The sequence below is a fragment of the Prinia subflava genome, chromosome 24, assembly GCF_021018805.1.
Source record: "Prinia subflava isolate CZ2003 ecotype Zambia chromosome 24, Cam_Psub_1.2, whole genome shotgun sequence".
Taxonomy (NCBI): Eukaryota; Metazoa; Chordata; class Aves; order Passeriformes; family Cisticolidae; genus Prinia; species Prinia subflava.
Window position 1 is genome coordinate 4,891,938 of NC_086270.1, and position 68,631 is coordinate 4,960,568.

The 68,631-nt window shown below is 61.5% G+C and overlaps 1 protein-coding gene and 1 long non-coding RNA gene across 2 annotated transcripts; both read left to right on the top strand.

Annotated features, from left to right (window-relative positions):
* Positions 1-2,111: 2,111 nt before the first annotated feature.
* On the top strand, positions 2,112-5,173 carry LOC134561724 (uncharacterized). The gene is made up of 3 exons (XR_010082972.1): positions 2,112-2,565; positions 3,027-3,361; positions 4,124-5,173. It is a non-coding gene; the product is annotated as an uncharacterized LOC134561724 (long non-coding RNA).
* Positions 5,174-10,995: 5,822 nt separating this feature from the next.
* Positions 10,996-46,793, top strand: FOXO6 (forkhead box O6). The gene is made up of 2 exons (XM_063419191.1): positions 10,996-11,436; positions 42,306-46,793. The coding sequence occupies exons 1-2, from the start codon at positions 11,011-11,013 to the stop codon at positions 43,719-43,721; spliced, it is 1,842 nt and encodes a 613-aa protein (XP_063275261.1). The 5' UTR covers positions 10,996-11,010; the 3' UTR covers positions 43,722-46,793.
* Positions 46,794-68,631: the final 21,838 nt, after the last annotated feature.

A 68,631-nucleotide genomic window follows, 5' to 3' on the forward strand; every position in this document is an offset into this window, starting at 1 on the left:
AGCCCAGGGCCGAGGCCGGGCTGTTTGGAGGCTGTGCAGAGGAGCTGGTGCTGAGCAGGGCTTTGAGCCACGTGTCGGGCGGGGGCCAGGCTGGCTCGGGGTGGCCTTTGGGGATGTCCCGGGAGCGGAGCCTTGTGCGCGGCCGAGAGCTGCAGCGGAGGATGCTGCGGGGAGCGCCCGGGGAGCTGAGCTCGCTCTCCTCCGGCGCTCTTGGACAGCTCGCAGTCTCCTCCTCCCCGTGGGCAGAGGCCGGGAACGGCACGTCCTCGCTGGCCGACCTCTCCGGCCGGGTCAGCAGGTCCCCGCTGGCCCAGCCGCAGGAATGCTGGAGCACAGGCCGTCCGGATCCCGCGCTGCTTGACTTCAGCTCGTTTAAAAATATCCTCTGACAAATACCTGCACAAACAAGGGGAAAAAAACACCAAACCCACCTCACCCTTATTTAAAAAAAGAAAGGATCTGTAATTTTCCACAGCTCTGAGCTGTGGAGTTTTTGGCTTCCCAGTCCCTTGCCCGGCACCGCGGGGTCGCAGCCCCCTGTGCCGGTGCCTTTGCTGGAGGCTGGAGCGTGTCCTGCCCAGCGGGGCGAGGCTCCGGAGATGGGAGCAGCCGCCTAAGGCTTCCCGGCAGGCTCTGGCCCCGGCTGCGCTGAGCTCAGCCTCGCCCCGCTCCGCTCCCGGCCCCGGCGGGTCCCGCTCGGGGCTGCTCCCCGCGCTCCGGCCGGGCCGGCGGTGCCGGCGCTGGGCTCCTCTCCCCGCTCCCACTCGGGTGCAGGAACACCTGGCTGCCCTGGGAAAGGTGGGCTCCCGGCAGGAGGGGCGTCCCTGACCCCAGCTGGGGCTTTGGCAGGTGAGGGATGAGCCTCATGGGCAGGTGTGTGGTGTTTCCAGACGTGAAATCCTCCCAGAAATGCCTCCCGGCGCCGCCGCTGCCTGCTAAAGCTCTGCCTGGGTTTCACAGCACCGGGAACAATGGAGGAGAAATTCCCCAAGCACCCACGGGCTGCCCATCCAGCGGAGAGAAGGAGGGGAAGGAGCGGCTCAGCACAGGGGGAGAGGGCAGCCCGGGTGGGGACTGGGCACGGGGTGCGGGCAGGCTGGGACCAGGCTGGCATCGGGCACAGGACACAGCTCTGCTCGCTGAGCTGGAGGCAGCCCCGGTGGGGAGAATCTCCTCTCTTTGAACACGCAGCAGGCAGGCCTGGGCTGAGCTCGATGGGAAGGACCACAGAGCTGTCCCTTAACATGGAGCATATCCCTGCCATGGAGAGTGTCCCTGCCATGGAGTGTATCCCTTCCCATGGAGAGTGTCCCTGCCATGGAGAATGTCCCTTCCCATGGAGCATGCCCCTGCCATGGAGCATATCCCTGCCATGGAGAGTGTCCCTGCCATGGAGTGTATCCCTTCCCATGGAGAGTGTCCCTGCCATGGAGAATGTCCCTTCCCATGGAGCATGCCCCTGCCATGGAGCATGTCCCTGCCATGGAGTGTGTCCCTGCCATGGAGAGTGTCCCTGCCATGGAGTGTGTCCCTGCCATGGAGAGTGTCCCTGCCATGGAGAGTGTCCCTGCCATGGAGTGTGTCCCTGCCATGGAGAATGTCCCTGCCATGGAGTGTGTCCCTTCCTGTGGAGCGTGTCCCTGTCATGGAGCTCAGCCCTCTGCATCACAGAGTGGTCCTGAGGCACTGGGAAGCCCCCCACCCTCCTGTCCCCAACCCTCTGTGCCCCCAGCTCGGGGCTGTCCCCACTGCAGTTTTTCCTGGGGCCGTGGCCTCTCTGACTGCGTCTCTGCCTCTGGAAGGGCTCCCCCATCCACAGCCTGTCCTGCTAGGAGCTCCTGCTCTCCCAGCAGGGCTGCCCAGGGAAAGTGGAATGCTCAGCACCTGCTGGGTGTGGGCACAGGCATGAATGCACTGCAGGATGCCAGGAGTACAGGGGCCCTGGCCATCCTCCCCTCTGGTTTCCTGGGACCTGTGCAGTGCTGTACAGGGATGCTGTCAGCTCTCTGTTACCTCGGGGTGTCAGACCCACCTGGATCTGGTGCTGTGGTTGGGTGAGACTCCCTTGGTGACTGCAGGAGCCGGGTTTGAGCCTCTGGTGGCAGTGACCTGCTCCTTGCAGCCAAGTGTCACCTGATCACACCAGGAAATGCCCTGAAATGGCCGGACACTGACCATGCTCACACTGTCCCCACATCTTCTCTCACTCCTCACCTCACACACTGAGGGACACCACGTTCCCCCACCATGGAAAGTGCCAGCTCTGCCTTCTGCAGGTGCTTCATCCCTGCCTGGAGCCTCTCTCTCTGAGGGGCACAGAGAGGAGGCTGGGCTGTGGCTCGCACCATGTGGCACCCAGCCAGTGCTGAGGAGCAGAGGCAGCCCAGTGCTCTCCTCCAGGGCAGCAGGGAGCACCAGGGAGCCTTGGTCCTGCCAGAGTGGCCACAGGGTTGGCTGCCCCCATGCAGTGTAGCTGGGAGAAGGTCCTGAGCACTGCCACTGGGCGCTGGATCCCAGCTTGTGCAGAGCAGGACAAGGCTGGACAGCATGGAAAGGCATGGCAAGGTTTGGAATGAGGGTTCTTTGGGGCTCTTGGAGGATTTGGGACGTTCCTGTCCTGCTCCTGGCTGCTGTGGGGCACAAGGTGCTGTCTTGGAACCGTGGGGCAGGAGGGCTCTGCTTCCAGAGGGGGCCTGATTCTGCTTCCAGAGGGAATCCAGCTCTGCTGGCAGAGCAGGGCTGCCTGGGGTCGATGAGCAGGACATCCAGGTTGGGGGATGGAGCCTGTCCCAGCTGGGAGAGCTCTGTCCCCAGTGCAGGTGTGTGAGTGCTTGCATGGAGCACCGTGTGTGTGTGTGCATGGACAGGTTCGTGAGCATGGGCACACATGAACCCATGGATGTGGGTGTCAGTGAGTGTCTGTGTGTGTTACACTTCTGTCTGTGCCTCTGCCTGTGCTCCTGTGTCCTGCTCTCCTCCCTTCTGGGCAGAGAGGGTGAGATTAACCTCCAGATCCCTCCTCCCAGCATGTGCTCCTGCTCCCTCCCTTGGAAATGCCGTTATTTAGATGAGAAAATATGGAAGCGCCTTCAGTCGCTGCTCAGTGACCTTCAAAACCATCCAGCAAATTGGGCTTGGACGCCGAGCCAGGCCAGATGGCCCTTCTCAAACACGCTGGCCGTGCAAACGGGGTTTTACTCCTGGATCCTGCTCCTGCTGCAAGGCAGCCTCGTGAAACGGCGCGCTCAGTCTGTGCGCTGGGAAGGCAGCCACGCCGCCCGTGCCGAGGGGGAGGCGCTGGGGCACTGCCAGGCGGGGCTGGGGAGGGACAGAGCTGGCTGAGCCCGGAGGCTTTGGGGTGGTAATTGAATTGTGAAGCTCAGAGTTGAGTGAGGGGGGATCCCAAACTGGAGGGGAGAGGGCTGGAGGTGGGCACCTGGGGCTGTGTCCCACCGGGATGGGTGTGGAGGTGGAGGGTGCTGGGAGACAGCTCTGGTGCTGGAGCCTGCAGGAGTGATGGGATGGCAGGGAATGGGACCAGGCCAGCGGGGACTCCTGAAGGCCAGGAGAGGAAAGAGAAAACCAAAATACAGTCAGGGAAGGGAAGGGAAGGTTTGGGAAGGGAAGGTTTGGGAAGGGAAGGTTTGGGAAGGGAAGGTTTGGGAAGGGAAGGGAAGGTTTGGGAAGGGAAGGGAAGGTTTGGGAAGGGAAGGGAAGGGAAGGGAAGGGAAGGTTTGGGAAGGGAAGGGAAGGGAAGGGAAGGGAAGGGAAGGGAAGGGAAGGGAAGGGAAGGGAAGGGAAGGGAAGGGAAGGGAAGGGAAGGGAAGGGAAGGGAAGGGAAGGGAAGGGAAGGGAAGGGAAGGGAAGGGAAGGGAAGGGAAGGGAAGGGAAGGGAAGGGAAGGGAAGGGAAGGGAAGGGAAGGGAAGGGAAGGGAAGGGAAGGGAAGGGAAGGGAAGGGAAGGGTTAAAAGACCTGTCAGAGCTGAGCCTCTCTGGAAACATGGGAGACAGCTGGAAAAGATTTAAATATCTATTTGCTGTGTGTCTGGGAGCTGTGGGTGCCAGGGAAAGGTAGTCTTATTTCTGATAATATCTGGTCTGACACACTCAATGTGTTTAACAGTTTTCAGTTCACTCAGGCAGATGAGCCTAACTAGGAAGCGACCACGCAGGGATTCCAGGATGCTTCATTAGCATGCAATCTGGAGAGGAGTGCTCTGCCTCTACATGCAAAGGGAGGCTGAAGCTACTGCAGAAGCTGTGACTGAGGGATCCATCTCCCAAAATCAGGGCTGAACAAGCCTCTGGCACGGATGCCATCCTGCAGGGATGTTGGGGACCCCGGTGCAGTGGCTGGAGGAGTGCTGGGGCTGAGGGCCCATTGTCACACGCCCACATTGGTGACCAACAGCACCACCTCCCCCTGTCACTCCTGGTCTCTCACCAGTCCCCTCCCTTGTCTGTCCTTGGTCACCAACGAGAGGCACAGGGGGAGGTGGATGAGGCTGGTGATTGCCTCCAGGTCAGCAGCATCAGGAACACGGGGCAACTCTTCCACACAGACCTGGGAATGGAGGGAGGTCCTCAAGGAGCTCAGCTGCTGATAAATGCTTCCCAACGGGACTGGCATGGCCTTGCTGGTGACCTGAGCCTCTGGCAAGGGTTTCATGCCCTCACCTATGCGAGGAATCAACCATATCCCCTAAGGTCTCTTGCCCAGAGGTCCTCCCTTGGGTACTGGGGGACTCTGCCTGAGGGGACAGGGACTGTGACAAGCGCCTGTGAGCTGTCAGGGTGATGCTGAGCCCAGAGGAGCTGCTACAGCCTGTTGGTGTGGAGACAGGGAATCGTGTGCTGGGCTGCAGATCTCCCTGCCCCCGAGCTGGGCCATGGTGGCTGTGCCAGAAGGGGAGATTAGAGGCTGAATGAACTTGTTCCACGACATGCACCATTTTCTATGCAGCAAAGGTATGTTTAATCACATGGAATTGCTGCCAAGAATTAGCATTGAAAGCTATTATTAGGCATTGCTATTATTAAAGAACAGATTTCCCCCTAAATGCTGTTCTGGAGCAAAATCCAATACTGGAGTGCGCACCAAAGGTTGATCGGAAATTTTCTGCCAAAGGTTGGTCAGCAATTTCCCACCCAACCAGTACCACATGAAAAATGAAGCCATGAAACTATTCCTAAAGGATCTGTCTGTCTTTCAGCAAAACTCCAGCCCTTCGAAATGTGACCATTTGGGTTTTCAACTAAAAAGCCCCAAATAAATTCTTGAAATTTCCCCAAACAAATGTATGAAAAGTTAATCCCACTGTGACACCCTTGGTTTGACACGATGTGACCTTGAGCATGTCCATGAAGAGGGGACAAACCCTGCTGCTGCTGTGCCTCGTGCATGGACTGAGGGTCCAGCATCAGTGGAGATCAGTGGAGAATCCAGCCCTGAGGTGCAGCCCCCCCTCTCTTTCCCAGCAGGATAAAGGCAGATTGCCTTCCCTGTCACTGCTCTGGGGAGTGAGGCAGGTGCTGGTCTCACCTGAAGGGCTCCCTGGAATGGTTTTCCATCAGAAAACAGGGGTTTGTTGGAATCAAATCTTTCTCTGGGAGCTTGTCGATCTCGCTGCCATTTTCGCAGGAAGAAGCCTCGCGGAATCACTTTGACTTTCTTGTTTCAGCAGTGTCAAAATGTTTATTCCGATCATGTCAAAACACGGAGTTCATTTCAGGAAAGTAAAAAAATATTTCATTTTGACTTTATCATTTCCTTCACTTAACTTCCACTTTATGTTCCGTGAAAGTACTTTTTAATAGGCGCCGCTTGAGCTCTCCTCGCGCCACGACATCCCGCGGAGGGAGCGGCGCGGGAACGTCACACGTGGCGTTTCTGAGGCCCCAAATTAGCATTTGGGGGGATTTTCATTTCACAAGACGTGCTGCACGTGCTGCTCTGCCTCCCAAAGAGGAGCAGGCACCTCGCACGCTGCTGTCTTGGTGCTTCCTTCCCCTCCCAGCTCTTTGCAGGCACCCAACGACTGCTCTGCTGCTTCCCGTTGGGGGTCTGCCCTGCACCCTGGAGCTGCTGGGATGGTGAAGGGGATGGGGGCTTCAGGACAGCCCTGAGGTGTCAGTGTAGGGGGCTGGGAAAGATAGAGGGTGTCTGCGTGGGATTTTGTGGGAATCAGTCTGATGGAGATCCTGCTGGCCTGGTGGGGTGCGATGGGAGGTAGCACCAGCACCAGGGGAGGACACAAAGCCTTGGCTCTGCCCAGAGGTGCTGGGGGAGGGAGGAGCTCAGTCTGTCCTCCTGGGATCTGGAGAGTGAGGAGATGCCTGGAGCAGCAGCTCTCCATCTCTCCTCCTGCTGCTCCTCTGGCTCCTTCTCATTGCACGAAACTCTCCCTTCAAGTAGGTGGGTGTGATCCCCCAACACTGTCCAGACCCTGCTCTTCCAGCTCCCCCTGCCCCCCTAAAACCTACCCCTAACCCAGCTCTGCCCAGACTCTGCCCTTGCAGCTCCCTCTGACTCCTAACCCTAACCCTAACCCCAATCTTAACCCTAACCCAGATCTTAACCCCAACACTAATCCTAACACGGGGTGGCAGATGCTGAGGAGCTGGAAGCCCTCCTGCTCACACCATTCTGAGACCATTCAGAGCGGTTTTGAAGCAGCCAAGGTGCTGAAGCATCCACCAGCCCACAGGCATTGGAGTGTTGGAGCAGCCACCAGTGCTGGTGGGCACATCTCCAGTGCTGTCTGTGGGTACAGACAGGGCAGGTCCAGCCCTCCTTGTGCCACGCTCACTGGCAAGGAGCAGCTCACAAGCACGTGGCAGGATGTGTTGGATCTGCTCACTTCATCTCCTCTGAGCTCCTGTTTCCCTTTCAGCCTCATTCTTCCCACCACGGAGGTGCTGGGCACCTTACCGAGGCTGGGCACATCTGTGTCACCCCTTCCCTCCCTCTCCTGAGTTGTGATCTTCACACAACAAGCCATAGTGTTGAATGGCTTCATCATCATCAGGAGCAAACTGGTTCGTGCCCCAGAGCTGGGGGGCAGAGGGGCAGATGGGCAGAGAGGGGGAAGCACAGCATTCCAGCGGAAACCTTTGTCCAGGTGCTGCTGGAAGCCACCAGGGAAAGTAGGGAGCAGGGGATTGCTTCTGGCAAGGGCTGCACTGGCATGGGAAGGATCACAGAATCCCAGAATATCCTGAGTTATGGACAGGGAACCCACAAGGATCACTGAGTCCAACTCCTGGCCCTGCACCTCACCAATCCCACCCTGTGCCTGAGAGCATTGTTCAAAGGATGTTTGAGCTCTGTCAGGCCTGGGGCTGTGGCCATTCCCAAGGATCTTAGGGATTTGTGTGCCCAGACCCTGCAGCATCATCTGCCCATCACCTCCCTCACTGCTGCTGCCCAGCCAGCTCTGCTCTGCTCTTTTCTCCTGGCCCTCTGTGCCCATGCTCATCCCAGCCTCTGGAAAAGCAGGGTGAGAGGTAGGAGGGTATTGACTCAGAAAGATCTCTGCAATTCCAGGTAGAATTTCACCCCACAGAGCCCCAGCTTCCCCAGTGGGCCCCTGAGATCTGGGATCAGGCAGCTGGGACCAGGGGTATGCTGGGCTCTGGGGGACAGAGGTGGCAGCTTGGTGCCCCCAGCTCTGCCCCCTGGCCTGTCTGTCCCCACGGGGTGATGGCTGAGGAGGCAGAGTGATAATTATCCAGGGAAGGGGGGGGCTGAGCCAGCCCCGAGTTTGTGCTGGGGGCAGAGGATTCACCATCCCCCTCTGGGTGTCCCAGCCCTGAGTGTGCCTCACACCCAGGAATGGGGCCAGCTGCCCCCAGGAATGCGCTGCTCCACATCCAGGGGATGAGCGAGGAGGTCAGCGATGAGCCTTGGGCAAGCCAGGGATGGGAGCACCACGGAGTGGGAGCAGCTTTGGTTGTGGGGAGCCACAAAGCTGCCCAGCCTGTCACCTTCCCCACCGGCAGCCAGGCCTGCCTGGAGGGGCTGGCCCTGCCGTGCAGGTGGGGAAACTGAGGCAGCAGGTGAACGAGAGCGTGTTTCTGCAGCACTGGGAGCTGCTAAAGCTCCAGGGTGACCTGGCAGCGTGGGCAGGGAGCTCTGAGTGCCATCCCCAAGCGGTGAGGTGGCTCTGGGTGAGGGCAGGGAGAGGCACCTGCTGCAGCAGAGGAGGGAAAGTGCAGCGGGAGGAACCGGGAGGGAGAGGCACCCACGCAGCAGCACGGGAAGGGCTGTGCAGCCCGGGACTCTGCAAGGCTCGGCCCTGGGGAGCTGGGCTGGGAAAACAAGGCTGGGAGAGAGGGTGAGAAATGGGGGAGGGTTTTGTCAGAGAAAGGCAGGACTGAGGGAAAAAACATCCCTGGGCTCCAAGTGGGCAAAAGGCTGCAGAGAGAGGAGGGAACAGCGGGCCCTTGGGCAGAGGAAGGAGGTCATGGGTGTGAACCACAGCGAGGGAAATTCGGGACAGATCCCTGGAGAAATGGTCTGGGGAGGAGGGAGGCACCACTCAGGGCCAGGGGATTTTGGGGTCAGGTCTGTGCTGAGGTGTCAGCCTCCCTGGACCAGTGACACCGGGAGATGTGGGGCTCGGCCAGGAGGTCCCCAGTTGCAGGGAACACACCCCCTCAAGCCCCCAGCTGCTGGGATGTGCCTGCAGGGACAGCTGGAGCCTCTGCAGCCATCACTGTCACTGTAGGTTGTGAAACAGAGCACTTGTCAAGTCCTGCCTCTATATTGTATTATATTTATTATATTATATTGTATCTATTAGATTATATTATACTTTATTATATTATTAGAGCTGTCAGGCCGAGCACTTCCAGGCTGGAACCATCAGCTCCTCAGTTGCTTGGGTAACCTCAGGCTGTCCCTTTGGGCCAGGAATGGGGCTGCAGGAACAGGATTGCACGTGACTGTGGCATGAAAGATGCTGCTACAGGAACAAGTGGTGGCACCGAGGGTGACAAAGACCAGAAGGATGCAGGGAACTCAGTGACAGCGTTACCCAGGCATGGCTGGTGGGCAGGGACAGGTCTGCAGTGGGGACGGGCAGAGCGGGCAGGGTGAGGCAGGAGGGTCCCTGAGGTGGTGGGGAAGGGACAAAGGTGGGGGACACAGTGCTGCTGCTGCAGACACCTCTGTCCCCAGTGCCAGGGGTGTGTCCCCAGGGATGTGTGAGGAGGGGGATGTTGGGGCGCAGGCAGTGAGGTGGATGTAGGGGGCAGGGATCAGGGGAGTGTCCCCAGTGGGTGCCGGGTGAGAGCTGCAGGTGGGCGCACGATGCGGGGTTGGCATCCCCGTGGGTGCCGGGCTGTGGGAGGAAATCGCGCTGTCCTCCTGCCCTGCCGGGGCGGGTGGGCTGCGCGGGTCCGACCCCACGGTCAGGGCATGCCCAGTGGGGACATCACCGGGGAGGCAACCGGCTGACGGGCCCGGCGGGCTGCGGGCAGGACAGGCCCCGAGGGGCTGGGGTCGGGACTGGGATGGGGGTGGCGATCAACATCGGGGTCGCGATCGCCCCCGACACGGGGGGCGTGGCCAGCACCAAGGGGGCGCGTCCCCCACGGGGGCGGGGCTTGGTGGCGGTGGGCGGGGCCCGCCCGGGGTCTCCCCGACGGCGCTGCGGGGGCGCGGCCGAGGCGGGCGGGGGCGTGGCCCGTAGTAAAGGGGCGTGTCCCGCCGCGCGGCCGCGTTGCCCGGGGTGACGCGCGGATGCAGCCGGCACCCGTGACGTCACCCGAGGGGCGGGGCCGCTCCCCCCATTCATCCCCCCCGCGCGCGGAGCGTCCCGCCTGCGCCCATCCAATCAGCGGGCGGGGGGGCGTGGCCGCCGGGCCCCTCCAGCCAATGAGGCGGCGGCGGCGGCCCGGGGCAACAATGGGGGGCGCCCGGGGCGCACGTGGGGCCGCGGCGGGGCCGGGCGGGGGTCGCGGCCCGGGCCGGGCGGGGGGAGCGCGGTGCCGGGGCGCGGTGCCGGGGCTCTCCGCTCCGCTCCGTCCCGCCCCGCCGCTGCCCCGCCAGGCGTGGGGGCACTCCCCTCCCCCGCCCTCCCCCCGCCCCTCCGGGCCCTCCCCCTGTGTCACGGCGGCGCCCGCATTCGGGAACGGGCACGGCGGAGGGAGGGAAGGAGGGAGCGAGCGAGCCGCGGCCGCCCCAGCATGTGGCCCGCCCGCGCCGTGGCGGCAGCGCGGCGGCGGCGGCGGCGGCGGGCAGGTGCGCGGCCGCTGAAGCGGAGCGGGGGGGCGTAGGGGCGGGAGCCGCCCGCCGCCGCCCTCGCCGGCGCTGTCAGGTGCGTGCCGCCCGCCAGCATGGCTCCGCCGCGCCGCCGGACCTAGCGCCGGGCCGCCCGCGGGAGACTGCGCCCGCCGCGCCGAGGGCTCCCCACTATCTCCGTCCCGCTTCTCCCCGCCTAGGTGCCCCGCCGCCCGGCCCCGGAGCCCGCCGGTCCCCGGCCGAGGATGCCGCCCGCCGCCGCTCGCTCCGGTTCATCTGTTGCTGCCTGACCGCGCCGCCAGCCCGATGGATGCGGCCGCCCCCGCGCCCTGCCCGCCCGCAGCCGCCCCGCTGGCTACCGAGCCGGGAACCGCTCCGGAGCTCCGCGGCTGGTAAAAACCAAACCAAAACCAAATCCGAACCAAAAAACACCCCCCCGCTTCGGCCCGGACTGGAGAGGCGGCCGAGGACCATGCAGCGTGTCCCCCAGCTCGGCGCTCCCGGCGCGGTGCCGGGCACAGCCGCCTCCTAGAGCCACCGGACCCGGGGCTCCCCCGGACTCGGGGCTCCCCCCGCCAGGACCCGCGCACCGAGCGGCTCCTCCTTCCCTTCTCCCTCCAGCCGGGCAGGGAGCCCGCCTTCGCACTTCTCTCCCTCTCGAGATTTTGGGTTTTTGTTGTGTGTTTGGGTTTTTGTTTTTTTTTTCGGGTGGAAACCGCCCGTAACTCCGGGGGGGGCTGTGGGGTGGCAGCGGGGAGGCGACCATGGAAGAGAAGCTCCAGGCGCATCAGGTGGAGATCGACCCGGATTTCGAGCCGCAGAGCCGTCCCCGCTCCTGCACTTGGCCTCTCCCCCACCCCGACTTGGCGGAGGAGGAAGATGGGGGCGCGGGGGGAACCCCGGCGCTGGCGGCCGGCGGGGACGGAGCCGAGAACGCGGCGGCCCCGGTGGAGCGCAGAGTCGCCGCCGCTCCCCCGCCGCCCCCCGGCGCGGATGTGGGGCAGCTCCGCAAGGCCAAGACCTCCCGGCGCAACGCCTGGGGCAACCTCTCGTACGCCGACCTCATCACCAAAGCCATCGAGAGCTCGCCGGAGAAGCGCCTCACCCTCTCCCAGATCTACGACTGGATGGTGCGATACGTCCCCTACTTTAAGGATAAAGGAGACAGCAACAGCTCCGCCGGCTGGAAGGTACCTGACCCCCTGACCCCAACCCCAGCGCAACTTCGTGCTCTCTCCTGAAGGTGTGCCGGAGCTTGGAGGTTTCTCCCTGGGCAGCCGGAGCTTGGTGCTGGCGGGGAGGTTTGGGGGATCCCCGCCGTCCTCGCAGCTGGGGCGATAAGGGCTCGGTCAAGTTTTGGGGAGAGCTGGTGCCTCGTGGTGCTGTGTTTTGGAGCCGGGGTAAGCTTTTGGAGCTTGTCCCTGCGTCACCCGCCGGCCTCGGGCTGAGGCTGGGAGCGGTGCCGCCGCCCCCCCGGGAGGTCAGGGCGAGGGACGGCGACGGGCAGCGGGGTCGTGGGCGGCTGTCCCCGGTGAGAGGGGACACAGTGAATGCCATCCCCGAGTACCGCGATACACTGAATGATATCCGCACCGCCACGGCTCTCCTGGCCCTGCCTCTGGGGACCCCGGCCGTGGCAGTCCCCGCGTGCCGGTGGCGTGGCCGGACAGCCGGAGGCAGGGCTGGTCCCACAGCTGTCCCCAGACTGGCTTTTACCCGGTGCGTCCCCGCCGTCTAAGCCCCCGCCTTCCCCGGGGCCGCGTCCCCCTCCCGGAGGACCAGGCAGGCAGCACAGGGTCCCCGCGGCTCCGAGCTGGCATTCCCGGTGCTCGGCTGGCACTGAGGGCGCCTTAGGCATCCCTGGCGCGGGCAGTGTTCCCCTCTCTGTCTGTCAGAGCTGGGGATCCATGGCACCGGCCAGGGCAGCACCGGTGAGGGCACAGAGGGTGCTGGGTCTGGGGTCACCCCTGCCCCTCTGGCTGGGCTCTGCACCGAAAAGGGGGAAGAGATCGGCTGTGTCCAGATGGTGTCAGTAAAAAGGAGCCAGTTTCTCTTAAGTCCTCCCCTAAGCCCTGTCACCTCCGGTGTGATTAGTGTGTTAGCAGGCTCCGGGGGCTCCCGCACCAGCCTAATGGCCCTGGCACGCGTGTCCTGGCTCCGTCGGGGGCAACCAGGTCCAGCCCACCTCGGGGGGTCCTTCTTGGGTGCAAACGGGGCTCTTTTGGGGAGGAAGGCTGGACTGTATGGCACCTGTATCCCGGCTGTGGGAGCTGCTGTTGTGTGGAGGCTGGGCACCCACTCCTGATGAGGGCTGAGGACAGCTGGTGGCCCTCGGTGCAGGAAGGGTGTCAGGGCTCTGGAGGTGGCAGGAGGTGGTGCCTGTGTGGGGCCTCTCAAACCTGGTGTGAGATCTGCACAGCCCTGGGCACGTGCTGGGGAAAAAGGATCTCCCAATGTTTGCATGCCATGGGGACAGCAGGGGACATGCACTGATGGGCTCTGGAGATGTGTCAGAGCTCTGGACCTGGGGCTGGGATGAAGAGTGAAGGGATTCCCAGGCAGTCACACGTGTCACTGGGGGCTTCACGTTGCGTGGTGTGCAAGGGGGGAGCACAGGCTCAGAGCCCAGCTGTTGTCGGGCACCAGGGTCATTTTCAGGGGCTGCTTGCTCAGGTGGGCTCCTCTGTGTTCCCCCGTCATGCGATTCTCTCCCCTTTCCTGGCCCATCTCTGGCTTGGAGCGCCTCTGCTGTGGCTCTGGGCAGGTGGCTCTGCTGCCTGGGCTGCACTGCTGGGGCTGCTCCCTCCTGGCAGCTTTGCACCAGGATTTGAACCTCCCAGCTGGGCTGAGGACTGCCCTGTGGAGCGCCCTGCCCACCCTGCCTGCACTGCGGGCTGCCCTGGAGCCTCTCGTGGTGCTGCAAGTGCCCAGTGCCCAGCTGGGGCTGGTGCTGTGAGGGCTGCCAACAGCCCACAGTGACAAGCAGAGACCCTCTTTGCGTGGTGGTTTCCTCACACACCAGCATATAAAGGGTTAAACACCTTCTCCACAGCCCGTGGTCCCTCCTGGCTGTCCCCTGCTCTGAATCCCCTCGGTGTCCCCTCCCCTGGGTTCTGGGGTTGCCCCCAGGGCTCTGGGCAGGGTTTTCCCTCCAGCGCCAGGCCTGGAGAAGCACAGCAGGGCTGCAGCTTTTCATTGCACGGCAGAGTCAGAATGAGGTCTTGGCTGCTTCTTTGGTTGGTTCCTTCACAGCCTCTCCGTGCTGGACAGAGCAGGATGGAGGGGGCTGGGGGCCTGCCTGAGGGCACAGCGTCCCCAAGGGCATCGCTGCTGCTCAGGCAGGACTTTGTGGGACCATGGAATGCTTTGCGTTGGAAGGGACCTTAAAGCCATGGGCAGGGACACCTTACACTATCCCAGGTTGCCCAGAGCTGTGTTTGATCTGGCCTTGAACACTTCGAATCCCACTCTCCTCCAAACCCTCTCTGCCTTGCTGTGGCACTGGAGGGACCCTCACAGCCGGATCCCTGCCTGCCTCCAGCTGGCAGTGGGGATGCTGAACGTGCCCCTGGCTGTGGTGCCTGATGTGTGTGTCAGGAATGTGTGCCCCAGGCTGGTAGTTGTCTCTTGAAAGGGAAGGCTTTTGGCAGGGGTTGCATTTTGGGGTCAGGCCTCTCCTTCCCCACCAGGCTGCACATTGCATCACGTGGTTTCATAAAATCATAGAACCTTGGCATGGCTTGGGTGGGAAGGGACCCTAAAGCTCATTCCACCCCCTGCAGTGGCCAGGGACACCTTCCACTATCCCAGGTTGCTCCAAGCCCCATCCAACCTGCCCTTGGTCCCTTCCAGGGACAGGGCAGCCACATCATTCATGGTGACATAAACTGAGGGACAGAACCCAAACCCCCCGGCCATGCCCAGCCTCAGGATCAGCACCAGGACCTGCCTGGGTCTGATGGAGAGCGCAGTGGGGATGCTCTGGCTGCTGATCCTCGGGAAGTGCATCCCCCCACGGGCTGAGCTGGCTTGTCGGGCTTGTGCACCAGGAGCTGCTGCTGCTGCTTCCCGATGCAGGGCAGCGGGCGCCCGCTGACTGACAGTTCTGCTTAATTAGGGAGTTGTTATTTTATCAATTCCAAAGCGCTTGAAGTTTTCTGCTCCAGCTCACGCTTTCCTCTTGTTAATGGGAAACCAACACCCTCCGTCAGAAAGGCAGCGGCACTGATGCATTTTAAAGGGTTCTGCTTGCTCCGGTTTGACATCCAAAATATAACAATCAAGCCATCAGCTGGTGGATGCCTGTTTGATGCGGCTCTGACAGCGCTGAAAACCCTAATTTCCCAGCCCTCCCTCCACCTCCTCCTCCTTTCCATTGCCGGGTTGGTAGCGTGGCGGCTGTGCCTGGCATGGGGGCCGGGGCTGCCGTGCAGAGACACCCCCCTGCCGAGTGCCACCGTCCTCCTTCGGGGCAGAACGGAAACGAATTAGGGAGGAAAAGGGGTGGAAATGATGTGTGAATGTTCTCATTGCTGCTCGAGGGTTTGGGGGTTTGGGGTACCCGGCTGCTTCCCCTCCCTGCTGCTCTGTGCACCCCTGAGCTATGGCCAAGGGGGGGTTTGCACTGGGCACCCCGAGGATCCTTCCAGAGAGCAGCTCCTGGCTCTGTGGCTCTCTCACTGGTGCCACCCCCTGCCCTTCTCCTCTTGGATGGGGACAGTGCCTCTGGAGCCTTGCCCAGCGTGGCTGGAGAGGCTCCAGCCCAGCGCCTGGGACCGATGGGGAGGACTCTCCCCTCGTGAGGGCAGCCTGAGTGCCACGAGGGCGGGGGTGCTGCCACTGGGGGTGGGAGGCAGCTACAGGGAGGGTGACCTGGCTCTGGGGGTGCACATCAGGCTGGCTCTCATTTGTGCTGGGTTTAGCAGTGTGGGCAGCACCCAGCTCGGGGGGCACGGCCCCAGGACCCCGGCTGAGTGTGGGTCAGGGCTCCCCTTGGGCCAGTTTGGCTCAGCTCAGCTCGGTCACAGATCCCATCCTCGCCATATATGGAGATTTTTCCAGCGGCAGGGAGAGCCCGATGCTCCCCGAGAGCTGCCCTGGGCTGGGAGAGCCCGCTGGAGGAGCATGCAGGGCCAGGGGGAGCTGCCGGCTCCTTCACCTGCAGCTCCTCTGCTCCAGCTCCACACAGCTCCTGGACAAGCCAGCCTGGCTCTCCTGTCCCCACAGGTGCAACACCCCTGGGGTTCCCCTTGTGTGGGGGACCCCCCCACCCTTTCCCACAGCACAGGCAGGGTCCCTCTGCATGCTGGGCTGGGCTCTCTGACCCTTCAGTACCACAGAGTGGGGATCTCCCCTCCTGTCCCCAGCTTCTCCCGGGGATGGGGGAGCCCATCCCCCTGATGTGCTGCAGTGCTGCTGTGGCTCTGAGGAATCCCCTTTTTTCCTTCCCACCTCATTTCTCTCTCTGCTTTTGGAGGTTTTCATCTTCTGATTTTTTTTTTTTCTTTTCCCCCCTCTCTCCCTTCTTCTGGAATCGCTTCTCACGCAGCGCTAACTGCTGAAGTAACACAAACCTGCTAAATGGTCCGGCTTTATGATAGCATAAAAATGATACTACAGAAGCGAGTGGGGCTTTATTAAACCCCAGGGAAAGGCTCCAAATGAACAGCTTGCTCTGCTCTTAGCTTCCTCCCCCCACTTCCCCCTTTATTTTTAATAACCACTGGAATATAAACTAGAGTTAAGATCCTGTGGACTAGAAGAGCGCTTGCAGCCTGGCATTCTCACCATCCTTCCCCCCGTGGATCCCTGTGTGCATCCCTCCCTCTGCTTCCTGGTGCTGGGATGGGAGGAGGACCAGCATCCTGGGCTAGGAAATGGATTTTGTAATTGAAAAACCTTGTAAATATTTTTTAGGGAGGCTTTGGGTGGGGCCAAGCGTGTTTTGGGAGTGAGCTGCGGCTCCTTGGCCGGGCTTCCCGTCCCAGTGGGAGCCTCACTGGGATGCTGCTGGCAGTGGGAGGCCCTTGGGGCTTAGGGACTGGGGTTGGACACCCGTCACCTCCGGGTCCTTGCATGGAATTCACAGGAAGGGGGTGAATGTCCCCTCCCCGTGCATCAGCAAGGTCTGGGCATGGTTGGACCCTCATCCCCCGGCTGTCTTCTCCATCCCTGAGGTTCATTCCAGGCCTCACAGCTGCTGTGTCCTTGGGTCTCCCATGGGGATGCTCTGGAGCTGGGTCAGGGTCTCCCCTCGCCCTGACACCCCCCTGCACCCCGACCCTGTCTGTGGGGAGGCAGCTGCCCCCTGTCCCCTGCACCCAGCACGGTGGGCTCCCTGCTCCCGGCTCACTTTGAATTATCCCGACGCTTCCCGCCGGCTCCCGGCGAAGGTGCGTGATCCGTGCCGAGGTGAAAGGCACTTTGGGTTACGGAAGGACAGCGGAGGCTCGCCTGTCTGCCGCTGAGGCTCGTTTTGGACAGCATCTGTTCATTATTATGTGGTGCCTTGGCCGGGTGCCAGCCAGGGGAACTGAAAGCCCCGGCACAAAGCTCGCTTTCACCCGCGGCGGGGAGGAGGAGGAGGAGGAGGAGGCACCCGGCGCTGGGCGGGGAGCCCGGGGACCCCCCAAGGCAGGCTGGTTCCTTCCTTCCCAGCAGGGATGCTCCAGCATCCCAGGGCATCCCGAGCTGCTGCCCGCTGTGAGGTGTCAGAATCGTAATCAGACTGGTTTGGGCTTGAAAAATCATCTTCCAACTGCCTGCCATGGGCAGGGACAATTTCCACTAGGACATGTCCATCCCTGGGGCTGCTGCTGCCCTGTGGGGTGGGGGTCAGCAGCAGGATGGGGTGATATTGGGGTCTGTGTGGCTGGTGTCCACTTTGTCAACAAGGGACTCATTCTTGCCCTCCCCAGGGCCCCCATGCCACTCCGTGCATCCCTCCATGCCCAGCAGGGCTTGGAGCAGGGGGGCTCTTGGGCTTTTCCACTGGGCTTGGTGGCACTTTGTGAGGCAGGGATGCAGCAGCGATGCCGCCCGGCTCCTGCTCCCTGGGGCCTGTAGGGCCGAGGTTTCCCAGGCAGCCCGGGATGCTGGCAGTGGGATGGCTCCACCCGGATGCCCTGTGCTGACAGGGCTGGGCACATCCCGGGGGGTGCAGGCAGCGGTGCTGCCGGGCACCTGCAGTCTCAGTGGGCACGTGTTCCCTGGCGTTTTCCCCGGTGTGTTCCCTGGTGTGTTCCATGGCATGTTCCCTGGCGTGTTCCATGGCATGTTCCATGGCGTGTTCCCTGGCGTGTTCTCTGGCGTGTTCCCTGGTGTGTTCCCTGGCATGTTCCCTGGCATGTTCCCTGGCGTGTTCTCTGGCGTGTTCTCTGGCGTGTTCTCTGGCATGTTTCTGGCGTGTTCTGTGCCTGTGCCTGGGCTGTGCCATGCTCCTCATGCACTCAGCCCATGCCGTGCAGGAGGATGTGTGTCGGGTGTGCCAGGGCAGCACGAGGATCATCCTCAAACACCTCGGGCTGCCTCCTACTGACCTCTGCACCTCCCTGCTGGGAGCATGGGCTGGTGGCAGTGTCCCCCTGTCCTCGGGGACCTTGGGGGCACAGGATGTCCTTAGGGACACAACGGGACTTGCACTGGCAGCTTTTGGAGGCTGTGGCTGTGTGGGTGGGGGGAGCCCAAACTGGGGCACTGAGCAGCCGCCTTTGATTTTCTTGGGATGGGGGGGAAAAGCCCCACTAATTCAAAAACACACAAAACACCCTCCCCTCCCCAAAATAAAAGAGGCAGTGGCACGGAGGAGAAGAAAGGCAAGGGTTGTTGGCAGGCACCTGGCGCGGTGCCAGCGCGGGGACGCTCCGGAGCAGACATGCCAAGCTGTAATTGCAGACAGGCTCATTTCGAGAGACGAGACGTTTATTTTTAACTCGCGTTAAGGTAATGCACTGATCTTCTGCCTGTGGGTTCAAAAGTTCATCCCTCCCCCTCTCCCCAAAACCCCCTTGGCTCTCCCACCCCATGGGGGTACCTCTGGTCAGGTTGTGAGTGACCCCTGGCAGGCACATCCTGGTCCCTGGCACTGCCCACAGCCTCGCCCTCCTCGGGGCAGCCGCCGTGTCTCCCGGGGAGTCTGGATCATCTCCTGCGGGACTGGGAGGAGGCTGCAGCCCGGCCAGCCCTGGGGTGTGGAGGAGACGGGTGCTCGTGGGGCTGTGCCAGCTCCATGCCCAGCCCTGGCGCTGCTGAGGTCCCCAAGGAATGTGCAGGGGATGGGTGCTGTGTGCCAGGCTGCCAGGTCCTGCTGGGAGCCTGGTGGGAAAGCCTTGCACTGCTCTCAGTGGTGGCACTGCCCACTTTCCAGGCCCCCAAGCACTTTCCAGTCCTGCCCACATGCACTGGTGACTGTGCTGCCCCAGGCATCGCTGGCATCTCCTCTACAGCCAGACTCAGGAGTGACAGGGCAGTGTGGGGGTGGTAGGACACGAGTTTCCCCCTCCTCAGCCTCACTGGGTGCCCCACAGGAGGGTTGAGGCTGTGGACCTGCCTGGCTGGAGCAGCCCGTGAGCCCGATGCTATCAGTGCCTTTTATCAGGCTAGGTGAGGATGTGTGGCCACCTCAGCCCTGGCTTTTTCTTTAAAATACATGGCACAGTGCCAGGGGGGCACTGGGGGCAGCTTTCCTACCCTGGGACAGGGTGTCCCTGGCACCAACACAGTGCCAGGCTGGGGAGCCTGGACATGAGCCTGGCACCTGCTCCCCAACCCTCCGCCCAAACCATCTGAAGGGAAAGTGGAGCAGAAACGCCCCAGAACGTGTCAGCTTTGGAGCTGTAATAGCTGTGATGAATCCTTTCCCCTCTCCCCAGCCTCTCAGCAGCTGGGAGCCGACGGGAATGAGGCCCCGGGGTGCTCCCGAGCAGGAGCAGCGTGTCCAGCCCCTGTCCCCAAACGCCCTCTCGCCCTGCTGGGTGGCGTCAGCAGTTTGCCAGACGGCCGGGAACTCCCCGCATGGCTGCGATGGCTTTTGTCCTCGGCTGTCGCATGGCTGGGGCCGCCAGCTGCAGGTGCTGCGCTGCTCCCGCTGCCGGCTCGGCGTTCCCCTCCCCTGGCGTGTCGCTGAGCTTTGGGGTTCGGGGGGATCCAGGGGGAGCTGAGGCTCTCTGAGCGCGTTCCGTGGCATTTCGCTGCTCGTCCCGGCTCGCTGCCGGCCCCCGTGGCCAATAAATCAGGGAGCAGAGCCTGGCTGTGCCGCGCCAGGGTGAATTGTGGTGTCGTTACCCATAACGAGTTCAGCGGGATGGCACGGCAGGAGCCTGCCACAGCCTGGGCCGTGGGAAGCCCGGCCGGGTCACCCCCGGACTGTGACCCTGGCAGAGCCGCGGGCATCTCCCAGCCCGGCGGGTGCTCTTTGTGCAGTGCCAGGAGATGGGGAGGGCTGCCCGGCACCCCCGCACGGGGGTGGGCAATGGGGTCTGTGGGGACACCGCTGGCTCCTGTGAGTGCTGGGGGAGTGGACACCACACCGTGGCACAGAGAGGTTTGGAGCATCCCCGGAGCTTGCCCAGGCTGTATTTGATAGTGCAGGGTTGGAAACACCCAGTGCCAGCTGTGAGGGTGGCACAGCCAGGGAGACCGGGACTGTGACTGTGCTTAGGGCCCTGCTTAGCACCATACCGTGGCCTCCTTCAGCAGTGGCTGCCTCCTGCAGAGGTTGCAGGGCACTGGGAGCTGTCCCACCCCAGGGCACAGCCAGCTGGAGCTCTGCTGGCTGCTGGGAGTGGGCTCCAGCAGGATGAAGATGGCCAAGTGCCCGTCTCTGCCCAGCCATGCCACCAGGTCTGGGCAGCCAGGACACCGGCCATCATCTCCTCCCTGCATCCTGGCAGGGCCACCCTGGTCTCCCTGCCTCAGGTGCAATGTGTGTGCCGGATGCAGGGGAGGGATTCACAGGCTTGTGGAGTGACAGACTTATAAATTTTGGCTTTTTTTCCGAGACTGTCAAACCTATGTCTGTCCCAGGGATGTAAGACAGCATTTTATTGCTGCCTGCTTGATGGTTGTTCCCTTCTCCTCTGCGGCTGTGATTTATCTCTGCACTTTGCGCTGATTGGATTAGAAGTTTAAATGCTAAGGGTGCATAACAATATATTTTTCTTATTAATATTAAAAAATCATTATTGGATTTTTTATAGTTCTGTTTTGAATTGAATCCCCTTGCTTGATTTATTCTCTCTCCCAGAGTAGAATTTAATGCTAATAGGAACAATCATTGCTTTGTTTTGAATCTTTGACTGTTTGGAAAACTTTCCGTGCAAAGGGAAATTACAGCATTATTAAGAGTGCATTAAAAGAGGGTTTGCCCATTCCTGGCTATTACCTGTAAGCTGGAGGGAAAACAAAAAAGCCAAGACAAGGAGTCTCTTTTTCAGGGTTTCTGCTCACACCCTTGCTGAGGTGTAACTCAGTGATGGTGCTGGTTGTTAAAATGGGCTCTGTTCTGTCTCAGGGATTAATTTCAGGTCGTGTTGGGTTGGTGCTGGGTGGTGAAGGTGTGTGTGGCAGTGGAGCTCACAGGTGAAAGGCAGGAGCTGACTGTGCCACTGGGGGGTAGCTCTGTTTCCTGCCGGATTTCAGGTTTTTAAGGAAAATGGGAGAAGAAGGACAGCAGCTCCCAGCTGACGCCTGTGGCAGCGTGTCCCCCGCACGGCGGGTGCCAGGCACAGGGATGGAGGATGAGTTCCTCCCTTTGCCTGGGGATGCTCAACCCTCTGCCCATGTGTGGGGACCACCCAGTGCCCACCCAGCCCTGGGACCCACCGTGTCCTCATGGTTGTGCCCACTGTGCCTCATGCTCCAGCAGCCACCTGCAGCAGTGCTGGGGAGAGCCCCACGGGCAGCCCTGGGGAACAGAGCCAGGCAGGTGCCATGGGGCAGGGGCTGGGGACACAGGGCTGGGTCGGTGGGGTGGGGCAGGGAACGGGGACACGGTGACAGGCAGGTGGCATGGGGCAGGGGCTGGGGACACGGTGACAGGCAGGTGGCATGGGGCAGGGGCTGGGCACACAGAGCTGGGCAGGTGGGATGACAGGGGCTGGGGACACAGTGCCAGGCACCTGGAGATGTGCCTGGGGGCGGGTGCAGCGGGAGTGGGGAGCTGTGCCAGGCTTGGCACGCAGCAGCAGGGCTGGCAGGGCACCACAGCCTGCCTGGGCAGGCCTGGGCACCCACGGCCCTGCAGCACCGGGGGGGTGGGAGGGTGGGGTGTGGGGTGTGGGGTGTGGGGGGCACAGCTGGGAGTGGCAGGAATGTCGGCCGCAGGCACGCAGGGGCAGCGCTGTTGGCATGAACTTCCCTGCAGGGCTGTGCTGTGCCAGGCTACCACCCTGCACCCCCAAAACTGCACCTGGCACCCCTTGCTCTGCTCCCCAAAATCTGCACCCACTATCCTGCACCTGCTCCCCATGGCATGCACCCCTCACTCTGCTCCCCAAGCCTGCGCCCCCAATCCTGCACCCAGCACTCCATGCCTTGCTCCCCATACTCTGCACCCCAGAATGTGCATCCTGCACCCCTCAGTGTGCTCCCCAAACTCTGTACCCACTGTCCTGCACCTGCACCCCTCATTGTGCTCCCCCAAAGCCTGTGCCCACTGTCCTACACCTGCTCCCTGTGCCTTTGTGCCCCACACTCTGCTTCCCTGCACTTGTGCACCCCAGAGCTGCACTCTCCTCCCTTCAGCACTCATCGTGCTGCCTGATCTGTGCTCCCTGCTCCCCAAAACCTGCACACTCCACCCTGCACCCTGCCCTCCAAACCCTGCAGCCTGCACTCCACCTGCACCACTCCCTCCCACAGGCATTTCCTGCCATCCTGCACCCGCTGCCCCTGCACTCCACACACAGAGAAAACCCCCTGTGCCTGCTGGAAACCCCAAACCCACACCCACTGCCTCTGCCCCACCTTGGAGGCCACACTGGGGCACTGCTACCTGTCCCTTGGGGGGTTTCCCAGTCGGCCCAGTGCACTCTGAGCACTGGGACACTCTCTTTTGCTGGGACTCTGTGCCAATGCCCACGAGCCCTGATGTGCTTGGCTCTGCCTCCAGCCCCTCCGTGCTCTGTGGGTTATGGGGTGTCACTGGGGGGGACCCCTCACCCCCTGGCCCCATGGCACAGCAGCAGCAGTGGCTGGGATGGATCCCAGAGGGCTCAGGTGGTGCAGTGCTGTTCCTTGGTGCAGTGGGGTGAGGATTCCTGGATTCCCAGATTCCTGGATTCCCAGCAGCAGGTTCTCAGGTGTCCTCCCACGTGCCAGGACTTCCTGGCTGAGATTTCCCGCTGCCCATTCCGGGCCAGGCAGTTCTGGGATCCCAGCAGGATCCCCTCACCCCCTGTGCAGAGTTTTTGGCTGACCCTCCCTTGTTTTCCCTCTGTCCTGGAGCCTGAGTGCACCAGCCAAGGAGCGAGAGGCTCCTGCCAGGCCCCCCTCAGTGGTGAGACTGTCACTGACTGGGGGGCTTCGAGGTGGGGACCCAGTGTGGAGGAACATGGGGTTACCGCCAGGATGCACGGTGGGGTCTGGGCAGGTGTCCCCAAGGTCAGGGACACCTCTCTCTGTCTTGTGGGGTCTCAGGGGGTGACCCCACGACTGGGGATTGGCAGTGAGGTGGGGAGATGTGGGGTGCAGTGCTGTGGGAAGGCTGGGGTGCAGAGGTGAGAGATTTGGGGTATGGAGTGTGCAGAGTGGGGTGCAGGGCTGGGAGATTTGGGGTGTGGAGTGTGCAGAGTGGGGTGCAGGGCTGGGAGATTTGGGGTGTGGAGTGTGCAGAGTGGGGTGCAGGGCTGGGAGATTTGGGGTGTGGAGTGTGCAGAGTGGGGTGCAGGGCTGGGAGATTTGGGGTATGGATTGTGCGGAGTGGGGTGCAGGGCTGAGAAGTGGATGCTTGCAGGAGGGCCACTCTGGCTTGCCAAAGCTCCCAGTTTAACCAGCAAGGTCCCAGCAGGGTACCCAGCTGCAGGGGTCTCGGGCAGGACCCGAGGTGGCTCCTCAGCAGGGGACAGATGCCTGGGGTCCCCTCCTGCCTCACTGAGGCACTCCCATGGTGACACCACCCTGGGGAGACAGGGCCAGCAGTGGTCCCTGGGACCCCCCTCCCTGTCCCCAGCCCTCCCCACAGCCCAAATCCTGCTCCTGCTGTGGAGAGCGAGCAGAACCGGGGGCTCCAGCAATTATCCTCGTGCCCTGAACAATTAATTCATGGCAGCAGAGTCCAGCAGAGCCTCTCCCTGCCTTGCTGCCCCCCAGCAGCCCCCCAGCATCGCCTGGCTTTGGGGTGCTGTGGGTGGGGGCATAGGGGGCTGGCTGGGCAGTGGGGTGGGACAGAGGGGGTTTGTCACCTGCAATCTGCTGCCAGGGTGGCACGGGGATGGAGGGGCAGGTACCCTCAGGACCACTGCCCTGCTGCTGCCCCATGCCTGTGCCTCAGTGTCCCCCTTGTCACTGTGCCAGGCATGGGGGACTGGGCTGGTTTCGCTGCCTGGCTCAGGGCACCCCATCTTTTAGGGGGGTTTCTGCACAAATGCAGCTCTTCCTGCAGGGCTGGATTAGCTCCAGGGCAGGTCAAGCCTCCCCCTCCAGCCGGGATCTGGCTGCAGGGTCGGGAGCAGCGAGGGGTTAAACGCACTAAAGCTGGTGTGAAACTTTTGGCTGGGGAGCTGCAGGCAGAAAGTGCATTTGTAGCCGCAAGTGGCTGCCTTGAAGACGATCCAGATTTGTCTGGGAGCCGTCTGCTGCTAAAACCCTTTGATCCACTTACTTCTCCCCGGGGAGCTCCCTGCAGCTCTGGTGCTAATGCCCCCGTGGCGACAGGGGCTGAGCTGCCAGACGGATGCAGGGGAGACCCCCCTCCTGCTGCCAGGGAAGAGAGCAGCCGCAAAAAAATGAGGGGGGAGTGAAAATAGAGGGGCTTAGGGATACAGGAGGGATGGCAGCAGGCTTAATCCATGGGGTGCAGGGAGTGGGAGAGGGTTTGGGTGTTCCTGGGCTGTGGGGAGGGAAGGAGGATAGAGGGATGGGGGCATGGAGAGTGAAGGGATTCAGGGCTGAGGGATGGAGGAGGTTTGGCTGTTCTCAGGCTGTGGGCAGGGATGGAGGGAGCATTGCCAGGTGGTTCCCAAGATGCCAGGGCTTGGGGGGATGGTGGTGGTGTTGTGGGGAGGGTTTGCATCGTTGGTGTCTCCCCAGAGCTGCTGATCTGGGGGGTTCCAGCCCCAAGGTCGACTGCCCCAGTGCTCAGTGGCAGATCCTGCTGGGCAGCCAGCCCTGCTGGGTCAGGGGTCTCAGGTGGTCAAGTAGCTGAAAGGGGAAGGCAGGAGAAGGGCAGGCAGGAGGCAGATCCCGTGGGTTAAATGGGATACTGGCAGTTTGGGATCATTGGGACTTTATTGCTTTTACCATAGGAAACGTTTAAAGATCAGGAAGCTGAAATCAGCTTCTGTACTGGACCTCAAACCACAGAATCCCAGACTGGTTTGGGTTGGAAGGAACCTTAAAGCTCATCCTGTCCCGCCCCCTGCTACGGCAGGAACACCTCCCACTGTCCCAGGCTGCTCCGAGCCCCGTCCAGCCTGGCCTTGGGCACTGCCAGGGATCCAGGAGCTGCTCTGGGCACCGTGAGCCAGGGCCTGCCCACCCTCACTGGGAGGAATTTCTTCCCAATACCCCATCTCCCCCTGCCCTCTGGCAGTTAAGTGGAAAATTCCCTTTTTCCAACTCCCGCCCTCCCCACATCCCCACTGTGGATGAGTGTCACCCTGTGGCTGTGGGTCCCTGCAGGTCCTGGCAGGGCAGCAGTGCTGTACAGCTGGGACAGCATCAGTGACGGGGCTGGCACGGTGCTGAGCCTGGCACCGGGCAGGGGGACACCCCCTCTGCACCCCCCATAACACCCATGGGCGAGTTATGGATGGACCAAGAGCACAGGCTGCCAGCCTGTGCCCAGAGCAGGATGGGGCTGTGGGTAGCAGGAGGGGACAGTGACTCCATGGACAGGATGAGGGGACAGTGACTCTGTGGACAGCAAGAGGGTGACAGTGATCCTGTACACAGCATTAGGGGACAGTGACCTCCTCCCTCCTGGGGCTGGCACCTGGGAGCCGGTGCTCGGGAGGGGTCAGGAAGGCGCTGGGCAGCCGTGGCGAGGGGAAAATCCCATCGAGGCGCTGCTGGAGCCGCAGGAGGGGCCAGGGGACGGTCACAGCCGGGGACAGCCAGGGCTGGGCACGGTCACGGCGAGTCCAGAGGGCTCCGCGAGGGCTGCAGGGGTGGGATGGAGGTGTGAAGGGAGGCGAGCGAAGAGCGAACAAAAGCCGCATTGAGTGACACAGCCCGGCCGCCAGCGGAGCAGGAGCCCGGCCAGGAAAAACAGCGCCTGGAGCGGGGAGCACATCGTGTCCCTGGCCGCGGCCGCCGCGGCCTCGGTACATTCTGTAGCGGAGGAAGCTGGCGCGGGGTCGGGCTGGCTCGGGCCGCCTCGGGGACAGGCACGGGGGGCTGGCCAGCAGCGCTGCCCCGGCCCCAGCGCCCGCGGCTGGCTGCGGGACCGAGCCCCCCGGGACCCCCGGGACCGAGCCCAGCGAGACCCCCGGGACCGAGCCCAGCGCGACCCCTGGGACCCCCGGGACCCCCGGGACCCCCGGGACCGAGCCCAGCGGGACTGAGCCCCCCGGGACCCCCGGGTCCCCCGGGACCGAGCCCAGCGGGCCCGAGCCCAGCGAGACCCCCGGGCCCGAGACCCCCGAGCCCGCCAGGACCGAGCCCGGCGGGCCCGAGCCCAGCGCGACCAAGCCCCCCCGAGCCCCCCGGGACCCCCGGGACCCCCGGGACCGAGCCCAGCGGGCCCGAGCCCCCCGGGACCCCGGGGCTGCCGCTGCCCGGTCAGCGCGGGGCGGGGGCCGGCACGCAGGCAGCGAGCGGGCGCCGTGCCCAGGAATTCGGGGATGGTTTGCAGGCGGCGCTGCCCGGGCAGCAGCGGCTGATTCAGGCTAATTCAATTACTGCTCCGTGTCACGGAGCCGGCGGAGCGTGCGGGAGGCTGGGGGCCCCGCGGGCAGGGGGGGGCCTCGGAAGGGCTGCCAGGACCTCCGGACATCGGCGGGATGGGGGTGCCCCCACCTCTGCGGGGACACCCTCAGGCAGGGCGTTGTACCCAGACTGGCAGCACAGGCAGGTGCCCACAGCCTGGGGACCCCCAGCTGGGGGTGCTGAGGTGTGACCCCGGGTGCTCAAACCCCTCAGGGTGGGCTTCCAGAGGGGAAGTCGTGAGAAGCTGCCTTCCTGCAGCGATGTGTGAATTCTCGTTGCTTCCACACCTCTTCCCTGTGCCTCGTCATCCTCTGTCCCCCTCCCTGGTATCTGCCTCAGCCTTGCTGCAACCCCCACCTCCCAGGAACACCCTAAAATTAACATCCAGAGGGGCTGGGGATGGGTTCAAGCCCCTGGGTCCAGGTTCAGGGCACTGTCCCTGCAGTCCAGAGCTGGTTTGTTCTGGTGCTCTGGTTCCTTCTGCCCGTTTTTGGGCATTTTATGACACCCTCTTGCCCAGACACCTTTTTTTGGTAGTTTAATTTCCAAGTATCTGATTCTTCTGACTGGCACACAAACCCTCCAGTGGCAGTGTGGACCTGGGGAAGATCCTGGGGCCATGAGCTCCTGCCACGGCGATGGCCAAGGCGTCACTGCCAGTTTGTGGGGGACAGGTTCCTGCGGGCTCTTGCTCCAGAGAGAGCAACAAAGGAAAAACAGTCCTGAGGGTGCTGCAGGGCCTGGCCCAGAGCATCTCCACTTCCTCCTCGCTGCAGGAGGGCAGCTGGTCCCGCTGCTCGGGGGCTGAGTGGCCCCGTGGGGCCGTGGCACTGCGGGTGGATCCAGATCCTCCCTCGGGCTGCACCGGGACTGCCTGGCTCGGCAGCTCTGGCTGATGTAATTTTTGCCATTACAGGTAAAAAACTGCTCTGCCTCGGGTGGCAAACTCCCCCAAGGCAGGCGGGAGGGGGTTGTTGTGTTCCTGTTGCTTTGCAGCAGCCTACAGGGGATCCTGCTGCCTCCCCAGGGTGGCTGCCTGCTTCCCCTCCTCCTCCTCCTTCTCCTCCTCGGGCTGCCTGTGCTGCCAGAGCTGTGCTTGAGGGGCAGAGGCTGCCCCAGCAGCCCCCTGACTTCTTGTTAGCCCTGGTCCTGCTGGGTTTGTGCCTGGTCTGGCAGCATTCCTGCATCCCACCTGCCCCTGGGAAGCATCCCTGTATCCTGCCTCAGCCGGTGCAGGTGCAGCCCAGGGACCACTGCAGGGCTGTGGCTGTGGCTTTCCTGCCACCCTGTGAGATCAAACAGTGCTCAGAGCTGGGGGGACGCCCTGCCCGGGGTAATGGTGCATCCCTGGTGGTAGAGTTTGGGATGCTGGGAAAAATCTTGGGGCATTCCTGGTGCTTCAGAGGGAAAAGCAGAGGCTGTGATTGAGCTGAAGGTGGCACGGGGATGCAAAGGTCCCCTCCATGGTGTGGGCTTGCTGCCAGCCCCTGCCCATGGGCTGTTGGGGGGAGCTGCAGGCAGGGAAGTGTGTCCCTGGGTGTTTTGTGGAGACCCAGGAGTGGTGGGGCAGGGAGCAGAGTGCCCAGCCAGAGCTGGGGCACAGTGGCTTCACTGTCCCTGCTCCACCAGCCCAGCAGAGCAGCCCCAGGCTGGGTGGCAATGTCCCCAAGGAAAAAGTCCCCTCCTCATCCCCTCACCAGTGCCCCAGGGGGGTGGCAATGGCAGGGCCAACCTCCATGCCCCCAGGGCGTGTTCCACAGGGCTTGAAACCCCTCCCATGCCCCAGAATGTGCAAGGCCTCGTGCCAGGGATAAAACCCTCCCCGGCAGGAGATTCAAGCACCCGATGCCCCCCAGGCACTGCCAGCACCCAGCAGCCTCCAGGCACCCACTGGGCACAGCTCTGCCCATGACTCCTGTGGATGAGCCCATGGAGCCCTGGGGTCACCTCGGGGATCTTTGGTGTCACCCCAGACCCCTGGTATCATCCCACAGACCCCTGGTATCACCAACAAACTCATTTGTGCTCCTGGGGTTGAGCCCTGTGAGCACAGCCCCACTGATGGGTGGGAAAAGGGGGACCCCCGGGACATCCCCCTGCCCCGGGGGCTCGGTGGGATGGGGTGGCTGGATCCCCTCGGTGCTGGCAGAGGTGGGACCGACCCCCGTTGGACTGCAGACAGGTGGAGCTGGGCTGCTCTGCCAGGCCCCACCCCAGCACCCACCGTACCTGCAGGATGTCGCCTGCTGTTTCCCTGGCAACGGCGATGGCATCCCGCACACCTCGGGCAGAGTTTCCCTGCATCCCCTGCGATGTCATCCCCGTTGCCCGGGTAACCCGGCATCCGGGAGCTCCGGCAGGCAGGTACTGGGGGTCCCCAGCTGCCTTCTGCTGTGCCCAGCCCCTGACAGTGCTGCTGTGGGGGCCCATGGGGGGACAGGCTGACGAGTCCCAGAGCTGCTCTTTCGAAGGCAGGGTTGGAAGGATGAGGCACGAGCCGGGCAGATTTGGGGGAGCAGGCTCTGTCATGACAGAGCTCAGCCCACACTCTGCTTGTTGCCGGTGCCTCGTGGGTCTGCCGAGCGTGGGGAGCCATGGGCAGCTCGGGGGTGGGAGGAGAAGCAAAGCTTGGGGACCCTGTGCCTGCACACAGGGCTGGGGACTGTGTCTGGGCTTGTGGGCAGTCGCTGTTCCCAAGGGAAGAGTAGCCAAGGGATGCTGGCAAGTGTCCAGGCCAGCTGGTCATTCCTGGACTCACCTCGGGGTGACTGGTCTTGGCAGGAGGGCACTGGTGAGGTGGGTTAAACATCCCAGTGCAGGCTGGAGTTGGGGTGTTTGCCTGCAGATGCCCCTCATGCCATGAGCCCATCCAGGGGTGAGTGTCCCCTGTGCTCTGTGAACAGCTTTGCCTTGTCCCCATTCCCAGTGCACATCCTGGGGGGACCAGACACCCCCTAAGCCCCGCGGCATCGGGGTTCAGATCCCAGGGCAGGGAAGGGTGGGAGCCTCCCAGGATGGGCAGTTCCAAGTGCTTTCTCCAGCAGAGGCAGGAAATTCCCTTGCTGGGGCGGCAGCCTCAGCCCTGCCCAGGGAATGTGTTTGGATGGAATCTGAGCCTGCAGCGCTGGCCAGGATTGCCCCGTGGAGCCTGGGCTGTGCCCCGTGTGCTGGGCTGGAGGCTGAGCATGGGCAGGAGCTCCTCTGGGGTGGTTTTGGGGAGCCCTGCTGGCAGCCAGCCCCTCTCCTGCACAGGCCCCCTTGGGAGCACCACCCCTGCCAGCACTGAGGGGATCCAGCCACCCCATCCCGCCGAGCCCCCGGGGCAGGGGGATGTCCCGGGGGTCCCCTTTTCCCACCCATCAGTGGGGCTGTGCTCACAGGGCTCAACCCCACGAGCACAAATGAGTTTGTTGGTGATACCAGGGTCTGCAGGGTGATATCAGGGGTCTGTGGGATGATACCAGGGGTCTGGGGTGACACCAAAGATCCCCGAGGTGACCCCAGGGCTCCATGGGCTCATCCACAGGAGTCATGGGCAGAGCTGTGCCCAGTGGGTGCCTGGAGGCTGCTGGGTGCTGGCAGAGCCTGGGGGTCATTGGGTGCTTGAATCTGCTGCCTGGGAGGGTTTTATCCCTGGCACGAGGCCTTGCACATTCTGGGACATGGGAGGGGTTTCAAGCCCACCCTTGGGCAGCTGCTGGGCATGGGGGAAGCCTCCCCTCCTCCTCCTCCTCCCCTCCTGCTCCTCCTGGCAGGACAGGCTGCTGGGACCCCAGCCCGGAGCTGGGGGGGCGGCGGGGGGTGTCTGCCATGAGCAGGTGCAGAGCAAAGGGAACAAAAGGGGGCAGCTGAGTCAGCAGGGGTGGCAGGGGACACGGGAGGGGGCTGGGGGGCTGTGCCTGTAGGTGCCCGTGTGCAGGATGGTGCAGGTTGTGGCTGGAGCGGTGTGTGACACCCCAGGGTGTGTCCAGTGACCCAGCCGGGCTGGTGCAGGGCCAGGGGCTGTTCTTTCAACCCCCTGGGGTGGTTTTTACGTGTCCCCCACCACACCTTTGCCTTTGGCTCCTGCCCAGCACCCAGAGGGAGCTGAGAACACCCCCCGAGCTGTGGCTGCCATCCCAGGGCACAGCAGGGATGGACTCCCCATCTCTCTTCACCCCCTGGACCCCACACAGGAGCCACCCCAGCTGGAGCCCCTCCTGCTGTGCCAGTGACCCCTAAGAGCATCCCCCTTGGGGAGACCCCCGGGTGCCATCACCCCCTCCGTGGGTGGGAAGGGTGGGTGTCTGCAGTGGCCTGGGCTGGCCTGGGGGGGACAAGGGGAACAGGGCCTGTTCCACTCTGCCATCGCCCCTCCCTGTCTCAGTTTCCTGTGTCTGCAGCAGTCCTGGGCTGGGGGATGGGACTCAGCATCCCTCCTTCCCACGGGGCTGGAGCTTCAGAGACATCCCCGGGGCTTTGCAGTGACCTTGCTCCACTTGTGTGACTTTGGCTGGTGCCTGTGTGCCGGGGGGCTCTGAGATGCCAGGGCTGTGTGACGTGGGCTGATGGCTGAGGGGTCTCTGAACCCCCCCGTGTGTCCCTGCCCCTTCCAGCAGGGTCTGGGGATGCACAGAGCAGCCCCGGGCACGGACTGAGTGACACAAAAGGCTCTGCCCTGCTGGGAGTGCCCACCCCAGGGTCTGTGTGGGTGTGAGGCAGCTGAGCCTCTGTCTGTGAGGGCCCGGCAGGCAGAGGGACCCAGGGGACAGCTCTGCTTTCCAGGGGTGGCTGATGTCCCTCAGATCCCGTGGCAGAGGGTGCTGCACTCAGTGTGACAGCACCTCTGGCTGCCATCCCCCTGTGGGGCTGTGGCACGTGGGTTGGGACCTTTGGGCTGGCCCGGGCCAGGAGGGGCATCAGCATGAGGCCACTGCCCACTGCAGGGACATGGTGACACCAGTGACAGCCCGGGCCACGGCCTCCTTGTCACTGTCCCTTGCCAGCTCCAGATGGGGAGTGTGTGCCCCTCTGGCAAGGGGGTGACCCTGGGGGTCCCCACTCCCTGCAGCAGCCGGGTCCTGCCTGTCCCAGGTGGGCTGTGCTGGGGGCATGGGGCTCCTGCCCTCCTCCTGCTGTGCACGAGCGGAAAAATCAATGTGAAAGTGGGAAAAAAGGGAGTTTTGGGGGTTTTTACAGAATCATGGTTTGGGTTTGCAGGGAACTCAAAGCTCATCCAGTCCCACCCGCTGCCATGGACAGGGACACCTTCCACTGTCCCAGGGTGCTCCAAGCCCTGTCCAGCCTGGCCTGGGACACTGCCAGGGATGGTCTGGAGGATTTTGGAGGGTCTCAGTGTGTGCTGGCTGGGGACAGCTGGCCCTGCTCAGGGGCTGGGGGCTGTGCAGTCCCACAAGGCTGGGTGAGGAGGTGTGTGTTGGGCTGTCAGCAGCTCAGGGACAGCAGGGACAGCCCAGAGCCTGCCGGGGTGCCACGGGCTTCACCAGATGGACTTGGCCCCACCGTTGGCTGGAAACTGCTCCTTATTTTCAGAGATGTTTTTTAAATAGTGCTTCTCGCCACGTTTCTGCACAGCAGGTCCCCATGGTGAGGATTTTCTCCCTTAGAGGCATCACTGAAGCCTCCCCTGCTCCACTCTCTGGGCCTGAAACCTGCAAACTGCTACAAACATTTGTTTGCTTGGGCAGCTGGGGTTTTTTAAGGGTTTTTTTTTTTGCAATAAAACTGGTCCATGAAGAATCCTTCAGCCAAGGGCATTTGGTGGTGGGAATGTCCCTCGGTGTCTTGGCCACCCCTCTTGTCCCCATCCCCTTCAGGGCTGAGAGCACTGAGTTATCTCAAGCCTTTGCCATCTGTGCTTGCTGCTGGTGGGATGAAATCTCTTGCAGGAAGAAATTCCTCCCTGGGAGGGTGGGGAGGCCCTGGCACAGGGTGCCCAGAGCAGCTTTGGCTGCCCCTGGATCCCTGGAAGTGTCCAAGGCCAGGCTGGATGGGGCTTGGAGCAGACTGGGGCAGTGGAGACTGTCCTTGCCATGGCTAGGGGTGGAGAGGGATGTGCTTTAAGGTCCCTTCCAACCCCAACGCATTCTGAGATTCTCTGACTCTATTTGAGAACCCAAGGGCATCTTTCCATGCACAGCCAAAGCAGCTCCTCATCTCCAGAAGCTGCCCTGGGGGCACGGGGAGCCTGTCCCTGCCCCAGCAGCAGCACAGTGCTGCGGCAGTCCTGGGGGGACACACAGTCCTGGGGGGACACACAGTCCTGGGGGGACGCACAGTCCTGGGGGGACGCACAGTCCTGGGGGGACACACAGTCCTGGGGGGACACACAGTCCTGGGGGGACGCACAGTCCTGGGGGGACACAGCGTGCTGCAGAGAACTTGGCTTTGCTCCACAGCCCCTTGAAAACCCCGGGGCTGGAGGCCACAGCACAGAGGGACCCGGGGCACCCCTGTGGGGCTGCTCCCCAGGGGTGAGGATGTGGGGCAGGCAGAGAGCACGGGGGGAGCACGGGGGAACAGTGTGCCCTGGTGCATGGCTCCCTGCCCAGCCCTCCCTGCCTCGCTGGGAGCAGCCCAGCTCTGAGGCAGCTGCCAGGCTGGAAATCAGGACACCATGGAACAGGCAGGGGAGGATGGGGCTGGACTCCCCAGCCCTGGGGTTCCTGCTCAGCTCAGGGGGCCATGGTGCTCACCGCGCTCTGACAGGATGGTGACATGAGGGTGGCATGTGGCTGTGTCCCTCCCGGGCAGCCAGGTGACCCAGAGATGGTGTCTCACTGCAGCCAGGTGACCCGGAGATGGTGTCTCACGGCACCACACAGGAGGGCTGCCTCCCCCGGGGCTCTGAGCGTGGCTGTGGGTCACGGACGGTGCAGGCTGAGCCCTGCTGTTCCCCCTCCCTCCCGCAGGCAGTGAGGAGCAGGTGGGCTGTTTCCCTCATGGCAACAGCCAGCTCCTCTGCCTGCTGGGGCTGCAACCCACCAAGGGGGCTCAGCATCCTGCTTGGGGCACCTCCTGCATCCCTGGTGGGTGCTGGCTCTCCCTGGGGTCTCCGTGGCAGATTTGATGTGCCTTGCCTCGGGCTGGGAGCAGCTCTGGGTTCTCTCAGTGCGGGTACGGACAGGACTGCCTGGGAGCACTGGGGCACCCGCTGTCCCCAGGCACCCCCAGTGCCAGCAGTAGCAGGGGGGGACAGCCAGCAGGGAGATAAAGTGGCACCCGAGGAAAAGGGAGTGCGGCTGCTTTAATGATCTGGCTGCGGTGAGAACTTGGTGTGGAGGAAATTGAACCCAGGGGAAAAAATCCTGTAATTTCATGCAAAAATTACACGGCAGCTCCGGGTGATTTACTGCAGCTATTTTGGTGGCCAGCTCTGGGGTGTCATTAGAGCGTGATGGGGTAAGTGACTGCTGGTGGAGAGGGTCTCCCCAGGGCACCTGAGCTGGCCTCACCTGTTGGAGGGGGGTCTGGGCGGGCAGGGAGGACTGGGGGTGGCTTTTGTCCCCAAAGGCCGAGGGGCTGATGTCCCTTAGGTGGATGTGGGCACCTTGCAGAGCATCCCTGGCTGTGGTGGCACCTCAGGTGAGCTGGGCTGCTGGGACTGGAGCTCCCACTGCAAAGGGAGGGGCAGAGTCTGACCCTGTGCTCCCCCCTTGCTCAGCACCCCCTGCCCCACAGCCCACCCTCAGCATCCCCGTGGGGCGGGCTGAGGGCTGGCACAGGTCCCCAGGGCAGTGCTGTGCCCGGTGGCACTACAAGGTCCCCTGGCTCAGCTGCTTCCAGCTCTGGGGGTGAGTGGGTGCCCATGCCAGCACCACGGAGATGAGATGGGCAGCACAGCAGCCCTAACCCCCCTCCCCCTGGCAGCATTCCAGGGCAGGGATACACGAGGGGGGCAGGCAGGAGGTGGGCAGGGGTCCTGGCTGTCCCATAGCCAGGGAGGGCATGGGGCCAGCCCAGCACCTTGGCACTGGGGCCGTGCCCCTGGGAGGTTCCTGGTGCCAGAGTGAGCTGCAGCTGTGTCCCCACAGCTCTGCAGGGCTCCTGCCCCCTTGCAGGGAGCAGGGAAAGGCTGGGCTGTCCCAAAATATCCCCCAGTCCCATGGGGGGTCCCCAGCTCCCCAGCCCTGCCCGTGTCCCCGGAGAGGAGTGTGTGCCTGCTTGTTATGCACGGCCCTGCTCTGATCTAATGAGCCCTTTGGGGAGCTCCCGGGGCAGGAGGGGTGCTGGGGGACCCGCAGAGGTTCTGCATGCAGCGTGCACAGGGATTGCTGCCTTCCTCATCACCCCCGGGCTCCTCTGCTGCCCCCTCAGGTCAGTCCTTCAAGGGTGGGCAGCACAGATCCTCGGGGTGGTGGGGCAGGACAGGGCTTGGGCAGACACTCTCCCAGCTGTGCTGGGACCAGCTCTTCTGCCCCTCCTGTCCTGAACCAGCTTGGGAGCTGCTGTGGCTGGGGGAGAGGGTGTCACACCGAGCCCCAGCACAGCCAAGGAGGGTTTGGGGCTGTTCTGGCCCCATCAGGAGAAGCCCAAGGCAGGGGATGTCTTTGTGCAGGCTGTGGTAGCTGGACTGACTGTGCAGGTGTTCCCCCTGCGCTGAAATCACTCAATACCAGTCCTAATTCTGTCTCCATCCATCCATCCATCCATCCATCCATCCATCCATCCATCCATCCATCCATCCATCCATCCATCCATCCATCCATCTTCTGTCTTCCCCCTGGGCTGCGGTGGCCCTGAGCTCTGGCAGTGTTTGGACAACGTTCTCAGGCACAGGCTGGGATTTTTGGGGTGTCAGTGCAGGGCCAGCAGCTGGACTGGATGATCTTGGTGGGTCCCTCCCAGCTTGGGAGGTTCTGTGGTTCTCTGACCCATCTCCTCAGCCACCTCACTGAGACCTGGTGGCCAAGCTGGTGTGAGCCCCACTGACCACTGAGAAGATGCTGGTGCCGTGCCTGTCCCCTCTGGGCCACAGGGAAAAGCCCTTCCCCAGGGAGGGGCTCTGCAGGGGCTCCCTGGGCTCTCCCCAGGGCAGGGAGCACGATCCTGTGTTTGAAGGGGACATGGAGTGATGGCAGCTGGCTAAAATAAAGCAGCTGCCATGGCAACTGCAACAGTCCCAGGGCTGGGAGAGGGATGCCGGGCCGTGTGTGCCACCTCTGCCACACACACACACTGGCACTCTGGTGCCAGCCTGGGCATGAGGAGTGTCCCCATGTGGCCAGTGTGCCCTCCTGGCTGGGGGGTGCAGGGGGTCTCACCCCTGGGTGCTGACCCAAGCACCCCCTGTGGGGTGTCCCCCTGGACTCTGCCAGGCCAGGGGGCGGGGAGGCTGCAGTTTGGGGGCACCCTGGGCAAGGGCTGTGCTGGGCATGGGGGGCTGCTGGGGAGCGTGGGGAGCCATGGGTGGTTTGAGGGGTGCCATTCATGTCTCTGGTGAGTTTGGGAACTGCCTGTGGTCAGCAGGGCCAGGGAGGCACTGGGGCAACTGTGGAACAACCTCAGCTGCCAAGTGCACAGTGGGGGAGAGGGGCAGCTCCGTGCCAGGGCGTGCAGGGGGGCTGCACCGGGGGGGTGCATTGGGGGCTGCACTGGGGCTTCCATGAGGTTGGACCCACTGAGAACCACCAAGATGTGTGGTGGAGATGGGCAAGGACCAGCACGGGGCCAGGCAGGGAATGGGCATCACCCCAGGGGCCCATCCAGTTCCACAGCACCCACAGTAGTTCTGGAACCAGTCTGGAGCCCAGGCAGCCACAGCCTGTGTGGATTTGGGGGTCGGGATGGGGCTGGCCAGTCCTGGTAGGGGTCAGGGTGGGGGTTTCCTACCTGGACCTTCTCCTCCAGGAGAGGCTGCTCTGGGACACGCCGAGAATGGCAGAAGGACGTAGGCAGGGGGTGGCACAGCCTGGCCCCGGGATGTGGGATCTGTGTGCCCCACAGAGGCGCGGCTGGACCCCTGCCCGGTCCCTCACAGAGAGGGGCCGGGGGTTGTTCAGGGAGGGTTCACCGCCAGCCCCAGCCGTCCCTGGGCTCTGCGCACACCTCGGGGGTGATTAGCGGTCCCTAATGAGCTGTCGGCGGCGCTCGGAGCGCGGGGGGGAGGCGGGGATGCTCCGGCCGTGGCGCCCCGGGCTTCTCGCGTGTCAGCCACCTGCGCGGGGCCGGGCGGGCGCGGCCCGTCGCGCCTCTAATGGGCATTTGCTTCAATTAGCAGCACGTCAGCCCCGCTCTGCTCAGCCGGAGCGCTGACCCGAACGCGCTGCCTCCGCTCGCCGCCGCCGGCGAGACCCCCGCGGCGGGGGCCGGCTGCCTCCCCCTGCCCCTGCCGTGCCCTTCCCGCGGGCACCGCGCGGCTCCGGCCCCGGGCGAGGACGGGCCGGGGACAGGGGGACAGCCCCGGCTCCCCGGGGGGACGCGGCAGAAGGGATCTGGGCATCAGCTGCTGGTGTGGGGCTGAGATAGAGCGAGGTGTTGGGGAGGCTTATGGGGCATTGTGGGGGGCTGGGGAAGCTTATGAGCCATTTCGGGGGGCTGGAGGGGCTTATGGGGCATTGCAGGGGGGCTGCAGGGTTGTGGGGCATTGAGGGGGGCTGCAGGGTTATGGGGCATTGCAGGGATCTGCAGGGTTATGGGGCACTGCGGGGAGCTGCAGGGTTGTGGGGCATTGAGGGGGGTTGCAGGGTTATGGAGCAATGCAGGGGGCTGCAGGGTTGTGGGGCAATGCGGGGGGCTGCAGGGTTATGGAGCAATGCAGGGGGCTGCAGGGTTGTGGGGCATTGAGGGGGGCTGCAGGGTTATGGGGCATTCCGGGGGGCTGCAGGGTTATGGGGCATTCTGGGGGGCTGCAGGGTTGTGGGGCATTCCAGGGATCTGCAGGGTTATGGGGCATTGCAGGGGTCTGAAGGGTTGTGGGGTATTCTGGGGGGCTGGAGGGTTATGGGGCACTGTGGGTGGGGGCTGCAGGGTTTGGGACCTTATGGAGCATTGAAGGTTCTGGGTAGTTTATGGGTCATTGAGGGTTTTGGGGGACTTGTGGGGCACTGAAGGGGTTGGGGGGCTTATGGGGCATTGAGGGTTCTGGGTAGGTTATGGAGCATTGAGGAGTTTGAGGACCTTATGAGGCTTTGAGGGTTTTGGGGGGCTTGTGGGGCACTGAAGGGGTCGGGGGGCTTATGGGGCCTTGTGGGGGCCTAGGGAGCTTGTGGGGCATTGAGTGGGTCTGGCTGTGGGCTGGCACAGGGCACCAAGGAGCCGGTGAGGCAGTGCAGGGGGCTGCTGTGAGATGCTGTGGGTGCTGTGGGTGGTGCACAGGGCTGCTGTGGGGGCTGTGTGTGGGGCAGTGCCAGGGGCCGGCTGTGGGGTGGCTGTGTGGCTGCAGGGCACTGTGGAGGGGGCTGCTATGGGGCAGTAACACCCTGACAAGCTGTGGGGCATGGCAGTGCTCAAACAGGAGCCCTGTGCCCGGGGCTGCCCCTGCCCAGCGAGGCAGTGTGTGCCTTGGGGAGCTCACAGGGCTGCTCACAGCAGAGAGCCCCGTGGGGCTGGAGGAACACCAGGACATGTTGGACTGGATTTACAACCACCCCCTGCCTGGCTCCATGGGGTTCCCCTTGCTGCGTTCACCCAGCTGTGCAGGGAGAGCTGCTGTGGGTCAGGATGGTGCAGGGGTGATGGGGGTGAGGATGGTGTGGGGTGGGCTGACGGGGGGCTGATGTGGATGGGAATGGTGTGGGGCTGATGTGGGTCAGGATGGTGTGGGTTGGGCTGATGTGGGTTGGGGTGGGCTGATGTGGGTCAGGTTGATGTGGATGGGAATGGTGTGGGGCTGATGTGGGCTGGGCTGATGTAGGCTGGGCTGATGTGGGTCAGGCTGATGTGAGTCAGGATGGGCTGATGTGGGTCAGGCTGATGTGGGTCAGGATGGGCTGATGTGGGTCAGGCTGATGTGGGTCAGGATGGGCTGATGCGGGTCAGGATGGGCTGATGCCCCTGCAGTGGTGGGGTCTCATGCAGCTGCCTGCCTGTCGGACAGCACGGGGAGCCACTCCTGTCACCACGGGCCATCCGTCCCTGGGTTCCTGCATCCAGGGTTCCTGCCATCCCCGGCTGTGGGCAGCCCTGCCACGTGTGCCAGCTGCCACCTGCCCACCAGGCAGGCCTGGGGTGGCCGTGCCAGGCTGGTGGGCTGTGCTCAGCCCCCGGCTGCTGCGGGCAGGATGGTGACAATGCAGGCAGGAGGGCTGCCTGTTCCCAGGGGACAGTGCCAGGAGGTGGCTGGTGCCCGCAGGCAGAGCCATTTTTTGGGTGAATATGATGTCTTTGGCAGTGTCACCATTGGCTGTCCCATGCCACCACCACCGTCCCTGTACATCATCCCCACTGAGGCTGTCGGCAGCCTCTGCCCTCTGGAATATTTCCTGCAGCAGTGGCAATTTTTATGTGCAAGAAGCGAATAAGCATCAATTAACCCCTGGAGCTGTCCTTGTGCTGCTGGCAGAGCCCTTGTTAGCAGCCCTGTCCCTGCTTCCTCCTGTCAGCGGTGTGGGAATCCCCACCAGGTAACAACCGACGGGCCCCTTTGGATGGCCCAGCAGCCTGGACAGACAGACAGACAGACAGACAGCCCCCGGGGAGCTCTGAGAGCAGGGCTCTCAGGTGTGGGGTGTGTGGGGAGCAGCTGGGATTGGCAGATTTGTTTGGAAAACCCTCGGTGCTGGGCAGACAGCAGGGAGGGGTGACAGCTCAGGGACACAGAGGGGTGCAGGGGGTGTGACAGGGATGGGGGGGGGGTCCACAGAGCCTTGTTTGCTCTCCCCATCTCTGGGCAGGGCCTGCTCTTGCTCGAATTGCGCTCGTTTCCCCCACCCTGCTCTCCTCGGGGCACGCAGAGGGGGGTTCAGCCCCACTCCCTGCACCCCGACACTCGTGGGCACCCCAGGGCTGGCGGTGGGACCCCGGCACCCGCTGCTGGGGTGGGCATGGGCAGCGCCGCCCGTCTCAGGGGTCGGTACCGGTCTGGGTGGCTCATTTCGGGGTCCCAGGTTCATCTCGGGGGTCGATGCTCGTTTAGGGAGTCCGGCCTCGCGGGATGGCTTCTGGCTCCCACCGCATAATCATCACCATCATCATCATCATCATCATCGCTGCCAGATGCCCATTGACAGTCGAGTCACTCTCCCGAACAATGGGTCCGGCTAATCCTTTTACAATGGGACTAATTGCTAATCAGACCGATTTCACACTGCCTGTTCCCCTGACAATGAGGCTCGCCGGAGGAGGGCTCCTGGGGGGGTGGGGGGCTCTGTGGGTGCCCACAGCCCCCCCTCAGGCCCACAGCAGGACCAGCCCCCGGCAGACGGGCACCGGCGTGGCGCTGGGGTCTTCCAGCTTGGCAAAGCCCGCGGCAGCTGGTGGCTGAGGGCTGGCACGGGCTCAGCCGGGGCTCAACAGGGGGGTCCGGTGCACCTGCAGCCCTGGTGCCACCTCCAGCCCGCCCTTCTACTCCCCACAGCATCCCCGTCCCCTCGGCAGCGCGGCGGGGGAGCGCGGGGGCCGCAGTGCGGGGGTCACCCCTGGCACGGGCCGGGTGTCACCCCTGGCACGGGCTGGCAGCGAGGTGGGGACCGATGCCCTTGCTCGGTGCTGTTTGGGGTTTGGGTTTTGGCTGTGGGGCCGGGTTACCAGTGCGGGGCTGAGCCATCGGGGCGGGCTGGACAGGCAGGGGTGACAGGGGAACAGAGGGGACAGGGAGGGTGGCACAGCGCAGGCACAGGGCACGGCCAGCCCTGCAGCTGAAAGAAGTGATGCAGGGCAGGGAGCAGTGTCAGAGGCGTTGTGGGGGCTCTGGGGCTGGCACCATCCTTTCCTGACCCCAGGGCACACCCTGCCAGGAACCGGTGTATCCCCACCTGTGCGTCCTGCCAGCGGGGCCGGGGGCCGCGGGAAGCTGCGTGCTCGGGGCTGTGGGACACTGGGTGCCCGGGGGGGCGCTGGGTGCCCGTGGGAGCGCTGGATGCCCGGGGGGGCACTGGGTGCTCGGAGCTGTGGGACACTGGGTGCCCGGGGCCGCTGGGTGCCCGGGGCTGCCGCGGTGGCCGTGGGTGCCCAGGTCCCTGCTGTTAATCAGCTCCTGGCCCGCCCCAGCGCAGCCCCCCCGCCCCGCTCCGGGTGCCCCGAGCCGCGGCCAGCCGAGCATGTCGGGGTGCTAATGAGGAGAGAGCCGCGTGTGCTGCACCTTGCACTTAATTGCTGCTGTCTTGTGGCTCTTAATGAAGCTCGGCTGAGGGAGAAGCGGCAGCTTCCCCTTCTCTCCCTCGGGCAGCCTGACCCTGCCAACCCTGTCCCCGTGCCTCGGGGGGTGCAGGGTGCCCTGTGCTCCCTCTGGGATGGGAGGGGGCTGCAGCAGAGGATGCTGAATGTCACCCCCATCCAGCTGTGCCGTCCCCGAAGCCCATCCCCTCTCCCCGTGCTCTGCATGGCAGCTCCATCCCTGCTGCGCAGGCTGCAGCATCCCCTGCCCCCTGTGCTGAGCAGAGCTGGCAGTGCTGGCAGGGAGGGACTGTGGCCATGGGGGGTCCCCACCCCTGCCAGGGGCCCAGCAGGGACTGGGCATCACTCCAGCAAGCCCAGCTGTGGCATCCGCAGCTCCCCACTCTCTGTGGGGATGAGCTGGCTGGTGGCCTTGGCCCTCCTAGGGTGGTGACAACCACGTGCTGTGCTTCTGTCCCTGCTGCTTGAAGGGTGGCTGTGTGGTGGATGGGAGTTTGGATCACCCTGTGGCTTAAGGAGAGGTGCTGGAAGGTCAGGGGGACTCTCCCTGCCAGGAAGGCTGGCCAGGGCTTGACTTGCTCTGCTTGCAGGTGGTGAGCATTGGTTGGGCAGCTGTGTCCCAACCAGCCCCTGGGCCCCCTCCCCAGCCGTGCAGGAAGGGGTTAATGGCTGGCCCATACCTGCAGTTGCATTTTAAAGATGTGAAATTAAAGCCCGTAATTTATTCTCCCCACACACGAAGGAGCAATTAGTTCTAAACACGGCTTAATCAGTCAGTGCGAGATTGATTTCTGTAGACTTGGATTTGGTGGCTGCTGGCGAGGAGCCAGCCTGGGAGCAATCTCCAAATAAATGAAGTGCAGAGAAGTAAGCCATTACATAATATGATAGATGAGGCTGGAGCTCACTTGCCTCTTCATTAGTATTCCACTGTACACCACAACAGCACCAAACTTTCTCCCCTGTACCGTGGGTTCCTCCCCCTCCTCGTCCTTCTGCCCCTTCTGCAGCTGGGAAGGGGCTGGGGAGGTGCAGCAGCCCCGGGCCAGCCCTGAGCCTTTGGGCAGAGCTGGGGGAGGGGTCCCTGGGCTCTACATCTTGCCTTTTTCCTCTGGGGAAACTGAGGCACAGGGAGCTGGGGTGGCATCCCATGAGCAGCGTGTCAGCAGGGAGAGGCAGCTGGCAGAGAATCCCACACTGGTTCGGGAAGGGGCTTGGAGCACTCCAAAGGGTGGGTGCCCAAAGGGATTCCCTCCTCCTGTGGAGCTGCTGGGGGCAGGCTGGCATCTCCACGGAGGAGCTGCCTGTGCTGGGAGCACCCTGTGGGACGTGGTGGGTTTGGAGAGATGAAGCCCTGGGCCTGTGCGTGGTCCTGCCTCTGTCACCGCATTTGTTGCCTTTTCCCCTTGTCCCTCTGCAGGCTCCTGCCAGGGCAGGAAGGTCCCCTGGCTGCTGCAGGTCCCTGGGACACGTGCTAAAAGACTCCCTGTCCCTGCCATAACAGAAAAGGGCCGTGACCCAGGGATGTGGGAGGGACCTGCCAGCTGAGCTCTCCCAGCCCCAAACCCTCCTGCTCAGACATCCCAGGGGATGGAGCCCACCGTGCCCCACGTACCCCCCCAGCCCCGTGGGCGCCCCTTTCCTTCGGGGGTTCTGTCCCTGCTGCTGACCCTCCCCCTGTGCTTGCTGTCCCCCGCAGAACTCCATCCGGCACAACCTGTCCCTGCACACCCGCTTCATCCGCGTGCAGAACGAGGGCACCGGCAAGAGCTCCTGGTGGATGCTGAACCCCGAGGGCGGCAAGACGGGCAAGACGCCGCGGCGGCGGGCGGTGTCCATGGACAACAACAGCAAGTTCCTGCGCATCAAGGGCAAGGCCAGCAAGAAGAAGCAGCTGCAGGTGACGCAGGAGCGCGGGGAGGACAGCCCATCCTCCCAGCAAGCCAAGTGGTCGGAGAGCCCCGCGTCCCACGCCAGCGACGAGTACGACGCCTGGGCGGACTTCCGGACGCGGGCCAGCTCCACGGCCAGCACGCTGAGCGGGCGCCTCTCGCCCATCATGGCCAACCACGAGCCGGACGAGCTGGAGGAGGACGACGGCACCCCCTCGTCCCCGCTGATGTACCCCAGCCCCTCCAGCACCATGTCTCCTTCCCTCAGCGCCCGCTGCTCCGTGGAGCTGCCCCGGCTGACCGACCTGACCGGCACCATCAGCCTGAACGAGAGCCTGGGGGAGAGCATGCTGGAGGACCTGCAGGACGGCTACAGCATGAGCCCCTCCCAGCAGCTCCCCCCGGCCGCCCTGCGGCAGCGCAGCTCCAGTTTCACCTTCAACTCCAAGTGCTCCAGCATGGGCGCCGCCTCCAACACCTACTGCGGGACCATCTACAGCCAGCCGGCCATGAGCCTGATGCGCCGCCTGCCCATGCAGACCATCCAGGAGAACAAGCAGGCCACCTTCTCGCCCGTCAGCTCCTACAGGAACGCCTCTCTGCAGGACCTGCTCTCCTCCATCTCCTACGCGCACAAGGAGAGCATGGTCCCGGGGGACCTGCCCCTGCCGCCGGCCGGCCCCATGGTGCCGGCCCGCGGCCACAGACACAACCCGCTGCTGTGCGGGGGCGGGGAGCAGGGCTTGTCCTCCTACCCGCCCCACCCGGGCTCTCTCGTGAAGAGCGGCGCGTTGTACCACCCATCACCAGCCGCTCACCACCCCGCGGTCAACACCAGTGCCTTAGCCAATCCTGTCAGCCTTATGAGCCTGCCCAGTGACTCGTGCAGCATGGCGGCCGTGCCGCACCACCACGGGCACCTGCATTCCTACGCCAATAACCAAGGGGCACACATGAGCTTGCTGGATTCGCTGCAGGGCCCCTACCCGGGGGCCGTCCACCCCCCCGTGTTGGGCCAAGACAGGTTCCCAGCAGACCTGGACCTGGACATGTTCAACGGGAGCCTGGAGTGCGACGTGGAGTCGATCATCCTGAATGACTTTATGGACAGCGACGAGATGGACTTCAACTTCGACTCGGCCCTGCCGCCGCAGAACGGGCTCAACGTGCCCGCGCTGCCCGGGGGGCCGCAGCCCACGAACCAGAGCTGGGTGCCCGGGTGACGCCTGCCCCGGCGCGGCCTCGCCGCCGGCAAGCCACGAGGGGAACATTCAGACTAACTTTTTTTTTTCCTTTCTCTTCTGCCTTTGTTTGTTAAGATGGGCGAGAGCCATCAGTCCGAGCTTGAGGTCGAACGTGAAACACGAACCAGAGGGTCAAATCCTGAGATGGGGGAGGACCCCCCCAGCCCCCACGTGTGCCCGGTCTGCAGGTCCTGCCAGCATCCTCTGGAGGACACAGGGCATGTGGGTGGGAGAGGCAGCTGGAGCCAGGCAGATCCAGGGGGTAGCAGGCAGGGAAAGCCTTTGCAGACAGTCCCAGTGCCCCACAGCAATGGTGCCAGTTTGATTTGCCCTTGGGCTGGGTGACAGAGTGGTGACGGCTGGTGGTGTGGGACTCCCCCTGCGTGGGCGTCCCCCTGGGAAGGGGCTCTTCTCTGAGCCACCTTGGGAAATGAGTCCTCTGGGTAGAAGTGTCAGGAGTGGGGACCCCAGGGACCCCAGGGGGGGCTCGTGACCCCTCAGTCCTGGTGGAGATCAGAGCTCTGCCGAGCCCACACCCCCAGGCCCCTCCGCTGCAGGTGTTCTCGTGTGGCTCCAGGCAGGTTTTCTTACTGAGCAGTGGGAAGGGGGTGGTGATGGTGTGCAGGCAGCAGCCCTGGGAGCAGCACCTCGGCAGCCCCTGCGGCCTGAGGGTGCCAGGGGAAGGCTGCAGCCCTGCCTGGAGCAGGCTGGGCATGCTCCAGGGGGGTCTTGCTGGGAGTGAGGGTCCCCTGAGCTGGAGGCTCGGGGGCAGCTCGCAGGGGCGGGGAGGGGGGCGTATTTATTTGATTTCATGCACTCTTTTGCCATTGAGTTTTTGCATTGGAAGGAAGAAAGGGTCGAGCTTAGGGAGAGGATAGGGAGGCCATGGGCAGCACAGGTGGCTGTGTCCCATCACGTGGCTCATCTTGGCGTGGCCATGGGGGGGGTGTTGGATGATGGGTGAAAGCTGGGGGCTGTGATGTGGGTCATCCTCGAGGAGGGGCTGTGTGTGTGAGGAGGGGAGGGATGTGGTGGCCAGGCAGCGTGGGGTCCATCCTGCTTCAAGCTTGGGTGTCCCACATTGCTCAGGGAGGTGCCACAGGGCCCTCAGCCAGGACTGTGGGGCTCCTGGGGGGTCACCGCCCACCCCTGGGGTGCCAGGAGAGCTGATCCAGGAGCTGTCAGCAAGAGGGGTGCACCCACCTGCCAGGGGCTGGGGCTCCATGAGAATGGGGACCATGATTCACACGTGGTGCTGCTGTGGGTCAGGACCCCGAACTGACCCCACTGCTCTGTGGGGCAGGAGTGGACCAGGGATATCCCAGCTATCCTGCACAGCTGCCAGGAGCAGCAGGGCTTTGGTGGCCAGCAGGAGCAACTGGTCTGGAGAGGATGGAGGGGCTGGCAGGAGGTGGTGGGAGCTGATGCTCTGTGCCGTGGTGTCTCTGCTCAGCCATTCTTCCTCCTGGGCACCACAGGCTCTCTCTCTGACCCCCAGGCCCTGGCTTGCAGCATGGCCAGTGCACTGAACCAGCACGTTTTCCCAGCCCAGCTCTTCCCTTCTTGCCCCAGCACCAGCTCCTCTGCCACGGAGCAGGCGCTGGGTCCCAGCCAGCCACAGGGACAGCGTGGCTGCCCCCAGTCAGGGCAGGGCAGGTGGCACCTCCTGCTCCTCTCCAGACCCCTGACGGTTGTGGCAGGGTGTGACAGAGGAGCCCCATGTGCCACCGCTCACCTTCACCCAGGGCACATGGCAGGCACGGTCTCTAAAGACATTCTTACAAGTTAATTAATTATGTTTACATTATTTGATCATGTACAGAATTTAATATATTCTATTATATATAATCTTTCTTGGATGCTTTTTTAAAAAGGATTATTCTTTGGTCAGGATCATTACTGCATTCCTTTTACACACCACCTCTCGTTTCTGGCATCTTTCAAATCCTTGGGAAATGATTGCAAATGGCTATTTAACCCCCGACCCCCCAGCTCAGCACGTGGGTGTGAGGGACCCAGAGGCAGGAGGGCAGCTCTGGCTGCCCTGGGGGAAAATGGGGGCCCTGTGCCCCCCAGGAACGGGACAAAGGGAAGGGGCATCTGATCTCCAGGCACAGATCCAGCAGCACCAGCATGCATCAGGCATTTGGAGATGGGGTTCTCCCAGGCAGGAGTGTCCCCGAGCCCCCTTGGGTGTCACAGACACGGGGCCAGCTGTCACCGTGGCGCCCCGGTGGTGGTGGCAGCAGCAGGAGGAGGAGGAGGAGGAGGAGGAAGGTGTCCCCTGGTGCCGCCCTGCTGCCCCCGCCCCGCCGCGTGGGCACGGCCCCTCGCCGAGCTGTCGTCGTGGTTCGTGACCGTGGGCTTGTCGTGTGTGCGGTGCAGTGGTGTTGGTAACGTCGTGTGTTCAGTGCTCGTGTGGGGCGAGGGGCGGCGGGGGGCGGCACGGATGGGGCACGGGGCGGGGGGCACGGGCCGGCCGGAGCACCCGTGGGTGTGGGGCCGTGGCGGGATGGGGGCGTTGGGGCTGTGCCTGTGGGGCAGGAGGCGCCTGGGGGTGGCTGGCATGGCTGTGTCCCTCCCTGCCCCCCAGGGAAGGGGACACCAGGGCTCGATGTCGCTGTCCGGGCTTGCTGAGAATCCAGGTTTCATTGTGGAACCGGTGAGGCCACCTCATTGTCCTGCCTCGCTCAGCTTCATCCTCCCCTCCTCATCACCCCCTCCGTTCCCCGCCCCCGCCGTGCCCCTCTGGGCACCAGGAGCTCCCACCCTGCTCCCACCCTGCCCTGCCTGGAGCCGGTGTGGGGGGACACCCAAGGGCCCCCCTGCCTTGCTTCCCCTGGCGGTTTTGGGTCCGTTTCCCTCGTATTTATAACTGTACAGGCTGGGGGGGAGGGTCTCGGAGGCGTCATCTCTCACACACATCTATCGTAGGCAATGGTAACTTTCTTGGTTGTGCTATTAGAGTTTGTGTATGTGGCAATGTAAAGAACTGTGTATAGTGCATTGTACAGCATATTTTCATGAATAAAATTGTTTTAAATATTACAAGGTGGGGCTGCTGCTGCCGTCAGTGCTTGTGTGTCTGAGAGGGGGGATGGTGTCCCCAGGGAAGCTGAGAAAGGAAAAACCTGCGGAGAGTTACCAAGGGGGAGATGTGAGAATGGGAGATGTTTGGTGAAAACTGAGCTTGCACCCACAGCTTGGAGGTGCTTGGGCTGTGGAGGTCATAGAACCACAGAATGATTAAGAAAAGTCCTCTTAAGACCAGTAAGTCCAACCATTCCCCCAGCATTTCCAAACTCAGCACGAATTCATGTCCCCAAGTGTCAGATGCAAGTGTCACATCTGCACATCATTTAAACCCCTTCAATGATTCCAGCCTGGCCTTGGGCACTGCCAGGGATCCAGGGGCAGCCACAGCTGCTCTGGCAATTCCAGCCCAGCCCCTGCCCACCCTGCCAGGGAACAATTCCTGCCCAATCTCCCAGCCAGCCCTGCCCTCGGGCACTGGAAGCCATTCCCTGTGTCCTGTCCCTGCAGCCCTTGTCCCCAGTCCCTCTGCAGCTCTCCTGGAGCCCCTTCAGGCCCTGCCAGGGGCTCTGAGCTCTCCCTGGAGCCTTCTCCTCTCCAGGGGAGCACCCCCAGCTCTCCCATCCTGGCTCCAGAGGGGCTCCAGCCCTGCAGCAGCTCCAGGGGCTCCTCTGGACTCTCTCCAGCAGCATTATCAGCCCTTTCCATGGTGATGTGATGCCTGGTGCTCCCCTCTCTGCAAATCACAGCTCCTCCAGCAGCACCAGCGATGTCCCAGCAGAACGTCCCTGCTCCCAGTGAGCTGCTGGGACACAGCCCAGTGTGTCCTCCCCAGCACTGGTGGGGCTGACCAGGGGCAGAATCCCCTGCAGGGCCAGTCTGTGCCCACTCATGAGCTCCCAAATGTGATCCTAAACCACCCACACCACATGGCAGGTTGGGTTTCCCTCTGTTTTTTAGAAGTGTGGAGGTGATCTGCTGCTGTTCCCATGTCCTCAGTGAACCTCACCTTGCTGAAGAAACTTGTAATCCTGTTTTTAAACAAAAAAAAAAAAAAAAAACAAGAAAAAAAAAAAAAAGAAAAAAGGAATAAAACCCTACAGGAAGAAAGCTGTCAAGTTGGTTTAACAGGATCTGTTTTCCATAAATCCCTGTTGATTTGCGTTAATTATATCACCCTTTTGGGTTCTTTATTCCTTGCCTTCAGTATCAGCCATTCCACTGTTTTCTCTGGGGTCAATGTCAGCCTGACAGAACTGAGATTACCCACACCACCCTGTTTCCCCTTCTGAAATATCAGGCCAAGCTCCCCTTTCCCCTCAGGCCCCCAGAAATCCCCAGGCACCCTGCACCAGAGCCAAACTCCAGGATGATCTTCTTGTTCTCCTCCCCACTCCAGGGTGATCTCCTGGTTCTTCTCCCCACTCCAGGATGATGTCCTGTTTCTCTTCCCCACTCCAGGGTGATCTCCTGGTCCTCTCCCTGCACTGCCACCCCCCCGTGCCAGGCATCTGCAGACAGCTCCCGTTTCTGCATCCCGTGCTGTCCTCCTTGCAGAGGCTCAGCAGAGCGGAGTGCTGACAGCCTGTGCCCGCTCTGCACGCACTGACCTTCTCCCAGTGCCATCTCTGAATGCCACCACGTCCCCAGGAGCCCGCAGCCCCTGCACCCACAGCCCTTGTGCAGGCCTGGCTGGCAGCCTGTTGCGAGGGTGGGATTTGATTTGTGCCAAGAGCTTGGGCAGGAGAGGTCAGAGGCTGTTCTGGTCTGAGCTGTGGTGGGAATGCAGCCTGGCTCAGGGACACCCTTCCAAAGAGGGGCTGCTCTCCTGCAGCAGGGCTTGGAGCAATCTGCTTTAGAGGAAAGCGTCCCTGCCTGTGGCAGGATAACTGCATTGTCTTTAGGGCCTTCCAACCCAAATCATTCTGTGACTGTGTGACTGTGTGACTGTGTGACTGTGTGATTGTGTGATTGTGTGATTGTGTGATTGTGTGATTCTGTGGTTCTGTAATTCTGTGATTCTGTGGCTCTGTGATTCTGTGATTCTGTGATTTCCACCCCACCAGTACCTCAGCCTGGATACCCAGGACACAACCAGCCTGTAATGCCAATTTAGGAATCCTGGCTGCTGGTGGAGCCCTGGTGTCCTGCCCTTTGGAAATGCCTTCCCAGGCACGAGCCACCCTGCAAATGTCCAAGCCAGCAGGCAGACACAGTCCCCAGCAGGGCTCTCAGGCTGTGCCTGATTTCCACGTGGCTGCAAGGATGGCCTGCCCTGCACATGTCCCACCCCGAGTCCTGCCCTGCACATGTCCCACCCCAAGTCCTGCCCTGCACATGTCCCACCCCGAGTCCTGCCCTGGGCTTTGGCAGGAAACAGGGGAGCAGCTGCAGGGTCCTGAGCCAGGAGCAGCTGCACACGAGGTGCTGGCAGTGCCCCAGGGCCACAGAGGTGCTGGGACTGCCACTCTGCCAGCTCTCCTCGCGCCCCACTCTGCCAGGATGTGCTGGGGACGTGCTCAGGGGAGGGACACCAGCTGGAGGGCAGGGCTGGGCAGAGAGCTGGGCTCCAGGTCAGCTCAGGTGCTCAAGAGGAAAGCTCTGGAGGTGCAGGGGGAGGCTGAGGCACCGGGAGCTGATGCAGCTGTTTTGTCCAGGCTACACAGGACTGCCCTGACTGCGCAGTGAACCCCTCAAAGGTTCACAAAGCCCATGAAGGATACTCCTGCCCGTCCCAGCTATCCAAGGGAGCTGGATGAAGCCAGCAGGGCTGAGCAGGGCAGCTGGCTCAACCCACGCCTGGGAGACTCGAACTAATGGCACTGGAAGGGGATGCGCAGGACCTGTGCTCCAAAGGATGTCCCAAACATCCCCCTGAGAAGGCCACCCAGAGAGCAGGAGGTGCCTGCTGTGGGCCCAGAGCACCCACACAGAGCTGGGGGATGTGGGCAGGTGCTGGGAGGCTGCAGGACTTTAAGGTCCCTTCCAACCCAAACCACTCTGGGATTCCAGGATTCTCTGAGCTAACAGGGAAACAACTGCAGGGTGATCACCTCTGGTGGGGAGGACAGGGCAGAATGGAAGAAGAAACAGGCCCAGATGCCCTTTTCCATCATGGGCTCCCAGACTCTCACCCATCCCTGCCACAAAGACCCCAAAATAAATCCCTTATGTGAGCCAGCACAGCTCCTGCCTTGGTGCTGATTTGGGGTGATCAGGACCTGAAATCAGTCCCAGAGGTTTCCAGAGGCACCAGTGCATTTCCTGGCTGGTTCCAGAGTTGCACAAGGAGAGGGACCAGGTAGGGGCAGAAGGAGTTTGGAGAGTTCCTGGTGACCTCCTCAGAAGAGAAATTCCCTGACATGGGGTGTGAAGAGCTGGAGGATGGGGCAGCCCAGACAAGGAGCCCCTGGCCCCCCTGACCCTGGAGCCTTGACCCTGCCCACAGCCAGCGCTCCCTGGGCTGCCAAGGTCACACCATGGTCACACCACGGCACCACTGCCCCTTCCCATGGCACTGACAGAGCTGGCCCAGCACAGCAGCACTGGGGGAAGGAGGATCTGGGGCTGGGGGAGGCTGAGGACTCTGCAGCAGAGCCCCAGGAGGGTTCTGCCTGCTGGCCTGGTGAGAGGTGATGCTGCCGAGCAGGAGGGATGGGCTCACCCCACAGCAACGCTGAGCCCCCCAGGCACTGCCTGTGTCCTGTTCCATGCCAGGAGGAGGACAGGGAGCTCAGCAACCCCCACAGGACCCAGGGAACCGCGAGAGGCAGAGATCCAGCTGATCTCCCCTGCTGTCCCCGCTCTCCTGCCCCGTGCCAGCTCCACTCTGCCTGCACGGTGGGAACATCCCTGAGGGACAAGGGGCAGGTCTGGAGCCACAGAGATTTGTCTTCATTGACAGCAGGAGGGTCTCTGGGGCTGTGCCAGGGACCCTTCACACCCCATCCCACCAGGGCTCACCTCAGGGGCGCTGGCTCTGGACTCATCCCGAGAGGATCCCCTGACATATTTCACTGTTCTGTGAGACAACACTTGGGAGGCTTAACTGGAGAGCTGCAAAGTGTGCAGGTCTCTGCCCCTGTGAGGACAGCAGTCCCTGCGTGGCCAGCAGTGCTCTCTGTGCTGCACCAGCTCCCTCTCCATCTCCCCTTTGTTCCATTAACTCAGCCCCGGGATGAGCCACGGGGATCCAGCCCGCAGGCACCGCATTATCCCCGGAGCTGCAGCCAGATCCTGACAGGGACAGGGGCTCTCTGGGCTGGGAGCCAAGCCAGGGCGCAGCATCCCCCTCCCCAAAATCCCAGATGTCCCCACAGCTGCCCCTGGAGCAGGCGGAAGAGGACAGGGACAGAAGGGTGCAGAAAAACAAGGAGGAAAGCCTTCAGGAGCACGTGTCTGTCATGAGATACTCCCTTGCAGAAATCTTGGAAACCTTAGAAAGAGTTTTTGCTCAATGTTATTAATTAAGGCAAAAGAATCCCCATATGGAAAGAGAAACAGTCAAGTTATATTTTTGCTAAATACGCGGCACCATATGGTAACATACAGAAAATTGGCCACATAGGCAGCCTAGAATATATGTTACCATATGTTCATATGTGCTTTATAATTTCTTTGTTTTTGAAAAAGGCCATTGTCTTATGGGGCAAAAATGAGCAGCCCACCCCAGGGAGGAGGAGAAACAGCACAAGCTGCTTGTGCTGAATGGAGCCCAAGGAAGCAACTCAGCCACCTGGCCTGGGGGCTGCCAGGAGGAGCCGGCACGGGGGCAGGCAGAGCTCCTTCCCTGCTCCTCATCCTCCTCCTCATCCTCCCTGGCACCCCCTCGGCACGGGCTGCAGGGCTGACACACCGTGTGCAGGCTGGGGACACCCAGCAGGAGCGGGAGGAGGAGGAGCTGTCCCCAGGAAACCTTCATCTCCCTGCAGCAGAAAGAGAGAGAGGAAAGGATCTGCTGGGGAGGTGTGGAGACCTCGAGGAAGTGCAGAGCTCCTCCAGCTGCAGCCTGTGAGCAACACCGGGCCCTGTGTGTGTGTGTGAGGGGTGTGCAGAGCCCCGTGTGCCCGGGCTGGTGGCTGTGTGTGTGTGTGTGAGGGGTGTGCAGAGCCCCGTGTGCCCGGGCTGGTGGCTGTGTGTGTGTGTGAGGGGTGTGCAGAGCCCCGTGTGCCCAGGCTGGTGGCTGTGTGTGTGTGTGAGGGGTGTGCAGAGCCCCGTGTGCCCGGGCTGGTGGCTGTGTGTGTTCTCACAGGTGTGGGGGAGCCACTTCAGATCACCCAGCTGCACCTCCCAGCCCCCCGAGGGGCTTGGTGAGCCGCCAGCGCAGGAGGAGCTCGCAGGGGATGCAGCTCCAGCTGCAGCCTCTGGCACCAGGTGTGTGCCACAGCTGCAGTGGTGGGCACAGGGGGGCTCTGAGGCTGTGCCCACCTCTGCTGAGCCCTCACTGAGCTTGTTCCCCAAAATGATTGGGCAGAGGGTGTCTCTCATGTGTGTGTGCACAGGGCGATGCCATTTCCTGCTCAGGGAGGTTGGCAGGATGTCCCAGAGGACAGGTCCTGATAGAGCAGAGTCCCAGGTGCTGCCTCCCTCCCAGGGCAGAGCGCTGGGGGCAGCTGGGCAAAGGTGGCCCTGCCTTTGGCCCTGCTCAGGACAGCCCTGATCATTGAACTGAGGAATGGTCTGGGTTGGAAGGGACATTAATGATCACCTTGTTCCACCCCTGCCATGGCAGGGACCCCTCCCCCTGTCCCAGGCTGCTCCCAGCCCCAGTGTCCAGCCTGGCCTTGGGCACTGCCAGGGATCCAGGGGCAGCCACAGCTGCTCTGGGCACCCTGAATATCCCATCTAACCCTGCCCTGTGTCAGTGTGAATGTGCTGCCACTCCAGCTCCTTGTCAAAGTCACTCCTAACTGCATTTTCCCTGTCCCATTTTCCCCTCCATCCACCTTTCATCCTCCTCCAAGGACAGGCTGGAGCCTTTCCCTCCCCTTGCACAGCCCCAGCAGCACCGCTGGCTTTGGGGAGCAGCAGCAGCTCCTCAGAAACCCAGGATTTAATCCCAGCCCTGGAGCAGGGACTGTTCCTGTGGCTGCTGATTCACAGTCCGTGGGATCCTGGCTTTCCCAGCGCCCTGTGGATCCCGGGAGGCTGCAGGGAGCTCTGCCAGGCTGGGACTGTGCTGAGCACTGCAGGTGATGCTCTCTGAGTCCTCCTCCCCAAACCCATCAGCACCAAGCTGGACCCTCAAAAATCACTCTTTGGTAGGGCCACAACCAGGCGGGCAAGGCAGAGGTCTCTGCTGGCAGACACCTGGCTCCTGTCACCCCCTGAGGTGACATCCCAGGCTGGGCTGTGCTGCAAACACACCTGGCAGGTGCTCAGTCCCTGCTGAGCCCCTCTCCCTGCTGAGCTCCTCTTGCTGGGAGCTCCTTGGCTCTCCTGGTGGCACCTGCCCTATGCACGGACAGGACAGGATGACAGACACATCTCTTAGTCCAAGGAAGGTGAAATGGAATTCTGTGTCCTAGCAGGGAGCAAGGGCTGCTCCCATCAGAGTGTGGGTGGAGGCAGTGACACCCAGTGTCCCCACCCACCCAGCGTTCCGAGGGCTGTCCCCACTCCCCACTGGGTGGCTTTTCTCCAGCCGTGGCTCAGGACCAGGGCTGGGGTCCCTCTGTCCGGGAGCATCTCGAGATCTGTGTAGGCCCTGACCCCTGGTGCTGCAGCTCAGGGGGTGCTGGGGAGCTGTGGGAACTCTGCCCAGCCCTGGAGTCCCTCGAAGGTTCCGGCAGGCTTGGCTGATGCAGGGGAGGGTGCTGGTGCTGGTGCTGGTGCTGGTGCCCCCAGCCCTGCTCTGCACCCTTGGGCCCGCAGGAGACCCACGGGGTGGATGTGAATCCCAACCCTGCCTGCCGCAGGATGAGGACAGAGATCCCCCTGCCCCACACACACACGGGATGGGGTTTTTAAGGGGGTGAGCTTTTCCTCGATGATTTCCCAGAAAGAGGAGGGTGGGCTGTGCCTGGGGCAGGGGGCTGGGGCAGCCCCCAGGGCTGAGGTGGGGTTTGAGCAGCACAGGGAGCACAAGGAGCCTGACCCTGAGCGAGGCAGCTCCAAACCTGCAGCCCTGCCTTGATGTGGGTCCCTCTGGGTGGTCCCAGCAGCACCAGGGAGGTGGGGAGGACCCTTGGCAGGAGTGGGTGGGTGCCCACCTGCCCGAAGATAAGAGAACCATTGGAGTCTGGGGGGGAAGAAAAAAAGAAAAAAGAGAAGAGAAGAGACCCTTTGGAGGGGCAAAAAGGCGGGTGCAGACACAGCCAGTGCTGAGCAGTGTCCCATGCCCACAGCTATCCCCCAGCCCAGACCACAGGCAGGGTCCCACCCTGGCAGAACAGCAGGACCTCCGGGACCTCCAGGACCTCCAAGACATCCAGGACCTGCAGGACCTCCCTCCCTACCCCTTTTGGCACGGGTAGCTGCGAGTGAGCCCTTTGTGCCAGGGACCCTCCCATTGCCCACCCAGCCCTCCCCACCACCCAGCCAGCCCACCCAGCCCTCCTCACCTCCCACCCAGCCCTCCCCACCTCCCTCCCAGCCCACCCAGCCCTCCCCAGCGCCCGCAGCCAGCCGGACTCCACACGAGCAAAGGCAGGCTTTGCTTCCAGCCCCACTTCTGAGCTCCCCCTCGGCTTTGGAGCAGCTTCATTAAAAGGAAACACAAACCAGAAGCAGAAGGAAGCACTTTTAAGTTGCTGGCAGCTTTGCCTGTCTATGAGTTATGAGGTCTTGCTTTATTCATGGGGCAGGAAAAAAAAAGTGCTTATCTCCTCGGAGTCCATTATGTTTCATTTGGAGCCCGGGTGCAGTCGGTGCTTTGGCAGAAATATCCCGGTGCCCCGCTCGCCCTCCCCAAACTTTATCTCCCTACTTCATTACTGGGAGTTGCACTCGCCCCGGTTTATCAGCGGTGATGGAGTGGATTGCTGACTTCTCTGCTGTCCTAGCAAAAATGAGGATGGAGACATTCTGCTCCAGGTTCCTGCTATTTTCAGAGACCTTGGCTGCATGATTTATTCATAAAAAAGCCATTATTTATGCCAAAGAAAGAAGACAGAATGGGTTAGCTTTTTAAGTGCTTATAATGCATTATATGGTACCTTAGCCTGCCAGACATCATTTATAATTGTAGAATCCCTTAACCTCCTTTTTCTGTTTTCCCTACCCTTCACATCAGTGCAGAGGGTGATAGCAAACTCGGTAATTAGCAGAAGTTGACAGATGTGGCAAGGAGAGGTAAGGTGAAATATCATCGAAGGAGACGTTTCTACAGCACCTAAAGTGAAGAGAGACCCTCCCTCCTCCCAGCCTTGATCTCCCAGCACAGGCAGAGCCAGGAGTGGAGCACCACCAGGGAGGAGCAGCTCATGGGGGCTGGCTCTGGGGTCCAGCCAAGCCTCTGCATCCTGGCCTTGCTCTTTCCTGATGGCCTGTGGCTCTCCTGTCCTGGGAAACCCCTCCCTGCTCTCGCTGCAGGCACAGCCTTGGGATGCTCCGGGTTCCTGCTGATGCCACGAGCGCTGGGACAGGGCAGGGACCTGCTGTGTCACAGGCATTGGGAGGTCCCTGCTGCCCCCCACTCCAGGCACCAAGCCCCCCTTCCTAAGCCCTTGCACGATGAGAACAAATCTCAGGACAGCATCAGCCAAAAAAAAACCACCAAAAAACCCCCCAAAACCCACCCCAAACCTGCAAAATGATGGAGTGGAAGAGCAGAGAGGGCTGAAGCTGGCAGAGCTGACGCTGCAGCCCTGCTGCCACCATCACAGTGCCAAGGCCACCTTTGGTCACCAAACAAGGCTGTGTTTGTCACTCTCAGGGCTGTGCTGTGCTTGTCCAGGTGAGAGCGGGCCACACCTGAGCTCAGGGCGGCTCCATGGCAGCCCAAGAGCTCCTTGGTCCCTGTTCCTGCCACCAGCCCCCAGCACGAGGTGGGAAATGCCCGCAGCACCAACTGCCTCCAGAGATCAGCCACCACCTGAAAACAATGCTCTGAGGGGACTGCAGAGTCTCACAGAATCATTAAGGGTGGAAAAGCCCTCCAAGATCACCGAGTCCAACCATTAACCTCTTTCCTGGGACTGCTGCTGTCACGTCTGTGTCCTCTCATCACTGCTAAGGGCCTTATCAAGGCTGAAAGCAGTGGGAAAGGGATTTGTATCCCGGAGGAGAGCACAGCATTCCAGTATAACCCATCCTGGAGTGGGTGAGGATGTCGTTTTAAAAGCGAATTTAAATCACAGCCGTTGAATCAGAGTGTTTGGGACAGGCTGGAACACCTGCCCTGAGCCTGTGCCCAGCTTGGAATGGATGGAAGGAGGGAAGGGGCTGCTGCTCCGTGTGCTGGGGGTCAGGGGGGCTGCCACGGGGTGGCCACGGGGCCAGAGCCCCCCACCAGGTCACCCCAAGTTTGGGTGGGGGGGTTATGCTGTTTTTATTCCCACCTGGAACGAGACGCCCACGCTCCGGACTGCCAGACGAACCACAAGAAAAACAATTAGTGATTGGAGGTGAGAGGCAGCCTTCCCCTCCGGGCTGCTCGCCTGGGCTGGATTCAAGTGGGAGAAAATCCCCATTAAAAGGCAGTGCCATTTCCAAGCTTCTCGAGTTCAAAAGCGGAGACAGAAATCTCAGCTCTGATTTTCGCTTTTTAAGCCTAAGATAAATAAAAATGTAAGAGACGGGAAATAATGTAACGTAATCATCAAGGAGAAGAGAAACCAAAGGCTCGGCTCTCACACACAAGCAAATATAAACACACACACAGAACACATTTTAAAACCAATTAAAATCCCTTTGCAGAGAAAGCTCTTTCACCCACTCTCCGGGATACAGGCTATCTGCTTCCTTGGCGCGCTGGATATGAATAATTAAAAGCTAAACATATGTTAAAAAATGCAAACAGTACATGATCCTGGAAACTTCCTCTCCTTATTATTATTTCCACAAGAAAGCTGTTAAATGGTTATAAAACTCGCGAAATGCGCCAACCTTGGCGCCTCCTGTGATTCCCCACTCTGGCTAGGAAGGAGTTAAAACCATTTGGCAGAGACTAACCCATTAGGCCTAATAATTATGAAATTATAGAGGTACTCAGGTGACTGTTAATTTCACACATACTGTTCAGCTCGGTGGCTAATGAGAGCCTGAAGAACTCAAGTGCCTCATCTTTCTTGTTGAATGGTGACCTGCAATTAATGAGCTTCTGCAAGAAAAGGCAGCATTTTGCACTTGGGGCTAATAAGATGGCTTTTGTGCAGCAGCATTGTGATACCAGGAGCTTTCGAATGAAGATTAAGAACTTTTCTCCTTATTTATTTATGAGCTCTACGCAGTCCAAGAGACCACACATGCAGAGAAGCGGCCCTGGTGTGAGTCTTGGAAGAAACTTAAGAGCACAGTTGCTCCAAGGCAATGGCAAAAATCCTCTTTCTCCTGCAATGGGTGGTAATGAGAGGGAATTGCAGACCCCCATCCCTGGAAATGTTCAAGGCCAGGCTGGATGAAAGCAGCCTGGGATGGTGGAAGGTGTCCGTGGGGGTGGAATCAGATGAGCTTTAAGGTCCCTTCCAACCCAAACCATTCTGGGATTCCAGGATTCTCTGAGCTAACAGGGAAACAACTGCAGGGTGATCACCTCTGGTGGGGAGGATGGGGCAGAGTGGCAGAAGAAACAGGCCCAGAGCCCTTTTCCATCATGGGCTCCCACACTCTCACCCATCCCTGCCACAAAGACCCCAACATAAATCCCTTATGTGAGCGAGCACAGCTCCTGCCTTGGTGCCAGTTTCCTGTTCAGGACCTGAAATCAATCCCAGAGGTTTCCAGAGGCACCAGTGCATTTCCTGGCTGTTTCCAGAAGTGCTGTGGAAAGTGCCTGGCTGGGATGTGCATGCAGGAACCCCCAGGGCTGCAGCTCCTGGGCAGCGCAGCCCAGGCCCCAGCCAGACCTGCCCAGCCCAAACAGAATCACTGAGGCTGGAAAAGCCCTCCAAGACCATCGAGTCCAGCCTGTGACCATTCCCCACCGTGTCACCAGCCCAGAGCACTGAGTGCCACGTCCACTCGTTTCTTCTCCAGGGATGATGATTCCACCACTGCCCTGGGCAGGCAATCATTCCACCAATGCCTGGCCACTCTTCCCATGAAGAAATTCTGCCTAATACCCAACGCTGGCCCAGCCTGAGGCCGTTCCCTCTCCTCCTGTCCCTGTTCCCTGGGAGCAGAGCCCGACCCCCCCGGCTGTCCCCTCCTGTCAGGAGCTGTGCAGAGCCACAAGGTCCCCCCTGAGCCTCCTTTTCTCCAGGCTGAGCCCCTTTCCAGCTCCCAAACCCAAACTGGTTGCAGCTCTCAAGCACAGACATTTGTCAGAACCCAGGCCGACCCTGCCCTGGCTCTCTCAGTGTTTGCACAGTTATTCCTGGTGGCAGCATTATCATAATCACTATTATTAACACTAATTTTACCTTTAAATGCCTGCTTGCATTGACATTTGCTTCATGCACACACACGGAGCACTAACCCCCCCCCAAGTTGGAGCCAACCAGCCCCTCAGGGTGTTCCCACCCTCACCCGTGTTAGAGCAGCTCAGAAATGCCTCCTCCCACAGCCCTGGCCGTTCTCCCGCCCTGAGGTGACCCTCTGGCTCTTGACCTCTCTCCAAGCCCAGCCATTCACAGAGAGAGGAGAGGCTGGACCTGGATGTGGAGCACCCAGCTGGGAGCTTTTAGTTCTTTACAACTCTGACATTGTCCTGGATTGAAAAATGTAATCAAAAATGTGTATTCTATTTTCATCTGTTGAAGCCGGTTGGGAGATATTGTTCTTTATCTCTTGTAACTCTAGGGGGGGAGGAGGGCTGATGCCTTCTGTTAATGGACACCTGATAACACCAGATAAGGCAGGGCCTCCTTATCTCTTCCTCCACCCATCCTCCTCCAAGGGACATCCCCTGTGAATGGGCCATTGAAGGCTCTCCCATCACTGATAACATCACCTCATCCCATTGGGAGATGCTCCACCCAGCGGGAGGAGCCAAAGCCTTTCCACGGGATAAAACAGCAATCCCAAACACCAAGGGAGCCGTTCCCACTGGATTCCCAGAGGATGACTGGACCCTTTCCTGAGGATCATCTCTGCTCCAACGGAGCCACATCTGTCACTGTGGGAGGACTCACTGCGGGCTGCTTCCAACACCCTGAGCAACAGGGTGTCAGGTTTGCATTCTGACTCTGTCAGTGCTCCTTTGTACTATTGCGTTTATTTTATTTTTATCTCTCTTGTTGTTTGTTCTCTCTCTATGAAATTGTATTTCTGACTTGGAGTCTCACTGGTTTTGCTTTCAAACCAGCACAGACATGGAAGAGTAGCAAATAGCCAGCAACGCCTTTGCTCTTGCTGCTGCAGATGTGGAAAACTCCAGGTCCTGGAGCAGGATCTCACCCAGTGCTGGAAAAGGCACCAGACTTGCAGCAGCAGCTCCTTTGCTTGCTGAGACAACAGCAACCCAACAGGGCTTGTGCACAGAGCAAAGTGGGACAGTGCAAGCGCACACACCCAGAGCTGAATGCACTGTTCTCTCTGCAAAAGGGAGCTTTCACTTCATTCCAGCTCTGACAGGGAAAAGTAGCAAATAGCCAGCACCCCTTTACTCTTGCTGCTACAGACATTGGAAAACTCCAACTGCAGCAGTTCCAGTTCCCAGTGCTGGAAAAGGTGGGAAAATTGCTGCAGCAGCTTCTTTGCTGGAAAAGAGAAAATGAACAGGGCTTGTGCACCCCCTGCCCTGCAGGAGGCAGGGGCAGCTCCCCTGGTCCTTTCCCATGGGTTGGGACCCCATCCTGAGGAGGTCCAGTGGTGCCTGGCTCTTGTTTGTGCTCCTGCAGTTCCCCGTCACTAAAACCTGTGGCCTCTCCAGCCTCCTGGAGGCCCCAGCTGATCTGTCAAGAGTTTCCCAGACAAAAGTCTAAAGGAGGAGATTTCTGGACAGCCCAGCAAGGTCTGTCCCCTCTTGCCTGGAGGGTCCTGGTTCTCTGCAGGTCCCTTCTTGTGCTGCTTTTCCAGAATGAGCTAAAGATGGTGGGTCCCAAGGGTCCCTCAGTGCTTGACAATGCACAGAAGAAGTTTGGGTTGGAAGGGACCCTAAAGATCACCAACAGGAGCTGTTGACCCTGCTCCAGCACATCCACAGGTTCCTCAGAAACCACAGAAACCACAGAGTACAGCTGTGCTTTCCTTGGCCACAGTTTTTCTTTGAGGCTGCAAACAGAGCACTCAGGTCCTGGCAGGTCCTGGCAGGTGCCTCCTCACAGTAATTCTCTGCTCTTATTTCTACAGTTTATTCTGCAGGGGCTTCTGACAAGAACAAACCTCTGTCCGTGGCACAGAAGAGTCTCTGCAGCCCCACGCTGGCCAAGGATGACCACCCAGAAGAACCTGCAGCCAAAGCAAGGCCTTCCCTCTGCAGAAAGCAGGTGCAGGTCATGGAATCACAGAGCAGTTTGGGTTGGAAGAGAACTTAAAGATCACCTAATTCCAACCCCTGCCATGGGCAGGGGTGTCACTCACTACATCAGGTTGTCTTCCCTGTCCCTGCAGAAGCTTCTCCTCACCTCAGACATGGCCCACGATTTCCTATTCAGGATCTGAAATCAATCCCAGAGGTTTCCAGAGGCACCAGTGCATTTCCTGGCTGTTTCCAGAGCTGCAGAAGTGCTGTGAAGTGCAGAAGTGCTGTGAAGTGCAGAAGTGCTCTGGCTGGCACTGGAGGCTCGTCCTGGCCTGGGTGAGGCACCAGGACTCAGCTGATCCAAAGCCACCCCACAAGCTCCTGTTCCTGCAGTGAACTGTGGGGAGAAATTGGTGTTTTGGGAGCTGAGGGAGGTCCCTGGGGCATTGCTGTGCTCAGGGTGCACCCCCAGTGCCCTGGGTGAGGTGACAGCCAGGCAGGGCCCTGTGCTGTGCAGGGGACACTGGTGGCAGTGGTGGTGAGTTCAGAGGTGCCCACCAGCTCCTGCTCGCTGTGGGGACACCCCTGCGGGCAGTGTCACACCACAGGGACACCTGAGGGCTCCCTGGGGACCTCTCCTGTCACTGTGAGTGTGCCCCCACTGCAGACACCCAGCCACAGAACAGTGTCACCTCAGCCCAGCGGCTGGGCTAAGGTCACCCATGGGTTTGAAGGAAATGATTTCCCTTTCCAGGAGCAGTGGATCCCACTCTGTCAGTACATCCTGACTTTTCCTGCCCCCGTGCCTCCATCTCCAGCATCACTGAACCAGAGAAGCACTGAGTGGGTTGGGTTGGGAGGGACACTAAAGATGATCCAACCCCTGCCATGGCAGGGACCCCTCCCAGGCTGCTCCCAGCCCCAGTGTCCAGCCCGGCCTTGGGCACTGCCAGGGATCCAGGGGCAGCCACAGCTGTGCCAGGGCCCCACCACCTTCCCAGGGAACAATTTATTTCTGATGTTTAATCTAAATCTACTCTCTTTCACCTTGAAGCCACCCCCCCTTGCCCTGTCACTGCTTTGCCTCACAAAACCCCCCAAATCCCTACAGGATCCCCTCCCAGCACCTTGTGTTTGTTCCTGGCGGTTCCTGGGATGCTCATTCCTGAGATAACCCCAGTCCCTCCCCTCCATCCTTGCTCCCTCTCCCTGTGTGACAGCAGCCCCCACCCTCAGCTGCCTGTCAGAGGGGGCTCATCCCCAGCACCCCGAGGTGCTGGAGCACACCTGGGGCAGCCGCCCCTCTCTGGGTGTGGGCAGCCAGCCTGACCCAGCCAGCGGCTCCTCCTGAGGTGGCACCGGCTGCATCCTGTCCCCCACTGCCAGCTGACAGCGACAGACAAGTGTCTGACGAGCTGGGGGAGGATGTGGCAGCTGTCAAGAGCTGGCACTCGGCTTTCCACGGGTGGCCTTTGGTTGTTTTGCCTTCCTGTGTTCCGAGTCAATCATGCACGAGCGAGGCACCCTGCGCCGGAACCGAGGGGGAGAGGCACTGAGATGGATCTGACAGGGTGGGGACGGCTGCCACCCCACCCAGGCAGGCTGAGCCAGGAAAGGGAGCTCCAAGGAAGGTCTGGGGTTGTGGGGATGGGGCCACTTCCCAGCCCCGTCTGTCACTGTAGGACATGAAAAAAGATGGGAGAATCCAAATATTTCAGAGGGTGAAGAGTATAGAAAAAGCTTCCTTGAGAAATTTTGCCTTGGGAAAAAAGTTAGCAGCTGCTAGCAGGCTAAAATCTCTCAGACCCAGAAAGATCAGATCCACACTGTCCGGTGTTTGCTGCTCTACTCCACGTCCAGCCAGCATCCCCTCCTTCAGCCAGAGCCAGCACCTGTCCCTGCCTGTCCTCTCTCCTTGCTCACCTGTCTCTGCTCCCTGGCTGCTGAGTCTCTCCCACCTCCAAAAAAAAATATTCAGACACTTTGCTCATGTGTGCAATGACTAAATGAGCACACACATCCCAGTCCCTAAAAATGTCTCGTTTGGAGGTCTTGTGTTGGAAGCACATTCTCAGCACTTTGGTGGGCTTGGCACAGGCTCCTTTCCACATCACGCACCCACAGGTTAAAAATGAAGGTGCTCAGGTGGAAAAGGTGTTATTTTAGGAGTGTCTGGAGGTCCATGGGGAGCCCTGTATAAGTGCCTGCTCCCCTGCTGTCGTGCAGGGGTGAATGTGGGCTCTCCTTGGCTGGAGAAGGAAGAGCTGCCAGTGTCCAGGCTCAGCTGTCCAGCAGGGCTGGGGCCACGCCTGGAGCGTGATCCTGGCTGCAGAGTGACCAGAGGTGGTCCCTGAAGTGGCTGCTGGAGCACCTCAGGAGGGATAACGAGGCTGGGCTGAGCTCCCCTGGTCCTTGGCGCCTGCTGCCCATGACATCCCCACCTTCCCCTTCTTCTTTGGGCTCAGCCTGTTTTGGACAGGGTTTTTTTAACCTGTGGCACCCAAAGCTCAGGGCTCCCTCAGCAGATCCCAGGCTGGGCTGGTGCATCCCACAGGCTGCTCCTGCAAGCACATCCCAGGAAATACTTGGCCGTGCTGTCCTGTAGGATTGCTTCAGCTCACTGTGGGGTTTGCCTTCATCTGCCTCCTTTCCTCTTGCACTCCCAGACTGCTCATGAAGGAAAAGGTGCACTGGGGGTAAAGAACCAGGGCTGAGACTTCCCAAACCTTCACCTGACTTCTCTCCCATCCAGAAATTGCCTGGGAGAGTATCTGGAGTGACCCTGTCAAGAGCCCTGTGCATGTCTGGGTACAAGACATAGCCTCTGCCAGGCCCCTGCTTCCTGGGGAGGAAATTGGGTTGTGACACGCTCTGCTCCTGGCAAACCAGGCTGGATGTTGCTCATTTCCTCGTTACCTGCTGCAGACTGGCAGGAGCTGGTTTGTTCACCTGTTCCAGAGCTTTTTGGGGAATCAGAGTTAAGCTGACACTGGGGAGGTCCTGGCTGTGCTCTCCTGATTCTGTCCCTTCCCAGCCCCAAGAACTGCCTGTTGCAGCCCCAGGATGGCCCCGGCCCACCTCTGAGTCCCCTGGCCCCACGGGGTTGGCTGCTGCTCCTGTGCCAGCCTGAGAGCTGAGAGCTTTCCCCACTACCACCCATCCTGTTGGGATGGAGATGATGGAAATGTTTCCTCCTCCTCCCTCCAGCCCCACCCTGCCTCGCAGAGGGATTCTCAGACATCCCAAGAAATGATGGAGGGTCCTGGTGGGGAGCTAGGGATGGCTGCTGTCCTGCTTTGCTTTCTCCCATTTTCTGGGGTCTCAGCACATCCCAGGAAGGGGGAGAGCAGGTTTCTGCTGTGCCACCGTCCTTGGAGGTCCCCAAGGCCCTGGGTTTTTGTGATACCACTGAAGCCACATGTCCTGAGCATCCCTGCCAGGGCAGGCATCTTCTGGGCAGGAGAGACGAAGGCTGGACCTGCCTCGTGTGCACCAGCAACCCTGAACCTTGTCAGCAAGGAGGGGACATCCTGTGCAGAGCAGAGAGCGTGGGGAGCACTGGGCTGAGTGCTGCCATGCTGGGGGATGAGCTGACAGGATGGGGCCCTCGGCATCCTCAGCCAGGAGCAGAGGCCAGGGAGACCTGCAAGGAGAGCTGGAGGTGGGTGAGGTGGTCTTGATGCCTTAGGATTTCAGCTTTTATATTCTTCACATATTTGTAACCCTGCAGTTCTTTAGTGTGTAACTCCAAACTCCACACACAGTGGGAGCTGCTGCTTCCCCATTTTGGTCACACACAGCAATTCCTCTCCAGGCCTGGGGATCAAGGACACCTCACTGCCTCAGGCCCTGAGAGATGGAAACAAAAGTGAGTTGGGGGAGCAAACTTGGGGTAAATGACTTCATGACCTGAGGCTGTAACTGGAAGATGAACTCCCAGTCTGCAAATGGACCAAACTGATAAAAGTGTGAATGTCTGTGACCCATCATCCATTTTTGGGTGTAGCCCCTGGGGGGTTTTGTCTGCCCTAAATGTACCTGAAGGCCCTTCAATAAATAGAATTGCTTTTTATTCCCCTAATTTTGCCTGGCCTCTGTTTTTAGGGAGCCCCAAAAAGGCATCAGTCACCCCAAGCAGGGGTAGAGAGGGCTCTGGGGGGCTCAGCAGAGAGGGCAGCGAGGCTGGGCCCATCTGGGGTTCACTCCTGTCCCCGTGGTGGGGACACAGGGAGCAGGAGGGCACGGGGTGGCCGTGTCTGGCCAGACCTCCCCTGCATCCCCCAGAGCACAGGAGGGAGAGCTGGGCACCACATCTGGGGCATCCCACAACCTGCTCTGATGTCCCTCCCTGCCAGGGCCACCCACGGGGCCAGAAGACAAACCCAGCACGTGTGTGAGGGCTGCCCTTCAGGAGGACCCTTCTGCCTCCTCATTTTCTGTCCCGGATGGATTCTCGTTTGCCATTTGGCCTGGGCTGTGTCCCTGCCAGGAGGCAGCAGGGGCTCTGCAGCCCCCTGTGCCCAGAGCTCCCTGCCAGCCTCTCTTGGGGGCTTCACCTGAGAGCGGTGACCCCCCTTCCACCCTGGCAGGCTCTGAAGAGAGCAGCTTGCCCTGGCTCTGCAAAGGAGCTGGGGCACAGGGGCTCTTCCGAGGACTACAAACTTCCTGGCCGCCCTTTGCCTCAGTTTCCCCATGTGGGCAGTGAGCTGTCCCAAGGGAATGGAGAGAGCAGCACCACCTTTCCCTGCGCAGTCCTCTCAGCAGGCAGAGCTGGAAGGTGCATTTTGGTGTGGCCAAGGAAGGCTGGAGGAGCAGAGGTGAGATGGGGAGGCCCCTCAGCCGTGCAGGGCTGTGCAGGGCAGCAGAGCCATCGCTCCAGGGCAAGGGCAGAACCACCCCGGGGTGAGGGGAGCCCCGAGGGGAGCAGCGGAGGGCAGGACAAAGCCTTGCAGAGAGCTGCAGTGCCTGGGCTGCTCAGCTGCTCAGGGGGAAGGCTGAGAAGTGTTTTGATTGCAGCCTCTAAGTGTCTTCACGGGGACGAAACCCCAGGTACTAAAGGGCCCTTTAATGTGGCTGTGAAAGGCAGCCCGAGGAGCGGCAGCTGGAGCAGATCCGCGGCAGATGGATTCGGGAGCGAGGCACAGAGAGGGGAGCGAGCGCCCAGGGATGACTCACACCGGGCTCGGACACCTTGGGGTGCAGATGGGCTGCCTGGAGGACACGCCCAGCACAGGTGTGCCGGTGATGCAGGTGGGGAAACTGAGGCACAGAGGGGCAGATGGCAAAAAGCCGCCCACGTGGGTGGGGAGGGCCGGGGGTTTGCACACCAGGATCAGGTGTCTGTGCTCAGGTGTGTCCCCTGGCAGCCCGCTGCTGACACCCAGGGCCGCCGGAGGTACCCCAGGGTGGCCCACCTGGCCGCCATCTGTCACGCCAGAAGGGCACGGGTGTCCTGTAGATCCTGTGTCACATCTGCCAGCCCCGTGGAGAGGGCTCAGCTCCCCCCAGAGCTTCTTGAATTGCACCAGGCACCTCTGCCGGGGGCCTGGGCTGCACCCCTCCCCTGCACAGCCCGCTCTCAGCAGTGTAATTATTCTGCACAGACACTCGGATGAGAGAGGCCCTGTTTCATGTACCTCTCCCCAGGCACTTCATTACAACAGCCCGACACGAGGGCTGCTCTGATCCCAAGCCCCTGGCAGGCTCCCTCCTGCCTCTGGAGAGCTGGTGCCGCACGTGTGGCCGCTTCCCCTCGCGGCACAGATGTTCAGGCAGGACATCTGATCCGGGAGGATTAGTTCAGTTGTGTAATGAGGTGCTCGAGGGCTTGGGTAGCCCTGGCCCCTGTCAGGTGCTCGGGGCTCTGCAGGTCCCTGTGGGTCAGGCACTGCTGTGAAATGGGGTTGGTGGGGTGGAAGTCATCATAAAATCATCACAGAGATGTGGAATGGTTTGGTTTGGAAGGAATCTTACGGATCATCTCGTTCCACCCCTGCCATGGCAGGGACACCTTCCACTATGCCAGGCTGCTCCAAGCCCCATCCAGCCTGGCCTTGGGCACTGCCAGGGATGGGACCTGGCTGCTCCTGTCCTCTCTGGTGCTGCAGCAGTGCTGGGAGGTAAAGGCAGGAGCCAGGGGGGTCAGGCTCTGCCAGCTTTAGGGTACACAGCAAGGGGACAGTCCCACTTCCCACAGCAAGGGGACAAGTCCCACTTCCCAGAGTGTGGTCACGGCCTCAAGGCTGCCAGAGCTCCAGAAGTGTTTGGACAATGGTCTGGGGCACAGGCTGGGATTGTTGGAGTCTGTGCAGGGCCAGAGGTTGGGCTGGATGATCCTGGTGGGTCCCTCCAGCTCAGAATATTCTGTGATTCTCTGATTCACTTTGATTCACGGCACTGGAGATCCCAGCTGATTCCCAGCTCATGTGAACTGTGGCACTGTGCTCTCCTTTGACTGCCTCCCACGGGAAGATTTGTGGGCGTAGAGCCAGGCCGGAGCCGGGGAAGCAGCAGGAGCTGCAGAGAGGGCTGTGCAGTGGAAATGTGGGCTCCCAGCCACCCGAGGCACACCTGTGACCTGCTGAGAGAGGCTGAGGAGCAGCAGCAGTGCCCTTTGAGTGAGCTGTGTACCAGGTGTGTCATTCACCACTCGTCTGGAGCAGCAAAACACATGCCTGGCGTCTGCCCTGACTGTGTCAAGCCTCAGCTGGGTGTGGAGGGCAGCTGGGAGATGCCCTCAGCCCCGGCATACCAGCCTGGGGAAGGGCTGCCGTGCCCAGCGCTGGGAGCTGCTGAGAGCTGCTGCCTGCCAGAGGAGCAAACTCGGTGCCAAGTGTGGTGGAGAGAGAGGATCCTGCTCCTGTGCTGGTTTGCAGCAGCAAACTGTGGATGAAGCTGTAAAACCCCAGGTAACCCTTCAGCCTGCCCAGGTCTCCAGGGCAGGGGAGGAGCGGCAGGGTCACAGCGAGCAGGAGGCTTTCCAGAACTGTGTCAGGGCTCTGCATGTCCCCCCGGCTCTGTCCCTGGCTGCAGGGCTGGGGAAGCACCTGTCAGCCTGCCTGGGAGGTTTGGGGACGCCGTTTGCTGGCACGTCTCCATCTGCACAACCTGTGGTGCTGACAAGCCCCACTGAGGACTGGGAGGGAGCCAGCATCTGGCTGCCCACTAGCTCTCCCCTCCCTGGCTCCAGCAGCACAAAGGGCTACAAATGACCACTATAGAGTACCTGGAGAGCGTGCCTGTGTGCCCTGGGGACACCCTGCCACCTTGTCACCGTGGTACGGTCACAGGCTGCTGCCCCGGGGAGTGTCTGGGGTCAAGCATGTGCCCAGAGGGGCTGGTGTTGGCTGCTCCTCTCATCAGCCTCCTCTGGGAATCCTTGGCTCCCTCCCCGGGAAAAGAGCCCCTGTGACCAGGCTGGAAGACACTTCCAGGATTACCAGCCCCACCGGAGGCCTCTGAGGCTGCAGGTGATGACTTTACCCTGGGGGAAGGTGTGGCAGCCGGGCGTGAGTCACAGTGGGAAAGGTAACTTTGAAAGAGCCCAGCTTTTATTAGATGTGGGGGCTGGGGGCAGAGGGATGCTTGGAACAGCATCACAGCAAACCCTGCTGTGATCCTGCACGCCCAGCCCACTGCAGGCAGCTCTGCCCCCACTCTCTTTTCTCTCAGGTGGTTCTTTTGGCTCCGTGTCTGGGGAGAAGTGCCTGGGTCAGGTAATGAAGGCTCTTCCCAGTCCGCGGTGCTGCCACCTCCTCCAAAGCCACGCTGTGGTTCCATTCCAGACACCAGCCCTAGTGTGTCCCCAAGCTCAGGAGCTCAGTTAGGTGACTCCTGCAGCCGTAGTCGGGGCTTTGAGCCCCTCCGGAGCAGCCCAGAACGGGAGCTTTGCCCTGCTCTGAGCCGGGAGCGTGGCGCGGAGCTGGCGCGGTGACAGCCACAGCGGGGCTGGGACATCCCGAGCGCCGTCCTTGGGCTGCTGGGCGGGGGAGCGCAGCGGGACTGCCGGAGCAGGGCTTGGGGATCGCCCTGCTTTGACATTTAAAAGTCCCTTTCAACCCAAACTCCTCTGTGAGTCTCCGAGTCCGGGCTGGGGGGCAGCAGGGCAATGGGGGGTCTGGCTGGCAGCGCTCTCAACCATCTCTGGTGGCTTCTCCCCGAGGGCCCCGCGGCCAGGACCTGCCCGAGAAGGGCTGATGAGCTGCAGATGGGGCAGCCTGTGCCCGTCCAGGGCCCGGGGAAAGAACAGCACGATCCCTGCTCCCTCCCTCACAGGGTCGGGGGGCATCGCTGCCCCTTGCCAGGGCAGCGTCGCCCTCCCCTGCCCGCTCCCCAGGAACGCTTGAAGCACCG

Excerpts from the sequence above, each read along its gene's own strand:
- FOXO6 (XM_063419191.1), top strand. The coding sequence starts at position 11,011 with ATGGAAGAGAAGCTCCAGGCGCATCAGGTGGAGATCGACCCGGATTTC. Across the intron at positions 11,437-42,305 it reads ACAGCTCCGCCGGCTGGAAG|AACTCCATCCGGCACAACCT; the intron begins GTACCTGACCCC and ends TGTCCCCCGCAG.